This window comes from Styela clava, chromosome 6 (genome assembly GCF_964204865.1).
Source record: "Styela clava chromosome 6, kaStyClav1.hap1.2, whole genome shotgun sequence".
Taxonomy (NCBI): domain Eukaryota; kingdom Metazoa; phylum Chordata; class Ascidiacea; order Stolidobranchia; family Styelidae; genus Styela; species Styela clava.
The window spans coordinates 4,425,100-4,484,531 of NC_135255.1; the positions used below are offsets into that span (position 1 = coordinate 4,425,100).

Below are 59,432 nucleotides of genomic sequence, written 5' to 3' on the forward strand. Positions count from 1 at the left end.
CACCAGAATGTCACAGCATTCCTTTGCAGACAAAATCAAACGCTGCGTTGTTTGCCCGCGGCGTAAAGAAGCACTCCATGTGTCGTCGTATTTTATTGGTTCCCGGATACGAGATACAGCATCGCAGAAGTCTGAAATACACGACTGCACAGACGCTCCATCCATTAGCCTTGACTGCAATGCGCCGTATAATACATCCACGTGATAGAATATTGTGGAGAAAAAATGAAAACTCACCATCTTCTAGCAGACGCTTTAGACCTGCCGCCTCCCTCACAGAGCGTTTGTCCCAAACCGGAGAGCTCTGAATGCCATTGAAACACTCAATGAGCTCAGACCTAATTTCGGACACGCCCTGCACCACGCGTGATTGGAAGTTCCAAGGTGTTGGTGCACAAGCTGGGAGACGGCGGCTACATATCTGGCGAAGGAGGTCAGAGCGCTTCGGCGAAACGGAAAAAAATGAAGAAAACCCCGAAACATTGCAAAAAATATACGGACGAGAGGGGTATCAAGACACATATTTTTAATAACGAGGTTAAATTGGTGTGCATAACAATGTAAAAAATGCGCATGAGGAAAATCTTCTTTCATATAAACTTGAGCACCATGTTTCGACCCACTCATGACTGCCGCGCCGTCATAAGTTTGAGCTATCAATTTTGACTTCGCGTTGTAAGGCTGTAACACTTCTTTCAGTACAGCCGATATCCCGCAAGCCGTGCGATCAACGATTGGTACAAAGCTGTGAAATCTCTCGGTAGGTTTACCATCTTTCACAAACCGAAAAATCACAGCCAGTTGGGAAACGCACGTGATGTCAGTTGTCTCGTCAGACTGAATCGAAAGGAACTGGCAATTCTCAATTTCCAGAGCCAAATGTTGTAAATAAATTTTATACATTGAGTCGAGCAAATCATTTTGGATATCCTTAGATGTCCCTTTCGAAACAGTTGCGGCATCAATATGATCTCTCAATACTGTATCTAGGGATGCGGTGTATTCCACCATATCCAAAAATACCCCTTTATTAGAAGAGTCAGCCCGTTCATCGTGCCCACGGAGGGACAGCTCGTGACAACCAATGAACTTCAAAACATCTATCAATCGACCGAGAACATGGCGGTTTTTCTCGACGTTTTGGTTGTGCCGACGACTAGAAACCGCGCGTCCTTCATCCAACTGTGCTGCAATATTAACATTTCCGAATGTTCGGTATTTTACTGCATTGTCCAGATGCTCCATAGAAGATTGATGATCCCTGGCACGCTCGGAAAGATGTTTAAGATCTCTAAAACCAAATTTACACCAACGTGAGACACGGACGGTAGCAAAAAGTAGGCAATAAAAACAGAAAAGTGCATTTTTGTCCTCGTTGTAACACAACCATTCGTGTTTTTTATACCAAGTTTCTGCGCAGAATGTACGCCGACGCTTTCCTCCGTCATGGGATTGTTCCAGTGAACAATTTTTTGGTTGATAAGGCCCAAGACGTTGTACCTCTAATTTTTGTTCCAGCGGCAGCTGCGAAAACGGAGTGCGAAGTAGTGCATCAACCTTATTCATTATGAGGTCTAAGGCTAAGAAATGCGAAGCCGGAAAGAAGTGAGGAGCTCAAAGGGAATGTGGAAAATCGGAAGCAAATGGACTAAAGGGCTCTAACTGATTCAAATAGCGAAACAAGCGACAAAAACGAAGGCGAGGAAACTATCAACTCTTCAAGCAACCAACGAACGAGAAGAAATGCGTGAATATGTCAACACGTTGTTGTAAGAAACGTCGGCATTGTGTCGTCATATTTTTGGGGCTAGCCCCGATCGGCCCCGATGATTTAGTAAAAGAAACAGAAAACAAACGAGACAAACGAGTGGAAGATAAAAGAGAGAATACGATATACAATGAGCAACCGGGGCAAAATCGGCGTCGCCCCGTCGACGTTCGGCGAAGGCTTTGCGAGCGAAAAATGAACCATGTCGGGAGAATATGGCTAGTGTAGACAGTCTGTGCAACCGATATTGAGGTATTTTTCGAATATTTTTATTATACCGAAAAAACAACCGGGGCATTGCCCCGGTTGGCCCTATTGACGCGCCGCCACTGATATATATATATTAAAACTTTTCGCGGCCCTTGTCCTCGTTAATAATGGTAAACAATCTGGACTATAATTTGGCAATAATAGGCTCTAGTTTGGGCAATGAAGTGGTCTAGCCCAGTGATTCCCAAAGTGGGCGATATCGCCCCCCAGTGGGCGAAAAAGATACACAGGGGGGCGAAAAAGTCTAAGAGGGCGATAGGGGGGCAATTTCGCGAAACCTGTTTCATGTTCGGCGCACTTCATTCTGTACTCTGTGTGCATTGGCAGGCTTGAATCATGTGGGCGATATTCACACGCGAATGGATTTCTGGTCTCGTCTTCGCAGTAAGGTAAGGTAGTTTGCGTATCCCAGTGGTCGGCAAAATACGGCCGGAGTAAAATAATCTGGCCCTGGACGATTCACTGAATGGACCTTTCCCCGACCTTTGACTGCGGAAAATTCTTCCCATACTTTACCATTTTAAAAGTTTCGGGGCTTATTTTAAGAGTGGTTTCGCGAGTTGTTGCCTTTAAAATGGGGTATTTGTTTCAAACTATCATTCTAATACACACCATTCAACAATCTGTTTTTTAAAAGTACCGATAAAGAATTTTAGCCTAGTCTATCACAGCTATTTCTACACTAATTTTTGATTGCTGTATTTAAACTGAAACTCATGGAAAGGCAAAGTAATCATTGACTTATTTGATTTATATTCAAATTTCCGAAAAACAACTAAAAACTAACGAATATAATTCAAAAATGCGAAAATGAGGTAGTGTTCACGACCACGCCTGAAAATCTGTCTGAGTGAGAGTGTCTGAGCGCCTGAGCGGATGCGAAAGGGGGAATTGTTCCCTTTTTTGCATCTTGCTGATTGGCCAATGTCACGAAGTAAACAAGGAAGTCTATGCCCGGAGAAAAATATCCAAACGGCGGTTGTGACGATGAAATTTTTTTATTTATAATATACGCTCGAGGAGTAAATTACTTTTTTTTACGTAACAGAATTTATCGTGAGACACGTTTAGACTAAATTATACTATATCCTAACAATCTAGTGAACAGCCACTCGTTTAACGAGCCTACAATGTAATTATAATTAGACAAATGAAAACACGCAGAAAAGTTGATGCCGAGTGCAGGGGTTCAATAGCGCAGTAAATATTCGAATATATTGCGAAGCAATAAGAAAATAAAATTCATATTCTAATCGAGAGATTCATCACTGCTTAATTTTTGTAAGAATGTATCTTCTTAGAGAGAAAATATTTATCAAAATTTCACAAATCATGCGAAAATATTCACTTCGATGTTTGGACAAATATATTTGTGCAAATCATTATTTTCGAAAATGAACATTACAAAGAACAAGCAAAGAAGTGGGTTTGGTGGTGCCCATTTAGAAAATGTTTCAATCTTGGCGTCGTAAAGTTATCCAGCGTGATGCAGCAACGAGACAGTGTCACATTAAATATCATTGTAATATTTTTTTAATAAGACGACTGAGTTGAGTTCACGAATTGTCGCAGTTTTTGCGTGCTGTTCCGTTTTTAACTTCCAAAAAATATATGCGACCCGCAAAAGACTAGCAACCCTGAATTTTGTCTTGCGAGCGACATAAAATTTGCCGACCCCTGGGCCGTAGCCGATAGTCAGTCACGGCTTCTTCCACATCCGAGTCAATGAATCAAAAACAAATGGCTGGTTAATTGTGGAATGGTGATCGGACTGGAGGCCGTGATAGGATGAGGAATCAGGGATGAATTTTTCCGAAATATTTTGATGCAGGTCATCAGGCTGTACGAATGAATGAGATGTACGAAAATCATTATTATAAGTTTGGGAAAATTAACTTTGTTTTTATTATTTTAATGTGAAATGGGGTGAATTTAGAAAGTGAAATGCTATAAGGCAAGAGTACACGGCGGTTTTTGAGGTGGTAGAACCCTGGATTCTTTCATTTTCGATCTATTTTATGGTGAAAAAGGGGTTTTCAGCCGTGCTACTATTGCTATTAAAACAACGAAATCACCTTTCCATCAGTAAACGAGGTAATTTTAGATATAATAAATAACTCGCTGAAGAACACCAAGCTCATCAATTTCATTAAAAAACACCATAAACTATTATTTGTCTTCTTATTTGGTCTGTAATATATTCGTTTCCGACTTTATATTTTTTTGTAGTGCAGGGGGGCGATGAAGTTGCATAAACTACTTTAGGGGGGCGATGGTCAAAAAAGTTTGGGAACCACTGGTCTAGCCCACCTCTCCATGCACCCAATTCTGGCAACTTTGGTTGGGCATTTTGGCATTTGACTCTATATATAATCAGCTTGACAATATATTTTTGGACACGTAGTGGACATAACGATCGTTTCAATATTATGTTGTTCTTGTTGGACACGTAGTGGACATAACGATCGTTTCAATATTATGTTGTTGTTGTTCTTGTTCTTGTTGTTGTTCTTTGACACGTTTTTAAAAAGTCGCTTTTCTCTTCGAATACTGGACCAATTGCTTTGAAATTTTCAGTGGTTGAAGATAAAATTTTTCTCCAGAAGGCTATTACTTTTTTTTCGCTATGACGTCATCAAAATTATTGCCATTGGGTGGCGCTACGTGTCCATATATTTGAGCATAGCTCTCTTGTTCTTGTTGTCCTTGTTGTTGTTCTTGTTCTTTGACACGTTTTTAAAAAGTCGCTTTTCTCTTCGAATACTGGACCAATTGCTTTGAAATTTTCAGTGGTTGAAGATAAAATTTTTCTCCAGAAGGCTATTACTTTTTTTTTCGCTATGACGTCATCAAAATTATTGCCATTGGGTGGCGCTACGTGTCCATATATTTGAGCATAGCTCTCTTGTTTTATATATAAAAGTTTATCTTTACTGTTCACTCCCATTTATAAAATTGATCAATTTGGCAGTGGCAATCATGATAAATTTATTAATATGGTGTGGCAATTAATTTTTATTTATTTATTTTTTATTAACTACCAGTATGTAATTTTTCATGTTCCCTTAACTTAATAACTTCTATATGGTTGTGTGTGTGGGTGCGTGTGAGCGTGTGTGAAATATTTCAATTATTTTAGGTGAGTGAACACGTACCACATCTTCTTGGCAAAACCTTCCATCTTATATACATTCTGTACGTTTTAAACCTTATCTAAGGTTTTGTTCGCTCTCCTGATTTCATAATCAGTTTTTATTTATTTATTTTTACCATTCATTTTATTGTTTTGCTGATTATGGAGTCGAAATAAACTTATAAATCCTATCCTATCCTATACTTATACAGTTCGAAATATGCATTTTTGATGTTTTGTAAAATTGGTGTTTTCTTTGCGGCCCTTAAAATTCGTTTAGCGGCCTCTAGTTTGGGAAGCCCTGCCATAAATCTCCATGGCGACCATTTTAGACGTTTTTTGATTCTTTTTCCACGGAACACTTCGAAGATGCTCGCGGAACACTAGTGTTTCGCGGAACACAGTTTGGGAAACGCTGGACTATGTAGGTAAACAAGAGGACGATGCTCAAATATATGGACACGAAGCGATATGCAATCTATCACGGTAGATTACAGTGCCGGAACGGCAGTCTTTACGGTTGACAGGAACGCGAACTAAAATAACAACATTATCTTTAATAATGACAGGTTTAGGTGGATATTCATGTTGTGCTACATAGTTACAACACCTGCACAAGAATCTTTGTGGAAACAATTTTTATTTGTTTCAATTTGAATCTATGACTACGTTATCTTATCTACAAGGAAAATTAAAGGCTAATAACATGTAAGAAGGTTTTGATTATCGATTTTTATCATTAATTCATATTGATAAGAGATGATTCAGGAATTCATTGCGTTCATCCGTTCCGGTGTGTTTATGTGGGTTTTTCACTGCGTTCCTGCAATTTGGGGTCCGTTCCGGTAATTGAAGAAAATTATTTTTACCACTGACCCCCCTCCTCCCCTCCCAAGTGTGCCGATTTAATATAAAAATTGCATGGAAGTATATGAAATGAGATTTGCAAGACATCTAAAGGTTCGTTCCGGTAGGTTTATGTATGTTTTCCACCCCGTTCCGGTAGTTAAAGGAACCGCACTAGAACAGAGAAGGTACGAAAAATTACGGTACCTTTAGTGCTCAAATGTTGAGAAAAATACATAAATATTCTAATACAGTCTACAGACGAAATTGAAGTAACGTTAGCGAAGTTAGACTGTTGACTTATAGGACTGTGTTCGTTTAATTTTATGAACTTTATTGGTATTAAATGTTTTGAATGAGCACATTTGAATATATTAAAACCTTTATACTTCACAGTAACACTTAAATATTTATGAATGTGAGCTTAGTAGTCTGTGGTTGCAGTAGTCTAAACTCGCCTACGGCAGTCGCCCGTCAACTCTCCAGTCGAGCAAACGCTCTGCGACGTCATCGATGCTCGAGGTAAAGACAACTCGACTACCGAGCAACGAGAGTCAGACAACTCACTAGTCGAGCAATCGCTCTGCGATATAGATGCTCGAGGTAAAGACAACTCGACTACCGAGCAACCATACTAGTCGAGCAATCGCTAATTTGGCTAGCCTATACAACAAGTGAGTGGTTAACCATATTTATATATGTCTTTGTACTTCTTTTGTTTTAACATGTTTTATTTTGTTTTAGGGACGCTGGAACAAGAGACCTGATAAAGCATGTCATGGCGCTGTGCTATATACCTACTATGTTTATCACGCCCAGGTTCAAATCACTGAAAGAAAAGATGCATACTCAAGATCTCAAGAACTTCGCCGAATATTTTCAAAACACATGGTTATACAACAGTGTCTGGACTCCCAAGGATTGGTCAGTATTCGACGTAGAAATAAGAACCAACAATCATCTGGAAGGTTGGCACCGCCATTTTAACAGTATAACTCGAAAAAATATGCCTTTTTACAGTTTAATCTCAACAATGTACGAGGTAAGTATAGGGATAGAGGCGGACGTTGTGGATATTTTGGAAGAGAATGTTGTGGGGCGTGTCAACGGCAGGCATGCGGAAGCCAACGAGAGGGTGCAACATGTTTGGGAACAGTTTAAGGAAGGAGAGTTATCTGTGGACTCTCTTCTTCGGAGGTGTTTAAGGATCTACGGGCCGCAGTATTGCAAAGAGTAAGTATGTAACGCAGCAAATTTCCCATAACGTTCAGTATTCAAATAAAATTCAATATTCGTAACGAAAAAGAAAACAAAACCTTCCATCCATTAAATTTCCCCATAACGTTTAGTATTTAAATATCATAATAAATTCATTAATCGTAACAAAAAGTAAACATCTTTCATCCATTCTTCGGCCCAGTTTCTTTGCCAGGCGCAGCGACAGTGCCTATCTGTTCCTGGTTTTCTTCTGCAAAAAGAATTTCCAACTCTATGACTGAAACCTTGCCGTGGTAAGTTGGCTTACAACTAATATCAGTCGGCACTAAATAAATGCTATGCAACTATTGAGTCTGCGTTTTGCAAAGCAATGTCTTCTCCTCGAGCATCGATATCGCAGAGCGATTGCTAGACTAGTGAGGTTGCTCGGTAGTCGAGTTGTCTTTACCTCGAGCATCTATATCGCAGAGCGATTGCTCGACTAGTGAGTTGTCTGACTCTCGTTGCTCGGTAGTCGAGTTGTCTTTACCTCGAGCATCGATGACGTCACGTCGCAGAGCGTTTGCTCGACTGGTGAGTTGACGGGCGACTGCCGTAGGCGAGTTTAGACTACTGCAACCACAGACTACTGAGCTCACATTCATAAATATTTAAGTGTTACTGTGAAGTATAAAGGTTTTAATATATTCAAATGTGCTCATTCAAAACATTTAATACCAATAAAGTTCATAAAATTAAACGAACACAGTCCTATAAGTCAACAGTCTAACTTCGCTAACGTTACTCCAATTTCGTCTGTAGACTGTATTTGTATTCATACAACATGATTAAAATAAGCCACTTATACAAATAAAAATGCTTTCTAGAGAATATTAATGTATTTTTCTCAACATTTGCGCACTAAAAATATCAAAAACGCATTTCTATAGACCTAAAACACCACCGTAGAAAATGCGAAAAGACGGACAACTCACCAGGTCTCCAGGTAGTCGAGTTGTCTCTGGTGAGTTGTCCGTGTAGTCGAGTTGTCCGTCAGCCCTGTGAAGCTAGTAGCACGCCTTCTTCTAATGCGTTAAATCTCTCTTCATTAGGAGAGAAGGCTAGTAGTACTGTAGTCTAGTAGCAGCCAACTTGGGGTCTAGTATAGTTTAGTACCACAAGTACTTCCGGTGGGCGTAGCATAACGAATTTTGCATATGCTATTCCTAACCCCCACCTGACGAGGCGCAGGGGTCTTACTACTTACTGAATACAGCGCGAAACACCGCAAAGAGCGCAAAATAGCGCGAAACAGAAGAAACCAGCGCAAAACACAGGGAAACAACGCAAAACAGTAGACGCAGTCATTACCACCTCCTGCCACGAAAGAACCACGGCGCCTCTCGCCATGCAGCCATGGTTTTATGGCGCTATTTCCGGTATATTTACAAGGTTATGTACCGGATTATAGGTCATCAAGCGAAATTTTATCTACCTTTTGGTACTCCAGAAGTCTGTGCAGCAATATGTCGCACAACCTGACTCTGCTACACACACACACATACTATTTTCAGGTTGTGCGCCATCCGCATACTTCGGTGGGCCTTATTACGCCACTGTGACGTCGAAATGACGTAATTTTTCGGTGACGTAGTCAGGTGGGAGTTAGGATTGACATATGCAAAAATTGTTGAGCCTGATCAACTAGAAGTACATGTGGTACTAAACTATACCAGACCCGCCAACTTGCTTGAGTTCAATTTGCTTTGTTTTTCTGCATTTTTTTTTCTAACATTACTGCATTAGTTAGTTTATAGTCTTAATTCTTCCTGCAGTACTGTCTTGTTGCTACCAAAACATTTACATATTTGCAGATTTATAACATACTTGACCTCCCCAATGTTATAGGCAGGAAAGTTTTTGTATTGAGGTTTAATCAAATTCCAGTAAATTTAATTTTTAAGTTCTCTTTTCAGTTTACACCTAATGCAGTGATGAGAGATGCCATATGAGTATTCGATATATGAAGACCCATAATTATTTTACTTTCGCTCATCAAAATACTTGTAGTTTGAATGGGACACGGTGGCCTAAGAATATTTATAATGACGCATGAACATGCTGAAGCACCTGAAAAAAAAAAAAAAAACGCGGAACCCCTAAGGCACCCTATAAACTCACGGAACCCCACTGCATGTATTGGGGAACCCCTGTTGAAGAGCACTGCTGTAGAATAAGTAACGTATATCTTATTTATGTTTTTGTTTGGCTGCTTGTTAAAACGAGTTGTTTGTCTATCGATTGCTAATTAAATTCAAAACTGAGCCAAGAGAGGCCAATTTACCACATTAACATTGGCGGATATAGGAGTCAAGTACTGTTGTAATATTTTATATTAGTTCATTAATACAAGCAAAATAATAAACAATACAGCGTTACTGGCTGTATATATTGGCATTGAAAAGCCTTTGGCTTCATTGCTTATATCATAATTCAACAACACATGCTTTATTCCTGCAACGAAAGATGGCAGATACGAAGGAAAAAATTGTATTTTGTGGAGTTCTGACAGGTGAGCTAAAATATTTTGTATATTATGCAATAAATCATTATTCAGTGATGTTCTGTTCAGCATGTGGCCCGCTGGCTAAATATTATGGTATTTGAAGCGATATAGTCTCACAGAATCGTTGTTTTCAGCAGTGATATTTAATAAATATAAACTTTTCGTATTGTATGGCAAAACATCTGCTTTCACCTGCTTTTCACAAATTTCCCTTGTGGCTATTTCCTTTACGCTTTTAGTCAACCTATTGAATGATTCCAGTGCTGCACTATAAATTGTACTTAAAATATGAACAACCTGATGTTGTTCTGTGGTATTGCTTTATCTGAATGTTGTACAATCAAGTACTGCACTGTAGGCTGTAGCGTGAGGTCTAGCACTGCATTTTTCTTCCCTATTGGATATCACTTATGCCTACGCTTTATTTGTGGACTGCATATCCTTATATTGAATTGAATAGATAAATGAAAGTTCTATATGTTTTCATGATGTAGTCGACCTCAGCTCGCACCTAGGTAGCTAACATATGGTGGTGGACCTCATGATATGTATTTTTTTATTCTGCCACACTGTCACAATAATGCAATTTTTTAACCGATACTGAACATTAACTTTACTTACAGTGAGTGACAGATGTCATGCTGGGACAAAAGAAGACATCAGTGGAATGAAATTGCAAAATATCTTGGTTGAATATACTGGGTAATCTATGTATTTGATTATGTGTTGATTGAAAGTACATTATTTTTAGAATTTTATTATCGAAGGTCAAATATTGCCAGTCTAAAAATGTGTAACAAAGTCGTTCCTATAAGATTCCATGAAGTTATCTCAGAATTGTTTTTCAAACATAAATTAAGATTTAGGTGAATTGTTATTGGACACAAGGTGTACATATGGATCGTTTTGGTATTGTGTTGTTGCTGTTCTTAGTCTTGTTGCTGGTATTTCTCTTCGTAACGTTATGAAAAATCGCTTTGTATTTTTCGCTAGTAGAAAGATATTACTTTTGTATATTTCAAAAATTTCTGTGAGCATTATGGGATTCGTTTTTGTGTGCCATAATGTCATCAAAAATTGCGCATCTTGTGGCGGTTCTGGTTTCACATTAGTCATGAAGATTGCGGTAACAGTAGTGTGCTGTAACAGATTATATAACATACATGTACTACTTTGTTTTGGCCTCTTGTTAATGTTTATAATTCAATTTTATAATTTGCCATTTTCTAGGTGTTAAACATTAAGGCTATGAAAAAAACATTTAAATATGTTCAACGGTCTGGGAACTCATGTCAATGAAATTGCTGCATGCAAAATAGCAGTTCTACGATCTTATTCAATTTTATATGCGTTTCATATAAGTTAATAAGCATTTACTTTTAGAATGAAGGCAGTTGTAAAGGTTAGAAAAATTGTTCCAGATGAGGTTGATGCGATCAAGGTATGTTTCAAATTTGCACGTTTTTTTTTTCACTTCTTGGAACCTGATTTAAATTTTTCTGTTGAGTTTGATATTCAATTTTGTAACCTGACTTTCATAGGTAGGCTATGTATTTTTAAGATTTTCTTAAACGTCAACAAGATTCATTACTGCTTATTGATCTAATCTAGAACATCCCAATGGGTTTCACCAACATATGCGTCATTTTAGAGATTATGTAATTAAAAATATTTTTATTATTCCTGATTATCCGTCACATGCTATGCGTTGGAAGTTGTGATGTAATTACTGTATACCACCGTTGTATAAATACTTCATTGTTTAATATTATACCGGAACATAGGTGATCATAGTGTTACCACTTCGAAAAAAACTCGAAATTCAAAAAATCTTATAGGAAGTGTTTGTTTGGATCAAAATAACTGGGACTGTAATTTTTCTTCATGTAAATAGAATGGATGTCAAAAATGAATATTTTCATTGATTTAAAAATAATTTGATTCAATATTTTAATTTTTTGTTTTTGGGATTAAATTCGTCTATAAAACTATTATTTTTAGCAACTGAAATCTCACAGTTTGCCCAAAAAGGTTTACAGTATGTAATTTTGAAAGCTGTAATAAATAGAAAACTAATCAAATCATTGTTTATTTCAACTTTCTTGCATTTTCGATTCTGAACCATTAATAAACATTGACTTCTATGTGTTATTTGTGTAACATGCCCCAATTTGAAATTTATGTGGTATTCACTATTCAATATTCAAAAATATTTTTTTAGAATGTATTCGGAATAGATTATTTGGTTTTGATTCTCCCTGGTACATAGAATGTCAGAGTATCAAACAAATCTTAATGTATTTTGGCACATGGTTATTTGAAAATTAAACTTACATCTCTAATTTATTATTTATTAATATGTATCCATGTTACTGAAACCATATTCACGATATAAACCATGTTCTGTACAGAATTTAGAGCAATGACTTGAACAGTCACCTTGTGTGATAAATTTCACATATTATATAACATAATTATTGATTTTAGGAAGCACTATTTCGGAGTTTACTTCATGCGCAGGATTACAGTGATATGTTTGTGATTTGACTCACCGAAACAATCTTGCCATATGTCATTGTAACAATGCTTTGAATTTGAACTATAAACTATAAATTGATGTTCATGAATCATAATCAAGTTAATATCATATAAGTCAATGAATTCAAATACGGTAGAGAAAACTAAAAATAACATGATACTTTATAAATCTTTGTTGGATAATATTAAAATATTTGTTTGATTGAATAATCAAATAATTTTGAACTGTATGTGTACTATACTATAGTGATTGAACATTTGATGACCATTATATATCAAATACTTTTACAGGATACTCTGATTGAATGGTGTGACAAGGAACGTATAAATTTCATAATCACATGTGGTGGAACTGGTTTTGCACCAAGAGATGTAACTCCAGATGCTACAGCACAAGTAATAGAGAGAGAGGTCAATGGAATACCAATCGGGCTTATCACGGCATCACTGGCTGTTACACGATTCTCCATGCTATCAAGGTCTGTCAGAAAGTCCTCTGAATATTTAGATATTTCATTATTCGTTTTTGGATTACACCTTTCATTGCCATTTCAAACTTTCTTATCCAGCACAAAATGATAATGGAAACGCATCTAATTTTTTTCCAATTGTGGTACATTTACGAACAAAAATATTGAAATTAAACAGGATTGACCTTTGCTAAAGTGAATAGACTTAGTATGTGGTAGTATGTGTACCAGGTTAGGGTTAGGCCATAATTTCAGGTACAAATACCACGGGGGTCACTTGGCTAGTCCCCGAACTCGTAATAGAACTAAAATAAGGAAAACTGGAATAAAATTATGGCCTAACCTTAACCTGTACACATACTACGTTCCGGTGTTCGCCATCTTGGTTCACATACTTCGGGAGTACCCAATTTTTAACTCTTTTTGTCACTATGCTTTTTTCTTGTGTGTGAATAATTTACTGAGTGGTATTAAAATTATTTAACATTTGTGCTGTACAATGCCAAATTGATTTTTAAAACTATCTTTTATCAAATCACAATTTATCGGATACGGGTTGCTCAAGGTATAATATGATTTTACAACTTGATGTATGTAATGTAACATAGAATTACATGCTGAGAATGATAATTCTTTTTGTTATTATTAGAAAATGTTATGAATGTTTGTATTGACAGTAAAGTCCAGTTAGTGGTATTTAAAGAATCCATTCTGAAGAGCAATATTAACTAAAATAGAATTCTAATATGGGATTCTTATTGTACATGAGATGAGATTAATGTCAACATGATTGGCATCTTACATACTGATGTAGTGCTCTCCTGGCTTTCATTGATTTTTGTTTCACGTTCTGATGAGCATTAGGCTGATTTTATTGGAGATTTATTATAAACATGTTAAACATTGTGAAGTGAATAAATTTGTATCATAAATTTTTGAATTCTTTTCAGTCGCTTATTAATACATGCTTATTAAATTTTAATCAGAATTTGAAGTGTGTATCAAAAAAATATTTTACTATTTTAAATCCATTACGTAGCAAAATTCTGATCATGATACATAGAATATTTTCCTTTTAAGGAAATCAATAACCTTAATTATAATATCGCTTCAATAAAATATAAAAATTTTGTGTAATATTTTTTATTATTTGAGTTTATGGAAGCATTATTTCAGATCTCATTAATTTTTAATCATGAATTCTCTGAACTGAGTACATTTTTCATGTTTATATTTAAACATAAGCTTGTCTATTTCTTTTTAAAGTGGATTTATTTTAGATTTTTATTTTTGACAAATGCTATTCTTTTTCTTGCATTACATTTACAAATTATATATTTTTTATGCAGAATGAAGTGTGGAATTCGTGGGCAGTCATTTATTCTGAATTTGCCCGGTAACATGAAAGGAGCAGAGGTTGGAATATTTATTATTCTATCATATGTTTTTGTATATGTCAGTAGTCTCACTCTTAATCATGTATTTATTAGAGATCCGAAAATATTCAAAATGAATGAAACTGAGAAAAATTATCATAACAAATTTATAGATTGCATTGCAGAGATGAAAAACAATGCATTTTCATATCCCGGATGGTTAGTTTACAGATCTTCATACCTGTGGTTTAAAATATTGCGCAAGACGGTCAGGAAATATATTCCACTTTCGCTTTAAACTTTACATTGATTTATATGTGATAACTTATATGGATGGCTTATATGCATATTCAATGAAATTATTTTTCACTGTTTATTATCCTCTGTCAAATGGTTGATTGCAAGAGAGCCATAGTTGACTGTTATTATAACATATGTTTTGGGAAAACGTTTAGAAGGTTTCACATAACAATATTAGGTTCATTAGGAATATTCATCATTAAAATTTGTGATACAAGAAAGTATATTGTATATTATCATTCTTCATTTGAAATATTTTGATAGTTGGCTTGTCCTTAGAAATTGTCATTTACATAGAAGGTCATATACTCTTGTAGCTCAAATTATAATTTATTTTTTTTGTAATGTTGGCAGTCTTTCCTACACCTCCTGGTCCATCCCCTTGACAGTGACTTGAATTGTTTCAAGTTTTTGCTTAACCACTATCTACGGTACTTGCATCTTTGTAACAAAGATTAACCTATGCAATACTAAAAGCATGTGAGTCGTCAACATTGGAGAATGAATGCCTTTTCCACTTTTCGTTGAGATCTTGGGACGAGTGATGATCATTAAAAAAATCTTAAAAAACAAAAAGCAAAGCAAATATCATTCTCATTTATATCTAGCCCAACCACACATTACAAATCACAAAAATTAAAGATTTAGATCTGTTCGTTGCATAATAATATTTTTATAGTTACATAATGTTACATCACAATTCTAAATGCCTCAGGGGTACCGGTACTTTGGTTTCAAAGCACATAATAATCATATTCCACCATCTTACCATTGTAGCATGGAGCTTATATAATATATACTTTACAATTTTACATACATTTTCATCTAATTTTTCTCCTGTTTTTTTTATGTATTATATAACATGGAATAAATAGTAGGCCTAACCAATGTAACCTCTCAATGAACCTGTATATACAAAAATAAGATAAAACTTGTGGTATTTGTATTATATTATGTAATATTCTCAGACCATAAAATACCATAGTTAAGAATGATCAGATTCCAGTCAATGCAGATTCAGGAATCTTTCAAATTATTTAGGATAAGTAGTACTAGTAATATTGCAGGATGTTTATGGACAAATAGTTTAGTAGGCCTATTCTGAAATCCTGTTTTTCAAATTTTGATTTTCACTATGTAATTCATTTTTTTGCTTTACATCAATCGTAGTTGCTAGAAAAAGACTTTATCAAATCAATATGAAAAGTACCAATTTTGCATATGAATACGAATTTAATTCTTCTTAGATAAATGAGATGGAGATATATCCATATGTGAAATCTGATTGCTTAAAAGATTTGTTCATTCCTAAGTGTGGAGGCGGGTGGAGCCTGCAGAAAAACCATGTTTTGTGTAACATGATGTGGACTTTGTTAAGTTTCTACATTAAACTTTGCTTTTTGTAATAACGAGCAAAGAAAACTATACTATAGGTTGGACGTGGGAAGTGATGTACCTGTAATACGAATCTTGACTCATGAATTCAATGCAATGAGGTCTAATTTAAATATTAAATATCAATTTGATGATTAGAAATATTATTATAGTGTGTTGGCCAAATGATGTGAAGTATTCTTAGTTAAAACCTTACAGCACTGAGAGATTGAATCAAATGACTGAAATATCATCCTGTTATATAATAATAAGCATTTCACACATTTAGTTGAACCCCTTCAAATATTTTTAGAAGAATAGTGAATAGCTTATTGTAATTTCTCTTTTATTTTCATGCTTTCTACATTTTATTTATATACTGAAAATCTAATATTAAATCAAAAAAATAAAATTTTAGAAATGTCAATGATTTTTGTATTACATGGAGAAAGTATTACCTGTAGAATCAATAGACCATATTTAAACATTTCCTTAATTTATCTAACTTGTTTTTATTTAATATTGCTAAGTTTAAATATCATTGTAAAAAAATTGAATTATTTGGAAGCACTTATTAACTGTATGAAGTTCAAAATACTTCTCTTTTGTTTTAAAATTTGTTTGGGAAAAATTACTTTTTTTTGCAGTGAAATCATGATTACCGGTAATTCTATAATTTATTGAATATGTTTTTTCCTCAAAAAACAAACATTAATATTGAGTATTTATCTTTTGATAGGAATGTCTCAAATTTGTACTGCCTGTTGTCAGTCATGCCATTGATTTACTAAAGGATGATCTTGATGAAGTGAGAAGTACACATCAAAGGTATGTCTTCTTTTCACTGTAAAGTAAATATACAGTGATACCTCAGTAGTCGACCAAAAAAATGCTGCGGTACTGGAAAGGAAAATAAGGAGCTTGGCCGAGTGAGATATACCACCCGACCTGAACCGTGCATATCGACTACCTCTCGACCATTAAACAAGCATTAGTTCAAGTCAGAACGTCAGGGGTATAATATGTGTTGAGAAATTTTTGTGATTTAGAGCTTTTTGTTTCCCATTAAGCATGGCTCCAAAGAAAAGTAATGATAAGGGGAGGAGAAGAGGAAACGGAAAAGTTGAAAAAAGAAATTATTGCAAAATACGAGAATGGTATTCTGAGTGTCTGATCTCGCCTTACGGTGTGGCATGGCGAAGTCCACCATTTTAACGGATTTGAAAACTGAGAAATTTATTAATACTTTGAGTATTTTGAAATGCGTACGAATGTATGCGTAGCTGAACGTACTAAAATAATTACCATTGTGTCTTTGGCAGAAAATGTTTCGGTACTCGAGCAAATCGGTAGTCAAACACCAATCCCAGAATTATGTTCGACTACGGAGGTATCACTGTATAATGAAAGTAACATTATGCATAAAATCCATTGGTTATTTTTACAGAGAGTTTTGTAGACTTTACTTCAACTTTAATCTCAAACCAACATATTTGAATGTCATTGGGAAAAATTAACACGTTTTTTAAATTGACAAAATCTGCAGCCTTGGAAATTCTTAAATACCTACTATGAAATTTTTATTGCTTTTGTAAGAGCATTAAGATGTTGAATCCTTTCTTTGGCAAAACATTGAAAAATACATTCACAAGTGGGCATAGTCAATTTGAAATTTGTGTGTTCCAATGTGAAGTAATATCATATTGTTTGTGGTTGAAGTTTTCAAATGTTAACTCCAGCCGGAAGTTTTCTTAAGCAGTTGTGATCAAACATATAACTTTCTATCATCGCTTTTCAAATAGTGATATTTTTTCTTTTAAAACAACGATATGCCTAGTCTTTTCTGATCCATATCATCACAACAACTTGTGTTCTTTATTTTATCAGTGATAATTCATTATCATTTCATTGAATTTTCTTATCTTCGATTGGTGTTGAAGTTATATACTTTATTCACTTGATTAGCTTGATTATTTTTTTATATTTGATTTCAGGGAGCTTTCTGCCAGTAATGAAACACCTTTAAGACAACCTGCTCTGGATACTGTTGGGCATCATGTATTAAATGTTCACAGCTTATCTCATACTACTGATCATTTTGCACACGGAGCTCATGGTCATCATATACCTGACTCATTTAATCAAATAATAACTGCCACAGACTTGGAGTTGGATGACGCAGATCTAGACAGTGATCTATCTCTGTCAACGTTAGAATCTGACTCGGTGAGTAGGATATATATTGAAGAATAATGCATTGTGGTTTGAAGAATTGATCGAATCACAGGTCTGAGAAACCCTGTTTTCGATCACCCAATAGATTTTAAGTTTTATAAACAATTTGTAAAAAGAAAATGCTCAATAGAGTAAGATTAACAAACTGCCCGATACTGAATTAATGAAGAGGATTTAAAGACAATAAAATGGTCTGAGAAATACGTTAATACGTTTCTATTCCCTGTCATTTGAGTTATCTAGAATATTTCATAATATAGAGCGAGCAGTACGCATATGATTGTTATGCACATTCAGAAAGTATAAATGTTTCATTGAATTATGTTATTTATTTGGAAATTATACTGGAAACATGATGGTTACTTTATTATAAATCGGATAAGATGTTTAATTTTCAGTTTCACACTATTGTAACTCAAAAACAAAGCAGTGTTGATGTGTGCTGTTAAAACACGAAAGCTCCTGTGGGATTCATTTGTTATTTTGGATGGTAATCGAATACGCTATATTTGGGATTCAATACAATTTTGCTTGAAATCAAACGATATTTTTGGCTTGGATAAAGGTCAAAGCTTTTATGAGTTTCGGAATTTGTTATTCCTACTCATACACTGGGGTTACTGTCACTATTAAAAACTAAAATTTCAATCATGCTGTCCTTCTTTTTATACAATGACCCACATAATTTCAGTTGTTGTAATTGAAAATTAATATCTTTATTTAGTAGTCTTACTGACATGTATCTCTTTAATTAAAAAACATTTTACTTTTTTTAAACCATGTATAAAGAAAAAAAAATTTCCAGGCATAAATCAGATTTTTGCCAGCGGCATTGTTGTTCATAGATCGAATTCAAAATTCCATCTTTGAATTCATTTTAATTAAATTTTATTATCGAATTATAAATGATTTGAATATTTTGAGAAAAAATGATATGTGTAAAAACTGGTAAAATTTTATATGTTTATTATAATAACATTTCCATGTTTTCAGGAAGCAATTTTATGTCAGATGAAAAGCGAATCAAAATCCACATCGGTGGAAAAAAGAAAATTGGCTAAAGGTTATATTTTTCTTAATTTGTCTTTCTGTGTGGTCATATCTGTAGTTATCATTGTATTCTTAATTAAGAAAGGAGTTTGGTAAACAGGATTTGGGAGGGCTGATGTCATTTCAAAAAATACTTCATTAAATTAAGATATTGATTCATTTTATTATACAAATTAGTTATACCATGCTAATATTATATTTTATCTTTCTGTTCAGGAAGCATTACTCGGAATTGTTTACCCTCACCAATATATATATAGCCTATATATATATAATTGTGGTATTTCACATTCCCACATATTATACTGTTAATTTGCACTGCATTAAGGATGACGTCATTTAAATTCACAGTTCCAGTGCCCAATTAATATAGTTGAATCGAGATTGAAATGATATGTGGATATATGGCCACTTTTTTGATGATTTATCGAATCAGTGGTATAAAATTTTCGACGTGCCATGAACTTTGTTTCAAATAATAGTTATTAAAAACTCAGGATACCTTAACTATTTCACATATAAAAATAAATGTGTGAATAATTGTAAATATAAATTAATATAGTTGTAATTATAATATTATATTCGATTTATTCTAATAATAATTTTCGTCTGTAAAATTTTTTTATATAAAAGGAAAAAGATAATTGAACTGAATGATTCTAAGCTGTTTTATTTTGGATTTATATCAAGCTTCTATGCAGTAAGAAGCAAATATGTATATTAGGCGATTCTTCTATTGGTGTTTGTTTATAGAATGTCATATGAAACTGAGCATTTATTATATGCCTATGAAAAAATATATGTGAATGCATGGCAAAGTTTTAAGAAAAAAATGAATCTTGTTAAAATAATCTGTTACCTGAACCAATTGTCTACCAACCAACTACCTCAGGACTCCAATATGCAAACGCCAAAATGGCACTGAAATATCCAACTGCCATTTATTGTCATATGTTTTTGTACAGATTCTCTGATTCCTTCAAAAGTTGCCAGAAGAGATCGCACTTCACCTTATCCCCTTGTGCAAATGGATGAAGCATTGTCCACAGTGTTGGAAAATGTTGTCAAACAACCAATCAAAAGCGTTTTGTACTCTGGTAATACATTTTTACATAGAAAACATTTTTATGTTATTACTTATCGATCTTAAGATCGGTAAGTATGTTGATTGGTATTTGTCTGTTTGTTTGTCTGTCTGTCAAATACATGCGATATCTCACAAAAGCTAGGTTGAATCTGCTCCAAATTTTGCATGTGCATTCATCATATCTCGGATCAGAAGCCTATTGATTTTGGATGAATTATGTCGTATAATTAGCGAGTTATTAATTAATTAGAGATGAAGAGATCTGGATTTTTGCAAATCGAGAGAACGATTTTTACAAAGCAAGAGATTTTTGAGATACGCTGAATGTGTGTGTGTGCGATGCACAAGTTTTCACGCTAGTGAGTCAGAGCGAAGGATACACACCGCTAGATCGTATCTCGTGATTAATCTTTGAGCATTGTTCATATCCCTCTTGTAACTTTGACGTCGTCGCGATGCGCAAGTTTCCTTCGAGAAATTTTCCAGGCTATTAAGTCAGAGCGAAGGATACACGCCGCGAGATCGTATCTCGTTACTTATATTTACTCTTCCTGCAATGTTGGCTGTGTTTGGATAACCGTCGCAGCCCGGGTTAGCGTCGTTGTATTTGACACAAAATCTAGAATTGGTAAATTGGGCTATTGGCTGGAAACTAATCGAAACAATCCAGTTCGGATTTGCAGAATTCTTCATAAAAGTATTTGAGTAGTATTTCGACGACGACGTGGGAAGGTTGGCTATTGTTTCCTACAGTTTTGATATTTTGAAACTAATCGAAACAATCCAGTTCGGGTTTGCAGAATATTTCAAATCGAAACCGCAGTTTTGGGGGATCCCCTAACTTTCGATCGATAAGTCTAAGGTCTCTGACTGATATTCTCATGAATACTTCTTTCTTCAGATATTTATCTAAAATTAGTTTTGAGGATTTGATTTTTCAAGAATTAAAAATTGTCTATGTTTTCCAGCAAAATATAATTTGCATAAATCAATAATTAAAAAGATTTCATATACAGGGTGTTCATAAAGTCTTAAAATTTTTAAATTGCATGAGGGATTTATCGATACCATATATAGTTTGTTGGCCCATACAGATGTATTAAATGAAATAAAAAGACGTGAAAATAAACAGTGATTAAAAAAAAAACTGATATAATGGGATTCATAGCGAAATTAAAATTGTAAGTTGGAGTGTCTAATACAAAATTTACGAGTTTGAAGACATCAAATGATCAAAAAAATTTGTTGAGCTTTTCCATGACTTTTTTTTTGAACAAAAAAACTACATATCATATCATGGTTTTGTCATGTTTTACAAAATACTGTCTATCAAATTACAACAATCACAATACAAGTTTGAAACTATGATTAAGCCTAAAATATAAGGTGCTACTAAAGTATGTGCACCAAGGTGGCGCATAACTTGAACCCTAACCTGGTACACAGCCCGAGTTCAGGTTTGCACCATCTTGGTGCACATACTTCAGGAGGTGCAAATATAATATATAAGTGTAATCATTGTGCTTCAGACGCATTGGGATATGTTCTTGCTGAGGATATAGAATCTCCAGAGTCAATACCAAGATTTGCAGCTTCTGTTAAAGACGGATATGCCGTTATTGGTAAGATTTATATTCCTTCATTCACTGATAGTTTGAATTTAATAAACTGCGCTCGAAAGCCAAAATTTTATTGTAATTTTATAGTGCTTGATTTATATCATTATTTTTAAAAGCATTTGTTTATACAAATATAAAGGAGACTCACCTTTCTAGTGGATATTTGCATTTGATAATTAGTTTTATCAAATTATGGGTTATCAATTTTAATGAGAACAATTTTTCCTTCTTTAGGATTTTACCTGTTTACTCAAATGAAATACAAACAGTTTTGTGTGAACTTCTCTATTCTTAATCAATGTTTTATGACTGCTGTATTTTTACATCTTGTATGAAATATAGATTTATGATCACTTTGCATGGTTTTATTTTATACTTTATTATAGTGGGACATTCATTTCAATTCCAATAAAAACTTTGCTGCACAATGGAAGTTAGCAATAGTGCTAAAACATTTTAATCCTTCCCTACTGTGTACACAAGTCCTATTTTTTTTTTCTCAGCATCAGATACTCCAGGAGATTTTGAAGTAGTTGGAGCATCAGTATGTGGTTCTCCATCTATTATTAAATTGAAGAGAGGACAAGCTATGAGAATTACAACTGGGGCACCATTGCCGGAAGGGGCAAACGCTGTAGTACAAGTTGAAGATACAAAATTACTTGAAGAGGCTGATCAGGTAGGTTTCAAATGTAATATCTAACCTGTAAAATCCAAAAAAATCTCTTGTAGGTCAGACGTGCTTTATTCAATATTTTCCATTATAAATCTTTCAACTAAAATTTCATGGTGTCTTTCGAGAATTGTCATAAATGACATTCATTGTGCAAGCATCTGGCTTCAAATCAGAGGGTTTGTACCAATGAAGCTTTATCTGGTATAAGACTCCCAATTAAGCTTCTGGCTCAGAATTTTTCTGTAACTTTGATGGGTTCATAATTGCCTTCTAATATTTCGAGGTCTGAATTCTTACCTCAAAGCTTTCATTGTTGTTAAATTTCTGCAGGTACTTTGAGGAATTGACACAGACGTTATTTCAACAAAAACACCAAGCGTTATCCCCACTATCTGATACTCCCCTAGTGTTAGGTTAGGGTTAGGCCATAATTTTATTCTGATTTTCCTTATTTTAGTTCTATCACGAGTTTGTGGACTGTCTGTGTTAGTCAAGTGAAAATACCCCCTGCCCATGGCTTTCAGTCCCTTTACACAACTTGATGTAATATAGGCGAACAAAATTAGTTACCTCCATATTGGTACACACGCTGCTGGAGCACCCACTATCCCATCTATGCTGCCTAAGCCTTAGTTTTTCTAATGATAATTTTGTGTCTGCTGTTGAAGTTTTTATTTCAGTTGAAAACAATTGCAGGGAAACACTGAAGTGAGGATTTCCATATTGACAGAAGCAAAGGAAGGACAAGATATTCGGCAAGTGGGGTCTGACATCAAGAAGGGAGTTGTTTTATTACGCTCTGGAACCCTGCTGGGACCTAGCGAAATCGGTGTTTTAGCGTCATTGGGAATCACAGATGTTCCTGTCTATGGCAAGCCTAAGGTCGCTGTGTTGTCAACAGGAAATGAGGTGATTAAATATACCTAATAAGCATTATATATTAGTTGATGAATAATATTTAGTAGGCAGTTGATTTTAAAATATTGGTCGATCATTTTATTCTCCAATTATTAGAGCTACATATTTTGTCGAAGTATATCCACACATATTCCATTAATAATTTCTTAATATTAGATAACCAGCCCCAAAAGAAAACAGCTTGCAGTTGGACAGATACGCGATAGCAACAGGATCATGCTGTTGTCTGCATTAAAATTAGCTGGTTATGAAACGATCGATATTGGAATTGTTCAAGACGAACCAGAAGAATTGAGAGATAGACTAGAAAATGCAGTGGAAAAGGGTACAACCACACCTCCATTCATTGGGGTTTTTATTCTATTTGCTAATTTGTTTTTATAACATTTTACCATGATTTCCGAATTTTGTGTTAAAAATTTTTGTTACCAATCATTGGCCATCAATAAATTCATCAATGATCCATACTTGGCATGCGATAAATTGTCAAATACCTTTTTCCTCAATTCATTGAGTAATTTACTGTATTCACTGTGGTTAGTATTTTGTGCCTCGTTACAATAAATTCATAGATATCACATTACTGACCTTTGTTAAAAGTGGTTTTATGCATCATTGAGATTACAATTACATCGAAATTTTTTGAAATATTCTAATGTAGGCCTATTACCGGTACTTGGAGGGAATTTTGAAACATGCATATATTTTAATCAGTAAAAATTTTATCAACAAAAAATTTAAGAGCTTAGCTAACTGAATTTTAACCTTCTTCTATGACTTTTGAACATAGGGAGGGATCAACTAATAGTAATTTAGGTAGCCCATATATTATTATATAAGATTCAACATTATTCTTGGTCAAACTTCATGACTATCCTTGTTCATGGATGTGCATGTGATAACTCTTGACAACAGCATCATCCAGTCACCCTTCTATTAGGTCGACTGTGTAAAAAAGTTATACTGGCGCTCCGGAAGTATTTGCACCAAGATGACGCACAACCCTAACCTGGTACACATACTATGTTCCGGTTGTGCGCCATCTTGGTACGTTTACTTCATGAGCACTGCTATGTTACCTTCAGCTGCATTAAATCGATTCTTAGAATTATTTATTTAGATTGTTTCAAGTCTCTTTCAACCATTATCCACTACTTATAAAGAACAATGATTTCCTACATTTAAACCATATGAATTTGTTTTCTTATTATTGTTGTAAGCTGCTTCTGAGGGAACGTTACAGAATAAGATTTGTGAAAGTGTGCTATAACATATAAGGCATTCTTTCTAAATGTGTTTGAAGTATCTTTATATTGATTTACAGCTGATATCGTCATCTCTTCTGGAGGAGTATCTATGGGAGAAAAAGATTATTTGAAATCCACACTGCAAAGCCTAGGAGGAAAAATACATTTTGGACGGATACTAATGAAACCTGGGTGATTGTGCACATATTTTTTTAACTTATGAACTGATGTTTTCAAACTGAAAAAACAAGGTTTTCTTCATCTTCATCCCACAGACTACATTTGTTACAAATATTATAAAATGTGCTGAATTGAATAAATGGTATAAACAGTGCAATTATCCCCGATTTCCTCTCGGTTATCCTTATGCTTTGGATATAGTTAAGTTTATTTCATTGACAAATGCCCTTGAGGGTTGGATAAATCATCTCACTGGTGTTATAGTCAGCTATGAATTTTAATTTGGAGTCACACCGTATAGCAACATGGATTTTATTTTTATTGTCCTCTGAGCATAGTCAAAAAATATGTATGTCAATGACAGCAAAGATGTTTTAACTTTTCAGGAATGAAATGAATGTTGTTTTCCGTATTAAGTACTGGTGTATACACACTTGATTTAACCAGAAAATTCAGTAACTGGAAAAATTCAAAAAACTTTGTTTTATGAATATTTTTGTTTTATGATTTTATTTGCAAGTCGCATATGATTGACTTTACTAATTTATACATTAATAAGAAATTCAATCTGTATTCATTAAATTCATATTTGAGCATTCTGATGTCATAATAATTATAAATAAGTTGTAATGAATGATTCTAATTAACAGTTAACACCTTTTTATTATTATATTAGAAAACCCACAACATTTGCATCTGTCTCTACTAAAGCTGGCAAGAAGTTATTCTTTGCTTTGCCAGGTATGTATGAAGTGCGAGATAGTAATGTTGGTTTTAGTGCTGCATTTATGGATATTGAATTTGAATTACCTACAAAACAAGCTTGCAAGCTTATTTTGTAGGTAATTCAAATTCAATATCCATAAATGAACGCTGCACTAAAGCCAACAGTGTGCATTTTGTTTTCTACTCTGAATCAGTAATGCTGACCAGTGACCATGATGATATGAATATTTCATTTCTTCTATATTTAGCAATGTTCAGTAAGGTTACATATATAGGAGGTGAACGGCATGTTGGCAGTTGTTAAAAACTAATCTAATTAGTGACCATCGGTGTGTGTTTGCAATTAGTTTGTCCAATATATTGAAGACAAGCAAGCAGATTTTCCATATATTTGTGGTATACGATAAATAATAGCCAAAGCAATAGGTTCTTTTTCATTTACAAGTTAAGGTTCTTTTTGTTGATTAGCACAAGCTCTTCTTCGAAGTAAAGTTTTATTCTGCATCTGCAGTTTCAATGAAAAGCTACTACACCTGGGGCGCCATTCGCTAAACTTCGTAAAAAGCCGGGTTTACGATTTCGTAACTGTATCTCTCAGAATCGTGATAGCGAAATCTCGTTAAATGCGATTCACCAAAGACCTAGTAAGCACTTGACGCACGGTCACTAGCGTTCTCTCGAAATCTTTCGCACGGTCGCAGTTGAGAACAAAATGCACTGACTGATCACTCAGCCGTTTTCAAATGTCGCCGCTTACGGTCGAGCGTGTTTTGCCTTCGTGGAACGCGGTAACCTATCGGCTTTCTCTGCTTCACCTTTGCAGCCTGCGTTTTGAAATTTTGTCCATATAGCAGTGGCGTAATCTATAGACTGACGGATAGGCTACATGGGATAAATGATGAAGTTACAGAGAGAGAGATTTATTGCCACAAAACAAGTTACATATTGTGAACTACTTGTGTAACAGACAATAAAATCAGTGAGTTGCCAAAGCTTTGTTGGGGGTTTTCTTCTGCAGGCTTCAATATAGGTAGCCATTTGTGAATCTGTGTTTGTAATACTGTAGGCCAATGCTAGAATAAACAAAAAACAATGACTTCAACAACTGAACAATCTCTGAATCTCAACCCTAGTTTAATCTGTAAATGCTGCAGCTAAGTTAACGGCACTAGACTACATAAACGCTTACCCGAGTAAGGTCTTTTGATACTATGCCAATTTTTACAAAGTATGCTAACGTCTCAACGAGCCTATTTTAATTTGAATCACTGCTGAGAGCAATCCGAACTGTTATCGAGGCGAAGATTGTCCTCGTTAGCTAGCGAGCTCTTCAGCGCGTTAAAGAACTTTCGTGAATACCGATTCTCGGTAAAATGTGAGAAGAAGACCTGTGAATACCATTTTTGCTTTCCACAAGAAAGTCGGTGCTTAACTAACACGTAAAGCGGTAACGAAGCTTTGTGAATGGGGCCCCTGGTTTTGATTGAAGGAGTCCTCAACTTTCATGTAAATCATCAGAGGAGTCTATGCCACTGAAAAGATTTGAGGACCAATTAGTTACATTTTCCAGTTGTGTTTACCAAACTTTTTTATTTGTGCAATCTGTCCAATGTACTGAACATTTTTTTCAGGAAATCCGGTGTCTGCAATTGTAACTTTCAATATATTTGCATTACCTGCACTGAAAAAAATGAGTGGCTTGGATAATCCAGGTGCCACAATTATCAAAGCAAGAGTAAGTAATCGGTTTATTTGCACATTTTTCCATCTGGAAAATTACATAGCAGACAATGCTGCTGCAGTCACTTTTTAAAAGTATAATGAGGTAATTATGTATAAAGGAGTCAAACTGTGTATTTTTTCCTTTCAAAATGTATTGGATCGGATATATTGATTTTGTAACAGTTTGCCAACAATCTCATATAAGAAATAGAGCTAAAATGGGTTCTCAGATTAAGAGTGTATGCTGTTTTCATTAAGTACCAATTTTTGGATGCTAATTTTCTCCATTTGTAATGATATTTTGATATATCCTAAGATTTCGTCGGATATTGAATTGGATGCTAGACCAGAGTACCAGCGATGTGTGATATTCTGGAAGCCAGATGACAATGATCCATGGGCAACAAGCACAGGAAGTCAAATCAGTAGCAAACTGACTAGCATGAATAAGGCAAATGCTCTCTTGGTTTTGCCACCAAGGACTTCTGAATGTTCCAAACTATGTAGAGGTGACTTAGTCGACGCTATGATATTGGAAAAAATTTAAATTAGAAGCTCTATAGAACAGGGGTGGCCAACCTGCATTTGACCGTGATCGACTAAAATCTATAAAATAGCTCACGATTAACTGATAACTGGAGATTCATATAACCGCGCACACACATACGGAAAATTTCACCGCTGCCAAAAAGCTTGGCTATGTCAACGTGATTACGTGCGAGTTAATGCTTGTCTCATACTTGCACTGCTCATCACACATTCAAGGTGCTTGTCTTTCTGTTGGAATATAAAAAGAGCCGACTCTTTCGGCGAGTAATTCGATTCATGATATCTTCGAGAAAATAAAATGTCTTTCTGTAATAATTTAATTGTGTTCAACTCCCATTTGCGTCGACTTACCACAAAATGAAAGCATTAATACTCTAAAACACCACGATAATATATGAACATAAGAATATGAGAAAAACTGCCAAACCCTTAGTTTTGATACATATTTTTGCCGATGTTTATATAATAATTCGTCTTTCTACCCTGTGCAATAAAAAAAGGTAATTATCGTTGTCTTCTTGGCACAAGGCATATATATGTTGAAGAAAATGTGTGATCAAACCCGGAACTGCCACCATTGCGAATAAAATTTATCACTCTACTCTTGAAGTAAAACAATAACTTTTGCATACAGCAGAAGTTATTGTAGAATTGTTCGTCAGTCCAGGCACACGATATTCATTACGTTCATTTCTAAACCTCGGCAGCGGCGATGAAATTCGGGCCAGGTCAGGCCTGAAATGTGAATCATTACATTCGGCTCGGGTCGGGCATCTCTATCGCTGACTTTTTTTTAAAATAAATATATGTTTACAAAAAATATATACTAAAACTATGTGTGGAATTCAAAGAACTTCTAAATAAAATATAAAATTTCGGGTTTGCTTCGAGCTCGAGCCTGTAGTTAATTAGTCGGGGTCGGGTAAAACACCCACGGGCCGGTGTCGGGCTAGAGTTTTATGGCCCGACCTTACCTCTAATGTATCGCACTGTATTCTTTCTTTTTTTGAAAAAAAACGCATTAGGCGCTGCATGAAACTGGTCCAAGGTAATTTTTTTGGGTATGTTATTAAATTCACTCGGCACCAGACGCGATCGACTAAGTGTGGGCCACCCCTGCTATTGAACATCAAGAATAGCATTTGTTGAAATAAGGTCCAGTGTGGTCCGTTTTATGTTATATGGTTTGCTTTTACTGTTGCTTAACTCTGTCGTATTTTACTTAGCTTTTTAATTTAAATCTTCAGTGTCACAACAGAATAACCAATCTTTCAATCTGTCACTAGCAATTAGGATTTGAATCTGTGAACTGTTTCTGAACCACTCCTATGAAAATATTATATAGTTTTGTGCTATGCAGGAATGGGTACAAAGTATTTATTGATGGTTTATTATAACTTTTATTCAACTTTTCTTCTATTAAATCATTATATTGGTCTGAAATGATTTGCGCTTTTATGGATACATTCTTCAATTTGAAAGCACCTGTTTATTTTAATTGTCAATTTATTTTTCTTATTGTTATGCCTGTGTTGGTCAAGCTTTTGTGTTAGTATGTCGACAGTCCAAGTCATTTTGAAGTCAAATTGAATATTTTCATCAATTCTAGTTTTCAATTACTTGTTAGACATTGTGATATTACATTTTATATTAATGATCAGCCACCATTCAGCATATAATATAGGAGATTTCAACGTATTTAATATCAAATAAAGCTTATTATGGATTTTTAAAAATTGGTTCGGCTCACGAAATACGTCAATTGAACGTGAACCTGCTAGTGTAATGACATCTTTTTAACATCCAAATTTTTTTTTAGTTTTTATGGCATGGAATAACTTAGCCAAAATGGGATTTTAAAATGATCATCGTGGTGCAATAATACCTTATTGAGAACCCTAACTCTAACCTTAGACCATAATGTTGTAAATTATGAGAATTTAGAAGTCTGTGTATTTTGACAATCTTTAACATAAAAACGTGGACTAAGAAGTTCTGATAAAAACAAGATGGCGTCTATTACATTTTGGGGATGTATTATAATTTGGGCGATCTATAATGGGACCACAGTATTATGATCTAAAATCATGCTGTAAACCAAAAGCTTTTTATAATATGAAGGCTTTAATAATTCTATCAATTATGGACACTTTCAGCTTTTTTGTTTTATTCTGTTTTGTGATTGCAACTGTAAATAAAAATGCTCCAATGTGCTTTGCAAATTGTTAGTTCTTTAAAATTCTGTATCATCATGTTTATCATTGATGTTTTAGTGAATTTTAGGTGTATAGGTTTTCTTGGAGTACTTTTACCAGTGGTTATTGAAACTTGTGTAATTACCTTCTCCGATACTGTTTTTGTGTAGTTTGCACTAGACATGGACAAGCAATATTCATGATAACACTTCAAAAGTGTACTTTTCAACAGGACAGACTGCTGATGAACAAACAATTGGTTGAAGTTTGCATCACCAAGAACGGGTACAGCTTGCCTTGATTCTATATATTTTTTCAGAATTTTTGACGCTTGTCACATACATGTCGACCTTGTTTTCTACTTGTGAATTTTAAACTTAACCCTTTTAACAAAAATCGACCGCAGTTCGGAAACGTTCTTTGATGACGTATTGCTGAAAACTCGTTACAGAATTTGTATTCAGTGCATATTCGCGGGCGGGGTGTTAACGTCTGTTTTCTTTATTTAATTCTAGTTCCTCATCGCGTCTTTTGAAGACCAAAACAATAATTTTAAACAAAAATGCACGCGAAGCTCAGGCAGTCGAGCAGTGACGTTTTGTTTAATGAACGTTTGAAGGCAAGCAACATGCTATTGGAAAATTTCAAAAACCTTTGACACCGTTGACCGTTCTATCTTTTTAAGTAGCCTTCACCATTATGGATTCGGAAGGGCCCCATTTAATTGGGATCGGGAGCTGCCTGCAGGACAGAAAACAAGTGTAGCAATACTCTCTGTACTAATATTTGTGTCACGAGGCACCGAGTTCCTCAAGGATCCTCATTTGACCCATTATTTTTCCTAGTATGCATAAAGGACATGCCTAGGCGTCTGCACTCCTCTGAGTTGATAATATATGCAGATGGACATGATTTGATTCTCTTCGGAAAAAAACTTGGAACGACTGATAACTTGCCAACATTCATAGTTGGATGTATTATTATTTTTTTTAGTTTATTTTTATTTTTTTCCAACCAGTAAAAAATAAATAAATAGCACAGGCACAAATTACAAGAAAATAGTACACAGTTTTACTGGGGAAGGGAAGTCGCGGGGAACCAAAAATTGTTATCGAGCAGCGACACCCGAAGTACCACTGCTAATATTGGATGAATAATCATTAAGGTGAACACTAAACACAATAAATTAGGTGAACACTGAACACAATAAGTAAAGTGAACATTAAAAACAAATACGTTAAGCTATTGTTTACAGGGGGGCAATTCTTTTTATAATTTGAATGTTAGAGGGCTGTTTTTCTAATTGGGCACTTCCATCCAAGCAAACATATAAATGAGAGTTGCTCGAAATCTTTACTGCTCAATGACAACAAATCTGAAATAGTAAGTGAAATAAAATTCTTATGGAGTTATCTTTGACGGAAATCTCTCGGAAATCACAAAGTGCGCTTGTTATTGGTAGACAAAGGGAAACTTGTCAGTTGCTGCCAAGGTATATATCCCAGTGTGTCAACCATTTGGCTTCACCAGCAATGTTTCAATCATTTTTACTCAGTCACATCCGAAAATCCAAACGTGGCCAGCAAGTGCCATCACCGGGTTGGACGGCCCGTATCTAGGATGTGCTTTAACAGGTGCCCAACTTCGTAATAGCTTCGTAGACGGATACTAGGTAATAATTTGTCGCTAGAAGACTTTAATTTTTTCCTAAATATCTGTGGGCTCTTAGGGAATTCGTTTTTTTTTTGTGCGATGGTATCATCAAAATTAAAAATTGCGCACGTCGTTGCGGTTCCGCGTTCGCTGATATCTGGTGTAAAAGATTAGATATCCGTACTATTTCGTTTTAGCTTTTGTGTCCATATATTTGAGCATTGCCCTCTTGTATATATATCGAAAATAGATTCAGGTTCGTTAGGATTGGCTTCGTTGACACTACACACTAGAGATCTGAAGTTCGACTTCCATGTCCACCACACCATGAAACATTCAATCTATTTACATCATTTTACGTCAACGAGTGTTTTTTATTCCATATTTTGGTAGGAAAAGCACTGTTGTGATACACATACCATAGCCATGCATTCCATCTTATCAAAGTGTATTTATAAATTGGGACCCACCGAGTGTTTATGTTACACAAGTTTGACGCCCGAACGATACCCGTTCGTGTCTTTGTCTTTTTCATTTTGAATATATATATATATGTTTGTGTGTTGAATGTGGGTAAACTGGCGCATGTATATTTTCATGTATTAAACCTTTATAAAGGTTTTGCCAGTTTCTCCGATTTTCCCAATCTTCTGTGTGTTCATTGTTTGTGTTTTGTGTATGATTTTTTTGCGAGAAAATTAAAATATACTTATACCATTATTATTATACTTCACCCCGGGCCCAACTTTTTGATTCTTCATTTTGATGTGTAGATCAGTCGCTAGCATATCGTCACGCTAATAACCGAATTGCGTAAGTCATATTTGGCGGTTTTGAGAGAAAAGGTAAAAAAACTTCCTAATGATACTGTTATGCCATTGAGAATCAATAATTTGCCATGGTTCAATTTTTTGATCGTAGCCGGCTTTGAGTTAATTTGTATGACGCAGTTATGTGTCGTCATAATGACTTGGGGACATACGCAATTTTGCAACTTGACTATATGCACCAGTCCTGAAAACCAAACATTCCAAAAACGAATGTAATTATCAGTATCTACGATGTCTAATTCCCAAAATAGCTAATCTGTTTCAATTACATATATATTTCATCAATAAAACCCCCTCTGCACACCCACCGAAGTAAGACTAAGATTAAATATAAAGAATAAAACAGCAATGCACCCAATATAAAAGTCAAACAAGGTGAATTGAACTCGGACGGTGAATATCACAAGTGCACGCCTTCCTATGCTGTCATAATAGTCCGCCAGTAACAATGCCAATTCATTATTAGGGCTGGGCATTTTCGAATACCTTGTGATTTCAGAATCGAATCGAATAATTTTTTCGAATCGAATCGAATCTCGAATACTTGAAAATATAAAATTGTAAGCGACTTTATTATAGTAATTGGTCCTCTCAACAAATGAATTACTGAAGACATAGAATAAATCACTCAGATAGATTACTGAGCGTTCACACAGAATAGCAAACACGTTTTATCAATAACTCACTACAGAAAATAGTCATATGTTAGAATTTCGTTGAAAAATATGACTTCAATGAAAAAAAAAATTGGGAAAGTCACTAAAAACAAGATGGCGGCGATTCGAATTTTAAGTCTGAACCGATTCGAATAATTTACTATTCGATTCGATTCGAATATTCGATTCGAAATGCCCAGCCCTATTCATTATGACGAAACAATTACACAAATGTGCATGTCATACAAAATTAGGGTTGGTTCGGATACCTATAATTTATACTATCCGGATAACGGATATATCCGGGTATTTCGTATTTTAACTATCCGGTTAACCGGATAGTTACTGCTAATTTCAGAGAACCGATTTAACAAGATTTTTGCGGCGAATTGACTAAAAACCACCACACAGCTCTATTGTAAATATGTACATATGTATTATTTAGCTCGAATAAAAATGATTTTGCATTTTGATGTTGCATGTGTCAATAAATAAAAATTTAAGCTCTGTAATCGTACAGAAGTACAGCTGAATAATATAATGAAACTTTTTTTTCAAATACTGTGTCCTAATTGTCTTTCCCTCGACTGCTAAGTTATTTTCTCATATTCAAATCCTATGTAAAAATTTATATTATTCTTTTTTTTTATTGTTAAATTTTTTGGAAGTTTTTTTTGTGTCTAGAGCATATTTTCTTTAAATTTTGACTCGTACTAAATTTTGGTGTCGCAGACTCACGATGACCATTTCTTTAAGCTTTTAATTTCAATTAGTTTAGAATAGATTTATTTCGGCTGGCATATCTATTGATTCGGTTGATACATGGAAATTTGAAAAAACATATATACCAAAGTTAAAAGCAAGCTCATAACATTTGGTCGTGTACTAAAAATTTTGAAACGCTACACAGATTACATGGAATCGGAAGTGTTGTGAAATAAGTCCTCGAAATTCAAACTGGTTTACATCATGATGAAATGCGTTTCTTCAATACACGCCAACAACTAAAAGCCACACCCGACGAAAAAGCAACAAACTCACACCCACCCAACCAATGCTTTTCAACTGAATTCGTTTGAGTTAGTCTTGCTTAAACTGTACCTCCAGTTCAAATCTAACTTTATAAAGCAAATGAGCTCTTCTAATAAGCGCAATATTCACATTTGTTCTGCGTGTTTTGTGATGTAATAGTGAAGTTCACTCCAGCATTCTACGGATGACTAAAATATAGGCAGATTAGAGTGGGGAAAAGTTGTTATTATATGCTCTGGGAGATGTCAGTCGCCACTCAACAAAAAATATAAAAATCGCTAATGCACATATGCATTATTTATACTGCTCCATTAACCGTCACAATAATATCCGGATATCAGATAGCAAAATAACTCTTGGTTAACCGGTTATCCGCTATCCGGATAATCCAACCCTATACAAAATCTCCATTTTTATCAGTTTCAGAATTCTTAAAATAAGATCGGAGTTAACAGACAGGTGCGCAGTATTGCATAATTACATGTTTTATAAAACCGCCAAAAATGACTTACGCAATTCGGGTATTAGCCTGACGATATGTTGACAAAGGATATCCATAAGTTTGATGCATCGGGTAGGCTTCGTCAAACCTGAAAACGCTTATTTTCATGAAAATTTAGCAGAATCATGATTGTATATAAGCTTTATATTGGGGTAGTGATACGTGCAGGCTACAAGATTTTGCTGGCCTAAGACACAATTGTGCGACACGTACACGACTTTTTCAAATAAATAAAAGCAACAGTACAGCGAAAATTACGATCTTAAACCACTGGAAATTCCAAAGCGATGGGTTCAGTAGTAATCGAGAAAAGCAAGAAAACAAGAACGAGAAAAAGAATTCGAACAACAACATAACTAGAATATCGGTTAGAAACCGAAGACTTATCGATCGAAGGTTAGGGGATCCCCCAAAACAGTGGTCTTACTTCATAGTGACACCGTGTGTCCCATCACTAATTAATTAATAACTCGCTAATTATAAAACATAATCCATCCAAAATCAATAGGCTTCTGATCCGAGCTATGATGAATACACATGCAAAATTTGGAGCAGATTCAACCTCGCTTTCGTGAGATATCGCGTGCATCTAACACACAGACAAACAGGCATACAGACATACATTTCTTTGTTTTCATCTGATTTTATAATAAACCTGAAAGTTGGTTCATATGTGGGCTCTGACAGCCTGTGGGCATTATGCATGAAAGATATTTCTCGTAAAATTCTCAATTTTCCCTTTTAAATATAGCCTAGTTCAGGGGTCACCAACCTTTTCGAAGCCGAGGGCTACTTTTTGGGTACAGATTAAGCTGCGAGCTACCAGTTCAATGTACACTTCTAAAAAATCAGTTGCTCGATTAAGCTTCAATTATTGATATAATTACTGGTATTTAGTGAAGTATAGACACTAATAAACTTTAGAATTATTCAGGAAATCAAACAATTATCACAACGTTGCAAATAAATTTCTATCAATAACACTTGTATTTCAAAACTGAGTGTTTTCGATTTGATTTTCAACACTCTGCACAAGTCTAAGATAAAATGTAATTAACAGTTGTACTATCAAATTATACTCCGACGTGTAACTTGTCACTGTAACTCTGAGCGAGTCTTGCAGATTTTCATCAGTGAGGCGTGTTCCGTGTTTGTTCCTGGTGGAGTGAGTCGCGGCGCTATGGCCCATCGTGTCAAGCGTTAGGTTCGCATGTTAGAATCCCACCCGGGGATAGTTATGTGCGAACGGATTGCTGGACTCCTCGCCGCCGTAGGGTGGTTCACGTAACCGCTGGTCGGTTAAGGCTTCCTTCGCCATCAAGTCCAGGCTTCCGGAAACAAATAACTAACTAATCCCATACCCGACATCGAATGGTAACCGGCAAGAAGCCGTGGTTTGTCATATGGTTAAACCGTCCTATCTTCTTCCCCGGGATAAATATGTAAATCTCCTCCTATCCTGACTTTATGTCAAAAATGTTGATTCGAAAGGATAGGTTGAAACAAACGATGGTCTCGTAAATTAGGATTGCTGTATGATTTGAATCGCGAGCTTTTTCTGTCCGTACTGTGCTGACCAGTGGTAGTTAGCGCAGAAGATTACGTGACAAGATGTGAAATATCTCTCCGCTTTGCCGTCGCTGAAATCGCCCCACTAATGAGACACGCGCAGGCTGTTTTCATGGCGGTATAAATATATCCACCTCCCATTCATCGTGAAAATGATGGGTTTTTCTTTGGAATCAATAATTGTATTATTACTGCTCCGCTAACCAACGGACAAGAAAAAGCGCGGGTTCGTGGAAAGTGACCTCAATGTGATGTCATAATTGGAAGAGTGTTAATTGACCCGTCACATTACTGAGGTCAAAGTAAAATAAGGTTGATGGTTACAATAATTAATATAGTGTCATTTCTAGTTTCCATATAACTGTGATTTATACTAAAATAGCAGGACAAAATATAATTGATGTAGCTTACTTATAAGAGACGTTATTAAGCTTAGTTTGGAACAGACCTGCGGGCGACTCATATGGTCTTCGCGGGCGACTTGGTGCCCGCGGGCAACGCGTTGGTGACCCCTGGCCTAGTTATTATTAAATATAGTTACGTCGGTGTCGCGTTTCAGAATTTAAAAAATACAAATCTTAATCTTTACCTAATCACCACCTGCAATATATTCACAATATCTACGGCAGTATTAGTTTATGTTTCTAAAATCCGAGTTTATTGAAGTAGGTGTGCTGGCCAAGAATAAATTTCAAGTAAAGTTCGTACGCTGGAACGACAAAACATAAGAGTAGCACATCCGCCTCGGCATAACTTTTCAAATCCTTTAATAATCCTTTGCAAAGCAGGTAATAAGGAGAAAAACTTACCGTTGTAATAAATGTAGAAAGTAATCATAAATTTTGGTGATAGGCCTTCCTGCCAAAATGACAAAGTGTATATGAACAGTCGTGTGATAGACAAATGTCACTTCCTTAGCTGCCAAGGGCAAGGAATCATTTATTTAAATTTGTTATTGCAAAAACTCAGGCAGCCGAGTTGACGATGCTGTTTCTTCAATTGAAGATTTGTGGCTATTTTTTGCAGATGATTGTTGACACATGAACCGCCATGATTTACAGAAAAAAGATATATATTTATACAATAAGTACAGTGCAGCTTTTCTCTATCAGTTTGCTTTATTTCAATTTTCCAACTTTAAACTTTTTATTATTTTTGACCAAGTCATAGCAAAAAATCTTTCCTACCAATTTTTGGGGAAACACGGTAGTGAAGTGGGTCGCAACCACTGAACTGAAATATATGGAACGACCTTCTCTCTCGTTTTGCGTTGTTTACGCGCGGGACAATTTGATCGCCTTCATTTTAGCATTTATGCTTCCAAATTTCGTTTAAACGGATCGTGGTCTGGCCTGCTTTTCAGTGCGCCGTATTTGGATGGAAAAACATAAGTCCCTGTAAATGTATGTATGTATGTTTATTCGTCTCGTAAAAGCACTATAAAAGAGTAAGTAATTATAAATACTGAAGACGGGATGTATGCACAAGACCATATTGGCCTAAAACACAAATGTGCGGCATACACCCCTTTTGATATATATATATAAATTATAATAGGGTAAATCAAATATGTACAATATGGTCCTTTATACAGGCAGTTGTGCAAGGAGGGTGGGTGAGTGTGGTAACAGGGATGAGGGTGGAGTGTACAAAACTGTTTGTACAAAGGAGTTTGTTAGACCAATGATATTAAACAACATGATAGGCAACTCTGACGTCACTCCATAAGACTACATACGAAAGATTGTATTTCATGATACGCTCCAATGCACATATTTCTCGTCACCGTTCGCGACCGTTTTCCGCTCGCTTTTGCTACTCAGCGTCTTCTTTACGTGTAGTACCTGCCTTTTTGCACCTGTAACGGAAGAAAATAATCTCTATATCTAAGAAGTTTTGCTCATTCGGAAAGCTGGAATGGCAGACAAGCTGTAAAGAGTAATTCTGGACATCATAGACGTTTTTTTTTATCGGAGAAGATTACAAACGCGATAGCATGAAGATTTGTGTGGAACATTTTGCAGATAATGACAAAGTTCGAAGTTAGTAATTTTAATGTTTGCGCTTAAACATTGGAATTTCATTTAAAGAGGGTGTCATACAAAACAGCAAAACTGTTTTTACTTCTCTTAACGGTGCTGTGATACAGTTCCATAACACAAAGTTTGCACCTATCGAACTTGCTTTAGTAGGTGAATTTATTAGACATATTACTTATTCAGTTAATCGTAGGTAACTTTGCTGGTACATAATGCCTCGTAGATAGATTTGTGTCTAAATTTAGGTATTTAGCTCATAGCCCACTAATTAATATTATCTTCTATGCAGGAGGTTGCAGGGCTGATTCAACCTGCAGCCTTACCGATCACCTGACAATGCTCATTTAGTTTGGCTTGAGCAAGTCTTCTTGAAAGACTTGTGTGAATGGAAACTACCTATATGTTTTGCCTTCCTCCGATTTTAGAAGACAAATTTATTCCGAGGGATTTCGCATATAGTTCTCATTGATTGTGGGCTGTTTATAATTACTATTATTTGTGAATTCTGATTATAACAGAGTTAAAAAAATTTTTACGTAATTTACTGGCACCTTTTCCTTGTCAATACTCCAAGTATGTCATCGGGAAGCAAAATATGCACACTAATTAAAAGTTTGACACATTGAGATAATACATTATGACAGAAATTACAAGTTGAAGATATGAATGACCATCACATGGTAATTAACATTTAAAAAAAATTAATAGGGGCTGTGGAGTATGAAAAGTTCAAGACAAAGAAGAGAACAAAAGTTCATAGCTCATGAACTCTCAATTTCGCCTCCATTGCTTTGTGAAGGCCAATATATTCCGAGTGGCTGAATTGGTTTACCTTTATGATAGCAACGATTTTGTATTTAATATAACGAGATCTTTTTCAATTTAATTGAAGTGATATTATTTCCCAAAGCAATGCTTGAATCGTCTAGAATAGATCAGTGGTGTCAAACTCATGGGCTGGATTAAATTTTATTATTTTCTTCAATTTTAAATGCAATTACATATTAATATTTGCATTCCACTATTATTGCAAGTTACTGTATTTATTACAAAAAAACATAAAATTCTATGTACAACCATCAAAATCATTTTTGAACAAGCTTTGGATAAGGAAAGAATATTACATACACTAAAAATGACTTAATCTAAATATATGGACCTAAAATTAACAAAAGTACTACAGTATAAACTCAATGTTTTTTTAATTACATTGGTTCTGACGTTTGGTATCTTTTTTGTGTCACCATCATAATAAGGCCAGGCTGAAATGATTTTATAGTACCAACTCTAACTAACTAGGTCACATGATCATGGGTTAATCTGGATCTTTGTGAATGTTTAATTAATTCCAGTAATGCAAAAAAGTTACTTTTATCATTTCATGTATAGATCAGTAAAAAAACAAATGACAGATTTTTTCGACAAGACATTTCGCGCCACATTGCATGGCATAGGATTGCTTGAATTATTATTGATATTGATTTTTAGTAACTAAGTCGTTGTATAATTATATTAATATACAAACACGTGGCAATTTTCTGTTCGAAGTTGGTCTTCGAATTTGTCATATTGACTGCTGAGCTTATTGTGTTTTTTCATTGTACTGATGGAAATATGACAAATTAAACAATGTGCTTCAGAATTTTGTGAAATACAGAAATATTGCAACTCCCATTTTCTTCGAAAATGCCACTCTCTTCATGTACTTGCGTTTAATTTAATCACTCAAGTGTTTTATTCAAGTATTCTTTTGCTAGCTTGATGTGTATTCTTAATTGGGTAAAAATGTGAACAAAAAAAATAATTTTTCAAAACTACTTTCAGTAAATTATTTTCTGTGTGAATATTCAATTTCACTTTAAAAGGTTTGAAAAATCTATCACATTTAGATAAAAAAAACTTCCAAAATACTATTAAAATTATTGTTAAGCGTTCGAGGGCCGCACTGGAAGTTCTCTGGGGCCGCGAGTTTGACATCCCTGGTCTACACTTCTGATATCTCCCCTTCTGCACAACTAGCCTGTGAATATAATAGGAAATTGAGGTTAGACGGATAGTTGGATGTTTTGCTTTATGTCGGCTTAATTTCTTGATTGATATACTTACTATTTTTGCTATTGCCTCTTTTGCTGCAGGAGTCTCACAATGCTTAGACAGGTTTGTCCACAACTTTCACATCTGAAGAAAGAGGAGATTTAATAAATTTCGGTAAGAATAAATAAAGCAGTCTATAGGATTTAGAATGGAAAAGCTAATAAATCCAATATCTCATGTTTTATGTAAAAAATGCTTGGTGCTCCAGAAGTATGTGCACCCAGATGTCGCACAACCTGAATCCTAACCGGTACACACATACTATGTTCAGGTTGTGCGCCATCTTGGTGCGCATACTATTGGAGGTCCAAATGTTTTACTGAATTTGGTATATAAACCAACTAATAAAGGGTTTAGTCAGAAAATTACAAGCATTCGTGGCTCCAAATACTTAAGAGATCAGACTATACAATATAGACCGGTATGAGTGAAATTCAATACGCAAATAAAAGTGAATGAGCAATAGTATGTTACAGCAATGAGTATATATCCTCACTGATTAAAGAAAATCTAAATGGAGGTGTATGAAATGTTTGAAACCATAAGGGGTAAGTAAATATGCAATTTCGGCAAATGGGCAACTCAACCGGGTGTGATATACAACAATAGTATTTACCTTACTTTTTCCGATTTCTTTTTACCTTCAATTTTCCAAAATATCATTAAAATCGACAACAACTGTCAAAGCAGGCACGAACACCATTCGTGCTCTGCCTTGAAAGCAGCACACATCCGCTCGTTTTCGTCTCGTCTAGTATGTGCATTGGAGCGTGCTATCGGATACGATATTCGGCCAAAAATGCCGGAGTTGCGCATCATGTTGTTTAATGTCATTGGTTAGACAAAACAACATCTATAAATAGAGACACAACACAACATGAAACACACTGCATATGAATATAGTAATAAAAAAAAATTAAGAATTTGGATGAATGTACAACACCATTGAGTGATGATACCACATACTATAAAACGCGAGAATGGTCAAGTTTAAAGGGTGTGTACATATATGGTATGCACCACTCAAGGGCGATAGTGTTATAAGTGGTCTATGACTGTTCTGGCCAATATGTGACCCTACAGGTTTTGGTGAAATATGATAAAGTTATGTATCAAATTACTCACTATTGTAAGTTTTTATTTTTTGAAATTCTGGATTCAGCCAACTTGCAAAGATTTGCTCATTATGGCATTGTTCCCTGCATTTTTTACGTCGTCCAGCTAAATGGTTCGTTGCATATTAAGAAAACGCATTGCTCGCTGCCAAAATCCCTTGCTTCAGTCGAGTCGGGTGCGAAATTGGCCGTATTGAGGTCTTTAATTCTTCAATACATATTTGGTTTTCGAAGTATGGTACGCTGAAAGCATACTACTATGAGCATATGCTTATTGGGAATGCATATCTATTAGACAGAAAACGTATCTACAGAACAGAATATGAACCAGTCGCCGAGAGAAGTGCGGTTATTTATGTATTTATTAATTGATATAACATGGGATTTACATATTTATCCAAGGGGGGAAGAAAGCCTAAATAGAAAAGAAGGCCTAAATATATGGCGAACCACGGCCTCTCTCAATCATAGCTCTGTGCTCCATATGAATCACATGGCTATGCGAGCTATTCGTTTACTTATTAAAAATACTGATTTAAACTATAAATTACTCTGGGATATCTTGCCATTTAAAACAAAAGCCAGAAATTAGAAGAATAGCGGGGAAAAATGTGTGTATTATGTAATGGAGAACCTGAGTTTGTTTCACATATTTTTATGTATTGTAAATTTACAAAAAATATTTATGAAGATTTTGTTTTAGATATATTAAAATTGATTAGAATACATTTTGTTATCAATATGATTCTTGCATATTATTTAATTTTAACGATCCTTTATATAGTCATATAGATACTGTTGATTTGGATGCAATTATACTTTTGTAATCAATAGTGAGATATAAAATTTTGACCATGAGAAATTCTATTATATTCGAAAATAAAACACCACATTTTGCCTTTCTCGAAAAGCAGATGAAAATGGCCATAATATGTAGAAAAATATAGAGAATTATAGAATAAACAACCCATTTGAGAGGGAATTGAAAAATTTATGTAAATCATTATTTTAAAAAGAAAATTATATGTTTATGATATGTATTTTATATTTACTAATTTTATTTTTAATGTTTTATATCAATGCATTTATCAAAATAACCTAATTATGGTATGGATTACTACTGGAATTGAACAAAATAAATACTGAATCATGGATGCAAAATGGAATATGAACTTATTTATATTATATATACTATTTTATATTTACCGTAAAATCACTCATTGGGTGAACGAATGAGCATACTGTAATGCTTATTGGGAATACATACCATCTATTAGGCAGAAAACTTATCTACAGAACAGAATATGAACCAGCCAAGTGGGACCTGGAATATTGTATTCATTGATATAGATAGAGATAGTTTATTTTGAAAAGTCCACAATCTGACAATACAAACAAATAAAAAATGGAGAGTTCTGGAGAGCGAGCAAAACCTTTAAAAAAGTTTAAAACACGATGAGTATCATGTGCCCGCTGTGTTATAGCAAGTAGTAATGTGTAATGAATTTAATTCACTGTGGTGAATGAATTGCTATCTTTTTATTTGTTATGAGCACACTTGCTGGAACTCCATAATCTATTATTTTATTTTTTAGTAACACTTTTTATAAAAATATCAAATTGTTTATCATACTTGCATCCATATTTCGCCTTAAATTCCATTCTATGACACTTTCTCTGTATCCAAATATCTATGTACATGACCACATTATTTATGTTTTAGTAATACTTCATTTAAAAGTATCATAATGTTTATTATACTTGCTATTCTAGTAATTTATCAGTTTTTTTGCCTTGAATTTCATTCTATGATACTTGCTCTGTATCCACATATCTATATGTATATGAGCACTTTATTTATTTCGTAGTACCGGTAATACTTATTTAAAAATAACCTATTGGGTATCATTGTTATTTCAGTATATTATCCATATTTCGCCTTAAAATTCATTCTATGTTACGTGCTCTGTAGGAGAAGGGTCAAATCCTGATCATGTATTATTGTGTGTTACTATCCTCCAAATCACTTGCCAGTCATAATCAAGTATTATAATTTGATGTGTTCAAATTATAGTGTATAAAGAAATCTACTCATGATTTCATTACTATTATCAATTTATAATTAAAGTTCTTTATTTATAGAATTTTCCCCATCTTTGCTTATAAAAAATCCATGTCCTATTACATTCATTTTTAGTAGACAAATTTTCCAAATAATAGGTATCCTCGCTAACCCATTTTATGCAGTTGATATGCAATACATGTCAACTTATCAGCTGAATAAATGATGATCTTAGGACAAAACATGATTATTTAGTACTTTCCAAATCAAAAATTCTTGTGAATAATGTATATAGTGAATACGGTATATGAGAGGTATTGAAGAATTTAACACCGAACCTGTTAAATGACCTGAAATGTTGTAACGTTGTAACGTTGTCTCCCAGTCAAACACCTGAGCATCTGTTTTTTTATTATTATAATTTATATATGTTCATGGTTTGACGAACGAAATAAACTCTCTCTTTCTATTAGTTAAAAATACTGACTTCTGGACTTGGCTAATTTTATACATATCAAAACTTGTAAATATTTGCATATTAAAACTTGTCATTTATTTCGTTCCATCCATGTATTTTCCACATGTTTTTCCAATAAAACATACTTACGCCTTACTACTGTTGTTTGTAGCTTATTATTGTTAGCTAATTATTTTTGAGGTGGGGCGCAAGACTTCACAAATTCTAAAAAGGGGGTGCGGCTTGAAAAATTTGGGAATGTTTGTATGTAGTAGACCCTAACCTGGTACACATAGTTCCGGTGTCTACCAACTGGGTTTACATACTTCAAGAGTACCTTTTTGTATTACAGTTGTGAAACAGAAAAAGCTGAATGTCGGTCTTATTCCATCTGTAAATTTACCAAAAACTCAACAAAGAATGAACAACGTGTATTATCGATGAAATGAAAAGTGACATATAAAAAATACAGAAGATGTAGAAAATATTTTGTATTACAGAAAAATTAGTTCACATATCAAATATTTTACATTACAAAAAAAAATGGTGCTCCAGAAGTATGTGTACCAATATGAAGGTAACTAATTTTGTTCGCCTACTTTATATCAAGTTGTATAAATGGACTAAATTCTATTGGTAGGGGGATATTCACTTGTGTAACACAGACAATTCCTGAACTTTTAATAGAACAAAAATGAGGAGAATCGTAACCTAACCTGGTACACTACGAGAGTACTACGAGAGTACCGAAAAAACAGCCCACATAGTAAAAGCAGTTATGGAAATACTTTACATTACAGAAAAATTAATTCATATAGTAAATAGCAGACGAAGGAAATATTTTGCATTGCAGAAAAAATAGCTCATATAGTTAATAGCAGTCATGAAATATTTCTCACTATTGATTACAAAAGTATAATTACATCCAAATCAACAGTATCTATACGACTATATAAAAAAGGATCGTTAAAATTAAATAATATGCAAGAATCATATTGATACAAAATGTATTCTTAATCAATTTTAATATATCTAAAACAAAATCTTCATAAATATTTTTTGTAAATTTACAATGCATGAAAATATGTGAAACAAACTCAGGTTCTCCATTACATAATACACACATTACATTCCCTGCTTTTCTTCCAATTTCTGGCTTTTGTTTTCAATGGCAAGATATCCCAGAGTAATTTATAGTTAAAATCAGTATTTTAAATAAGTAAACGAATAACTCGCAGAGCCATGTGATTCATATGGAGCACAGAGCTATGATTGAGAGAGGCTGTGGTTCGCAATATATTTAGGCCTTCTTTTCGGCTTTCCTCTCCCCTTGGATAAATATGTAAATCCCATGTTATATCAATTAATAAATACATAAATAACCGCACTCCTCTCGGCGACTGGTTCATATTTTGTTCTGTAGATACGTTTTCTGTCTAATAGATATGCATTCCCAATAAGCATATGCTCATAGTTGTATGCTTTCAGCGTACCATACTTCGATACCCAAAATCAAATATGTATTGAAGAATTAAAGACCTCAAGTCAAGTTAATAAGGCCAATTTCGCACCCGACTCGGCTGAAGCAAGGGATTTTGGCAGCGAGCAATGCGTTTTCTCAATATGCAACGAACCATTTAGCTGGACGACGTAAAAATGCAGGGGACAATGCCATCAAGTTTCCACTCATTGTATATATGCTCATTGATTCAGCCAAGACCGATGAGGTTTCATAAAAAAATTAATAAAAAGCATTTCCACAAAACCTATTATGGTTGCATTTCAGCCAGAAGATTAGAAAAGTATAAAGGTACAGTGGGATAGGGAATGATAATTTATAAAGAGAAGCCATTTTACCATGTCGTGGATTTTCCAATGTAAATTAAAATTATATGGTATCATGGGATGAGCAGAAGAAAAGGTGTGATTTGGTGATAGGTAGCAACAATGGGAATAAATTGAACAGCATGCTACTCAAACAAAAACCATTGTCCCTACTCCCTACTATTTGTGCATTGAAGTTCTATTGTATTGTACCATCTATAACCGTCATATATACGTCAGCTAGTTATGGACAGTCGAAGACAACTTAGGGGAAATCTCGTGCTTGCAAAATGTGGTCATTTAGGGCCTAAACTTTAGGCGACACAATGGATATAAGTGGAAATAGACTCTTATTGCTTTTGACTGATCTTATAAAACAACCTCCAATGTCAAAACGGGATCTTCATTCTTCAGATGATCCCGCAAAACGAGGGCGAAGCGCACTTTAGTATAGCTCGGATCATACGAATCATCGGAGCGTGACAGCTGCTGCCAGACACTGTTTTTACCTCACTCTTGGGACCACTGTGAAGCTAGTAGCAAACCTTCTTCTAAGTTTGCGCAGCGGTGCGTATAATCTCGTTTTTGTGCTCATTGAAGGGTGATATGACAGTTTTGTGCTTATTGAAGGGTGGTGGCGTAAAACATGGGCGAGTCCTAAATTCCACACAGAGAACAATGATTAAGTTTGTAGACAGGCTGTGAAAGAAATACATCACGAAATAAATCACGATAAGCAGTAAATTCAAATATATTTGACGGCAACTCAGGATACAGAGTGGAGAGCATCCCGGCGGTTTGATCGCCTATGCAGTTTCATTTGTCATAGTACGTTGTCCAAATTAAATATACTCGGCTGATAAAATTCATCAGGACAAATATTTTGACAAAAAATGTTAGATTACGTATTCATATAAGCTTGAAAATATAACGAAACGAGTGTTCCATGTCACCTGCATAGGTTTCGGTAATAACTGCTAATTAAAAGCTAAGTTATGTTCAATTTATGTGACATTTTTTGGAAATACTTCTCATGCCTGCAAACATTTATACAGAGGTGCAAGATGGTACGCGAACTAAGAGAAATAAGCAATACCAACCGAGCCATTGAGTTGAGGTCCAAATCGTCTGACCAACTCGATTTACATTATTAAACACTGTGATACCGATAAAAATTTATATGGTGCCCATTCCGTGATGCTTTATGCGCGCTGCTTATTTTGCTAAAGTGTTAATTCAACCAAGAGCCCCGAGCATTTTTGTAAAACTTTAAAAATATTTCAAAACCAGCCTACTAAATTACAACATTTCGTAGCCGTAAAAGTGCTTTACTTCGTTTCAAACTGTGTATTGCATTACGTAACAAACGTTAAACTTCATTATAATATGTCTTAGTAATTTAAGAAGTTTCACATGCATTATGTAGTATAAAGCAAATTCTTCAACACATGCAATAAACAGAACGTAAAAATTGTTTTGTTTCAATATGTCTCACTGGCGCTGGAATCAGAAGTCAGGTTATTATATGTCGTACATTATCGTTATATCGTAATTAGGATATTTTGAAGATCAGCATAACGTCTCTTCTATATTGGTGGCGCGAAATATTAATTTTTTATTCAAGAGATGACAAATTTCCAGAATTATGTGCAATCGTGTCATTAATACACGATAATTTTATAAAAATAGTACAAACAAAATTATGCAATTTACAAAGGTCAAAAAAGCTAATTTTGGCAACTTTCAAATCCCAGCAGCACACTCTCCGCACAAGAGGTATTCGATTTGATTATTTTATGTTAAAGAAGTTTACCTGAAGTTTTTCACACAACTAGAACCTAAGCCTTTTTTATTTTAGAATCTGGGGTATTCTCATAGCGAAAATGGCCTCATTTGGAAAAATTACGTATAGCTGAAAAAGCTAATTTAGTCAATTTTTAAAGCCTAGCAGCACACCCTTCCGCACAAGAGGCATTCGATTTGATTCTTTTATGTTAAAGAAGTTTACCTGAAGTTTGCCACACAAATAGAACCTAAGCCTTTTTTATTTTAGAATCTGGGGTATTCTCATAGCGAAAATGGCCTTATTTGGGAAAATTACGTATAGCGAAAAAAGCTAATTTAGTCAAATTTCAAAGCCTAGCAGCACACCCTTCCGCACAAGAGGCATTCGATTTGATTCTTTTATGTTAAAGAAGTTTACCTGAAGTTTGCCACACAACTAGAAGCTAAGCCTTTTTTATTTTAGAATCTACGTTATTCTTATGGCGAAAATGGCCTTATTTTGAAAAATTACGTATAGCGAAAAAAGCTAATTCAGTCAATTTTCAAAGCCTAGCAGCACACCCTTCCGCACAAGAGGCATTCGATTTGATTATTTCATGTTAAAGCGGTTTACCTGAAGTTTGCCACACAACTAGAAGCTAAGCCTTTTTTATTTTAGAATCTGGGGTATTCTCATAGCGAAAATAACCTTATTTGGAAAATTACGTATAGCGAAAAAAGCTAATTTAGTCAATTTTCAAAGCCTAGCAGCACACCCTTCCACACTAGAGGCATTCGATTTGATTCTTTTATGTTGAAGAAGTTTACCTGAAGTTTTCCACACAACTAGAACCTAAGCCTTTTTTATTTTAGAATCTGGGGTATTCTCATAGCGAAAATGGCCTTATTTGGAAAAATTACATATAGCGAAATAAGTTTATTTAGTCAATTTTCAAAGCCTAGCAGCACACCCTTCCGCACAAGAGGCATTCGATTTGATTATTTCATGTTAAAGAGGTTTACCTGAAGTTTTCCACACAACTAGAACCTAAGCCTTTTTTATTTTAGAATCTACGTTTTTCTCATGGCGAAAATGGCCCTAATTTGAAAAATTACGCATAGCGAAAAAAGCTAATTTAGTCAATTTTGAAAGCCTAGCAGCACACCCTTCCGCACAAGAGGCATTCAATTTGATTATTTCCCATTAAAGAAGATTACCTGAAGTTTGCCACACAACTAGAACCTAAGCCTTTTTTATTTTAGAATCTACCTTATTCTTATGGCGAAAATGGCCTTATTTTGAAAAATTACGTATAGCGAAAAAAGCTACTTTAGTCAAATTTCAAAGCCTAGCAGCACACCCTTCCGCACAAGAGGCATTCGATTTGATTCTTTTATGTTAAAGAAGTTTACCTGAAGTTTTCCACACAACTAGAACCTAAGCCTTTTTTATTTTAGAATCTGGGGTATTCTCGTAGCGAAAATGGCCTTATTTTGAAAAATTACATATAGCGAAATAAGCTTATTTAGTCAATTTTGAAAGCCTAGCAGCACACCCTTCCGCACAAGAGGCATTCGATTTGATTATTTCATGTTAAAGAGGTTTACCTGAAATTTTTCCTACAACTAGAACCTAAGCCTTTTTTTATTTTAGAATCTGGGGTATTCTCATAGCGAAAATGGCCTTATTTGGGAAAATTACGTATAGCGAAAAAAGCTAATTTAGTCAGTTTTCAAAGCCTAGCAGCACACCCTTCCGCACAAGAGGCATTCGATTTGATTCTTTTATGTTAAAGAAGTTTACCTGAAGTTTGCCACACAACTAGAAGCTAAGTCTTTTTTATTTTAGAATCTACGGTATTCTTGTGGCGAAAATGGCCTCATTTTGAAAAATTACGTTAGCGAAAAAAGCTAATTTAGTCAATTTTTAAAGCCTAGCAGCACACCCTTCCGCACAAGAGGCATTCGATTTGATTATTTCATGTTAAAGCGGTTTACCTGAAGTTTGCCACACAAATAGAAGCTAAGCCTTTTTCATTTTAGAATCTACGTTATTCTTATGGCGAAAATGGCCTTATTTGGGAAAATTACGTATAGCGAAAAAAGCTAATTTAGTCAAATTTCAAAGCCTAGCAGCACACCCTTCCGCCAAGAGGCATTCGATTTGATTCTTTTATGTTAAAGAAGTTTACCTGAAGTTTGCCACACAACTAGAACCTAAGCCTTTTTTATTTTAGAATCTACGTTTTTCTCATGGCGAAAATGGCCCTAATTAGAAAAATTACGCATAGCGAAAAAAGCTAATTTAGTCAATTTTGAAAGCCTAGCAGCACACCCTTCCGCACAAGAGGCATTCAATTTGATTATTTCCCATTAAAGAAGATTACCTGAAGTTTGCCACACAACTAGAACCTAAGCCTTTTTTATTTTAGAATCTACCTTATTCTTATGGCGAAAATGGCCTTATTTTGAAAAATTACGTATAGCGAAAAAAGCTACTTTAGTCAAATTTCAAAGCCTAGCAGCACACCCTTCCGCACAAGAGGCATTCGATTTGATTCTTTTATGTTAAAGAAGTTTACCTGAAGTTTTCCACACAACTAGAACCTAAGCCTTTTTTATTTTAGAATCTGGGGTATTCTCGTAGCGAAAATGGCCTTATTTTGAAAAATTACGTATAGCAAAATAAGCTTATTTAGTCAATTTTGAAAGCCTAGCAGCACACCCTTCCGCACAAGAGGCATTCGATTTGATTATTTCATGTTAAAGAGGTTTACCTGAAATTTTTCCTACAACTAGAACCTAAGCCTTTTTTATTTTAGAATCTGGGGTATTCTCATAGCGAAAATGGCCTTATTTGGGAAAATTACGTATAGCGAAAAAAGCTAATTTAGTCAGTTTTCAAAGCCTAGCAGCACACCCTTCCGCACAAGAGGCATTCGATTTGATTCTTTTATGTTAAAGAAGTTTACCTGAAGTTTGCCACACAACTAGAAGCTAAGCCTTTTTTATTTTAGAATCTACGGTATTCTTGTGGCGAAAATGGCCTCATTTTGAAAAATTACGTTAGCGAAAAAAGCTAATTTAGTCAATTTTTAAAGCCTAGCAGCACACCCTTCCGCACAAGAGGCATTCGATTTGATTATTTCATGTTAAAGCGGTTTACCTGAAGTTTGCCACACAACTAGAAGCTAAGCCTTTTTCATTTTAGAATCTACGTTATTCTTATGGCGAAAATGGCCTTATTTGGGAAAATTACGTATAGCGAAAAAAGCTAATTTAGTCAAATTTCAAAGCCTAGCAGCACACCCTTCCGCACAAGAGGCATTCGATTTGATTCTTTTATGTTAAAGAAGTTTACCTGAAGTTTGCCACACAACTAGAAGCTAAGCCTTTTTTATTTTAGAATCTACGTTATTCTTATGGCGAAAATGGCCTTATTTTGAAAAATTACGTATAGCGAAAAAAGCTAATTTAATCAATTTTCAAAGCCTAGCAGCACACCCTTCCGCACAAGAGGCATTCGATTTGATTATTTCATGTTAAAGCGGTTTACCTGAAGTTTGCCACACAACTAGAAGCTAAGCCTTTTTTATTTTAGAATCTGGGGTATTCTCATAGCGAAAATGGCCTTATTTGGAAAAATTACATATAGCGAAATAAGCTTATTTAGTCAATTTTCAAAGCCTAGCAGCACACCCTTCCGCACAAGAGGCATTCTATTTGATTCTTTTATGTTAAAGAAGTTTACCTGAAGTTTGCCACACAATTAGAACCTAAGCCTTTTTTATTTTAGAATCTGGGGTATTCTCATAGCGAAAATGGCCTTATTTGGGAAAATTACGTATAGCGAAAAAAGCTAATTTAGTCAAATTTCAAAGCCTAGCAGCACACCCTTCCGCACAAGAGGCATTCGATTTGATTCTTTTATGTTAAAGAAGTTTACCTGAAGTTTGCCACACAACTAGAAGCTAAGCCTTTTTTATTTTAGAATCTACGTTATTCTTATGGCGAAAATGGCCTTATTTTGAAAAATTACGTATAGCGAAAAAAGCTAATTCAGTCAATATTCAAAGCCTAGCAGCACACCCTTCCGCACAAGAGGCATTCGATTTGATTATTTCATGTTAAAGCGGATTACCTGAAGTTTGCCACACAACTAGAAGCTAAGCCTTTTTTATTTTAGAATCTGGGGTATTCTCATAGCGAAAATAACCTTATTTGGAAAATTACGTATAGCGAAAAAAGCTAATTTAGTCAATTTTCAAAGCCTAGCAGCACACCCTTCCGCACAAGAGGCATTTGATTTGATTCTTTTATGTTGAAGAAGTTTACCTGAAGTTTTCCACACAACTAGAACCTAAGCCTTTTTTATTTTAGAATCTGGGGTATTCTCATAGCGAAAATGGCCTTATTTGGAAAAATTACATATAGCGAAATAAGCTTATTTAGTCAATTTTCAAAGCCTAGCAGCACACCCTTCCGCACAAGAGGCATTCGATTTGATTATTTCATGTTAAAGAGGTTTACCTGAAGTTTTCCACACAACTAGAACCTAAGCCTTTTTTATTTTAGAATCTACGTTTTTCTCATGGCGAAAATGGCCCTAATTAGAAAAATTACGCATAGCGAAAAAAGCTAATTTAGTCAATTTTGAAAGCCTAGCAGCACACCCTTCCGCACAAGAGGCATTCGATTTGATTATTTCCCATTAAAGAAGATTACCTGAAATTTTCCACACAACTAGAACCTAAGCCTTTTTTATTTTAGAATCTACCTTATTCTTATGGCGAAAATGGCCTTATTTTGAAAAATTACGTATAGCGAAAAAAGCTACTTTAGTCAAATTTCAAAGACTAGCAGCACACCCTTCCGCACAAGAGGCATTCGATTTGATTCTTTTATGTTAAAGAAATTTACCTGAAATTTTCCACACAACTAGAACCTAAGCCTTTTTTATTTTAGAATCTGGGGTATTCTCGTAGCGAAAATGGCCTTATTTTGAAAAATTACGTATAGCGAAATAAGCTTATTTAGTCAATTTTGAAAGCCTAGCAGCACACCCTTCCGCACAAGAGGCATTCGATTTGATTATTTCATGTTAAAGAGGTTTACCTGAAATTTTTCCTACAACTAGAACCTAAGCCTTTTTTATTTTAGAATCTGGGGTATTCTCATAGCGAAAATGGCCTTTTTTGGAAAAATTACGTATAGCGAAAAAAGCTAATTTAGTCAATTTTCAAAGCCTAGCAGCACACCCTTCCGCACAAGAGGCATTCGATTTGATTATTTCCCATTAAAGATGATTACCTGAAGTTTTTCACACAACTAGAACCTAAGCCTTTTTTATTTTAGAATCTACGTTATTCTTATGGCGAAAATGGCCTTACTTTGAAAATTGACTAAATAAGCTTATTTCGCTATATGTAATTTTTCCAAATAAGGCCATTTTCGCTATGAGAATACCCCAGATTCTAAAATAAAAAAGGCTTAGGTTCTAGTTGTGTGGAAAACTTCAGGTAAACCTCTTTAAAGAGAAATAATCAAATCGAATGCCTCTTGTGCGGAAGAGTGTGCTGCTAGGCTTTGAAAATTGACTGAATAAGCTTTTTTCGCTATAAGTAATTTTTCCAATTAAGGCCATTTTCGCCATGAGAATAACGTAGATTCAAAAATGAAAAAGGCTTAGGTTCTAGTTGTGTAAAAAACTTCAAGTGGACCTATTTAACATGAAATAATCAAATCAAATGCCTCTTGTGCGGAAAGGTGTGCTGCTAGGCTTTGAAAATTGACTAAATTTGCTTTTTACGCTATACGTAATTTTTCAAAATAAGGCCATTTTCGCCGTAAGAATAACGTAGATTCTAAAATAAAAAAGACTTAGGTTCTAGTTGTGTGGAAAACTTCAGGTAATCTTCTTTAATGGGAAATAATCAAATCGAATGCCTCTTGTGCGGAAGGGTGTGCTGCTAGGCTTTCAAAATTGACTAAATTAGCTTTTTTCGCTATGCGTAATTTTTCTAATTAGGGCCATTTTCGCCATGAGAAAAACGTAGATTCTAAAATAAAAAAGGCTTAGGTTCTAGTTGTGTGGAAAACTTCACGTAAACCTCTTTAATGGGAAATAATCAAATCGACTGCCTCTTGTGCGGAAGGGTGTGCTGCTAGGCTTTTAAAATTGACTAAATAAGCTTTTTTCGCTATAAGTAATTTTTCCAATTAAGGCCATTTTCGCCATGAGAATAACGTAGATTCAAAAATAAAAAAGGCTTAGGTTCTAGTTGTGTAAAAAACTTCAAGTAAACCTCTTTAACATGAAATAATCAAATCAAATGCCTCTTGTGCGGAAAGGTGGGCTGCTAGGCTTTGAAAATTGACTAAATTAGCTTTTTACGCTATACCTAGTTTTTCCAATTAAGGCCATTTTCGCCATGAGAAAAACGTAGATTTCAATCTAAAAAAGGCTTAGGTTCTAGTTGTGTAAACAATTTCAGGTAAACTTCTTTAACATAAAATAATCAAATCAAATGCCTCTTGTGCGGAAGGATGTGCTGCTAGGCTTTGAAATTTGACTAAATTAGCTTTTTTCGCTCTACGTAATTTTTCCAAAAAAGGCCATTTTCGCTATGAGAATACCCCAGATTCTAAAATAAAAAAGGCTTAGGTTCTAGTTGTGTGGAAAAGTTCAGGTAAACTTCTTCAACATAAAAGAATCAAATCGAATGCCTCTTGTGCGGAAGGGTGTGCTGCTAGGCTTTTAAAATTGATTAAATTAGCTTTTTTCGCTATACGTAATTTTCCAAATAAGGCCATTTTCGCTATGAGAATACCCCAGATTCTAAAATAAAAAAGGCTTAGGTTCTAGTTGTGTGGCAAACTTTAGGTAAACTTCTTTAACATAAAATAATCAAATTGAATGCCTCTTGTACGGAAGGGTGTGCTGCTAGGCTTTGAAAATTGACTAAATTAGCTTTTTTCGCTATACGTAATTTTTCCAATTAAGACCATTTTCGCCATAAGAATAACGTAGATTATAAAATAAAAAAGGCTTAGGTTCTAGTTGTAGGAAAAACTTCAGGTAAACCTCTTCAACATAAAATAATCAAATCGAATGCCTCTTGTGCGGAAGGATGTGCTTCTAGGCTTTGAAAATTGACTAAATAAGCTCATTTCGCTATATGTAATTTTTCCAAATAAGGCCATTTTCGCCATAAGAATAACGTAGATTATAAAATAAAAAAGGCTTAGGTTCTAGTTGTGTGGCAAACTTCAGGTAAACCTCTTTAACATGAAATAATCAAATTGAATGCCTCTTGTGCGGAAGGGTGTGCTGCTGGGCTTTGAAAATTGACTAAATTAGCTTTTTTCGCTATACGTAATTTTTCCAAATAAGGCCATTAATGCTATTAGAATACCCCAGATTCTAAAATAAAAGAGGCTTAGGTTCTAGTTGTGTGAAAAACTTCTGGTAATCTTCTTTAATGGGAAATAATCAAATCGAATGCCTCTTGTGGGGAAGGGTGTGCAGCTGGGCTTTGAAAATTGACTAAATTATCTTTTGTCGATATACTTATTTTTTTTCAAACAAGGCCATATTCGCTATGAGAATACCCTTGATTTTAAAATGAAAAATGCATGGGTTCTAGTTGAGTGAAAAACTTTTCAAGCTTTTATTATTTATTTTTTGGTTATATACATGTTATTTTTCCTAAATTATAAACATATTTCCCATAATAGTATGCTAATTTCGTTTATCTTCATTTTTTCGGGTGTAGATTCTGACACGCCTCCATTTCTGCCATAAATATTAACCTTTCCGCTTCGCCGCACACAAAGGTCAAATTGCTACTAGCTTCACAGTGGTACTCTTGGGGGACGCGGCGGTTTCGCTTTTCATTCGCGAGTTTGAGCTGTTGCTTGGTTGAGGAGTGGGAGTGGTGACTCCTCTGCGGCCCATGGGCCGGGGCCACGGCCCACCAAATTGGGCCTCGGCCCATCAGGCTATGGGCCGCGGCCCATCAAGTTGTGTAAAGAAACTATTCACTTGGCTAACACAGACAGTCCCCGAACTCATAATAGCACAATAATGTAAAAAATCTGAATTTTTTTTGTCCTAACCCTAACCTGGTACACATACTACAGGAGTATATTTTTTTGGTTCGAATATTGACAATTTGGTAAAAATTGAAAATTTGTTAAGATAATTGAATTTTTCCTGATGGGACCGCGGCCCATCAAGCTATGGGCCACGGCCCATGTGGCCCAATTAGATGGGCCGTGGCCCCGGCCCATGGGCTGTAGAGGAGTCACCACTCCTGTAGTGGTTGAGGGCCAATGTTGCACCTGGAGTGTACTGGATCAGGTGGAACTCGTAATATCTTTTTCGAAGGTATAAAATACGGTACCGTACTATATATACTATGCTGACTATATTAGATAGGATGTCTGAAGTCCGGTACCTGCCATACAGTTCTTCAAGTTGTGTTAATGCCACTGCTTACGGTACTACCGCGTTTCCCCAAAAATAAAACCTTGTCCGAATTATGAAAATTATTGTAATATAATCCCTTTAAAATGATAGTCCATACCTAAATTAGAAGAAATTGTAACTTGATGGCAAATTTGTGGAGCGAAATCACACAGTATGACAAACCTTTCAAATATAGCATCGGGCCTAAAGACTCCAATCATGAAATAACAAAACATGTTGATTCTAAACAATCATATATTATAGTATATATTTCGATACAAGGTGAAATGACACAAAGTTTCAAACCCCGATATGACATTACTGTTTAACATATATAATGTTCGTTGCAGTTTTGATTTTATATATTAGAATCTGAACCTATACCGTATATTATTTACATTAAAAACATGAACTGACAATAGACAATACGTTTATTTCGTCGTGCCAGAAATCACAACACAAGTTCACAACAGATAAAAAATTATGCATTACAGTAACAGATTTCATTGCAATTGACAGGAAATCGCGAAGGACCAGAAATGGTCATCATAAGTCAGCGACACCTAGATTTAAGACGAGTCAAAAGTAAAAATTGCAATTAAAGAAAGCAATGGATACAAAGAGAAACTTAGTCATTCAAAAAATTACCAACGAAACAGGGAGTGATATAAATATTCATGGGAGAGAGAAAAAAACATGAGACGGGAAAATTCAGTGATTGATTTTTTTTTTATCTTCGTTCATTTCGTCATGCAGGAAATAATACACAAATTCAAGGCACAGCTTATACAATACAGAAACGGATTTAGTCGCAATTTAAAAGCAGGTGGCTTTCATCGCAAGAAACAGAAGGGGTCATAATAAGTCTGCGACACCAACATTTGAAATGAGTCAAAAATTGAAATAATAAAAAAAGGTAACGGTAGAGAATATTAGTCTTTCGAAAAAATTGTCCAACAAGGGGAGGGAGGGTAAAGATTCCTGTGAAACATCACATATAATTTTAGAATGAGATAAAAAAAAGTCTGGGAAATACAATAAGACACAGTAGTTTTGAGAAGAAAAAAAACGATTTAGCATATCAATTTCCTAAACTTCTGTATAATGGCAACTATTAAATATTGTCACTTGCAACATCAAATCGAGCTATATTTTTTATTTGCAGAAGAATAAATAAATAAAAAATTACATAACTTTTAGGTACGAATGCGAAAGCAGAATTCATACTCCATGTACATCCAACATATGAAATTTGAAAGTGAGAGGAGAAAATGATGCAGTTTAAATCATCTGACTATGAAATAGGAAGAACAGTCTCGGTGAACTTATTGCCACCAACTAAGATATGTCAGTCGGGCCATCAAAAATCCAGAGAACAGAAACATATTCAAGCCTTAAGTCTAAAGGTGATTGCATGAGTAATGAAAAAATTTAGAATGAGATGATCGAGGTATGTCATATTTGATAAAGCAAAATCAATTCATCGCGACTGTAAAAGCTATCATTTTCATTCCCAAAGTCACCACCATTTTATACAATTCATGATTCGTTTGCTGTTCTACATAGGTAATATATTCAAAAATTTGCATTGCACCTTATTCATCATGTATGTTTTTCTCAATATATTTCAGATGGTGATTATACAATCACAAAAAGAGCTGTGGTGCTAAGCATTCTTGGTTGGGAAAGTTGAATTGTGTTCTCATGTTGTTGCAATATATTTTGAACCTACTTATGTTGGGAATTCTAAATTAAGCAAAATATTATTGTGTACAAATTTGAATAAAGAAATTGTTTCTTTTTTAATGCTGTTGCAACCAAAGCCAGTGTAATAAGACCAGATCCCAATTTATTGTAAATGTGAGACATAACTTTCTTCGAAAATTTAAGTCTACCTTAAATTTCAAATGCCATTCACTTATTAATTTCTTGCATATCACCATTATTGCAATTTATACAAATCAACTTATGTAAAATTTCATTTTTAATAAAAATAAAAAATATCATAATTATTGTTGAGTGTTCGAGGGGTGCGAGTTTGACATCCTCTGGTCTACCGTGCTGAGAATGCATCCAAATGATATTCAGGCTTCAGCCCCAATCATCTATTAAACAAATTCCACAGTCCCAACAACTTGGGGGATCATTCGTTTTCCTAATTTTCAATTGTAATCTTCTTATTAAAACATGATTGGTACCTAATCAAGGGTGAAATTTCTTTCTTGATAGCTGCTTTCTCCCTCTATATAGTTACATAACATTCTTTTGCAGTGCATTACAATATATAATACAATTTTATTTCGATTACTTTTACTTTGCAAAGTACGTCATTTCATAGATAGCTCTTAGGTATGTAATCCTTTTCCTCTGGAAAGTTTAGCTCCCAAATATCAGGCAAATCCTGCTCGGTGTATTCCAGTGCAATGACTGAATGAGAAAATCCAGTCTGCCAGTACCATCACTTTTGAAGTAGCTCCGTCTGATTTGTAGTAGTAGTAGTAGTATTTTATTTCGTCAACAATGTCAAAATCAAAATACAACATACAACATTTCAAAATTAATTTCCAAGGCATTGTGACGAGGCTGTGACGAAGCGACCGTTAGGTCATCGAGTCAGTCACAGCCTTTAAAAAAATATAAAATTACCATTTTTTAAACGAAATTGAGCTGAAGTAGCATACACCGAAAATAAATTAACAAAACTAACAGAGAGGAAAACAAAAACAAAAGAAAAAACAAAACTCAATTGAATATGTTTAAACCATACTATGGGGGATGGCATGTACACAGTATAATTCAAGCCTAACCAACTGGAATAATGGTCTTTTACAGTTAATGTTCTATAGTAGAGTCGTATGTTTCACGAAAAAGGGACTCTAGCTTCGCTTTAAATACTAGTTCGATACATTGAGTGGCATGTAAAATCGTTAGAGTGACTCAGACAGGAAATAAATTACAATAAACTGTGCAGTAATAATTAGAGGTATGACATCATCAAAATTGTCAATTGAAGCCTTGAATTTGAAAATTCTGTAAATACAATCGTGAATTTTAGAGTATCCATTCTTGCTATAATAGTGGTTTTGGTGTTGTTCTGTTGGAAAATAACACAAGAAAACGTTGAAATAAAAATTAATTAACCTCTACTAGACACAAAATCTCGCAAGTTCAAGGTTGTTCAATAGAAATTTTGTCGCATGAAAAAATATTATTTTAGGAGTGTGTTTTAAACATACCGGTATATAACTGAATAGAACTCTATTAAAAACACGCTATGAAAAAGTCATTTAGGGCTTAATGGTTGACAATTGAAATAACCCATG

At 34.7% G+C, this 59,432-nt stretch overlaps 1 protein-coding gene and 2 long non-coding RNA genes across 4 annotated transcripts; 2 read left to right on the forward strand and 1 right to left on the reverse strand.

Annotated features, from left to right (window-relative positions):
* The first annotated feature begins 5,663 nt into the window (after positions 1-5,663).
* LOC120331957 (gephyrin-like) lies at positions 5,664-30,069 on the forward strand. 2 transcript variants are annotated; one of them, XM_039399141.2, is made up of 17 exons: positions 5,664-5,879; positions 10,404-10,482; positions 11,164-11,221; positions 12,610-12,797; positions 14,138-14,204; positions 16,578-16,666; positions 17,833-18,064; positions 19,067-19,136; positions 20,089-20,220; positions 21,740-21,832; positions 22,333-22,508; positions 23,202-23,414; positions 23,580-23,748; positions 24,748-24,862; positions 25,527-25,591; positions 27,208-27,311; positions 27,615-30,069. In XM_039399141.2, exons 2-17 carry the CDS (start codon positions 10,448-10,450, stop codon positions 27,843-27,845), a joined length of 2,037 nt encoding a protein of 678 aa, XP_039255075.2. In that variant the 5' UTR covers positions 5,664-5,879; positions 10,404-10,447; the 3' UTR covers positions 27,846-30,069. The 2 variants fall into 2 exon arrangements, with proteins under 2 accessions (XP_039255075.2, XP_039255074.2); XM_039399140.2 differs by lacking the exon at positions 5,664-5,879 and adding an exon at positions 8,300-9,786.
* A 7,902-nt stretch (positions 30,070-37,971) lies between these two features.
* On the reverse strand, positions 37,972-41,152 carry LOC144424628 (uncharacterized). Its single transcript, XR_013476853.1, has 3 exons — positions 41,034-41,152; positions 40,430-40,501; positions 37,972-40,343 (listed from the first exon to the last, which is right to left on the reverse strand). It is a non-coding gene; the product is annotated as an uncharacterized LOC144424628 (long non-coding RNA).
* A 14,811-nt stretch (positions 41,153-55,963) lies between these two features.
* Positions 55,964-58,235, forward strand: LOC120331245 (uncharacterized). The gene is made up of 3 exons (XR_013476790.1): positions 55,964-56,028; positions 56,866-57,025; positions 57,310-58,235. It is a non-coding gene; the product is annotated as an uncharacterized LOC120331245 (long non-coding RNA).
* The last annotated feature ends 1,197 nt before the right edge of the window (positions 58,236-59,432 follow it).

Bases quoted from the DNA above. Each gene is read 5' to 3' on its own strand.
- LOC120331957 (XM_039399140.2), top strand. From the start codon at position 9,741: ATGGCAGATACGAAGGAAAAAATTGTATTTTGTGGAGTTCTGACAG. The intron at 16,667-17,832 runs GTATGTCTTCTT...ATTTGATTTCAG, and splicing joins GTGAGAAGTACACATCAAAG to GGAGCTTTCTGCCAGTAATG. The intron at 24,863-25,526 runs GTGATTGTGCAC...TTATTATATTAG, and splicing joins CGGATACTAATGAAACCTGG to AAAACCCACAACATTTGCAT.